Genomic DNA, 70775 nt, shown 5'->3' on the forward strand with positions numbered 1-70775 from the left:
AAAAACTCCAGATTGTTTTAACTTCCGAACTTCTTCTTGCTGAGGACAGACACTGAGGAAATTAAGACCGACACGTTTCTGATTAGTGCCGCCAGCTAATCTGCATATGTGTGTTTCCTGCCTTTTGTCGGAGACTGCCTCCTTCACCCTCACGGAAGCTTCTCGTGTCCCTGGGTCTGGAAGATGGAGATTTGCCAAAGAAAAATGTCTCCCCTATATCCCACAAAGCTGGCTTTGAATAAAATCTTCTCTTGAGTTTAGTGGGGCATGCCGAGCAGTAAAGCCTTTCTTTCTTGGTCTCCACCTAATATATATATTTAAATATATTTAATATATTTAATGAATAATATATATATATATATATATATATATATATATATATATATATATTGGTACTGGGGTTCCTGGAAGCCCTTCTACCTCCGGGCTACACTCCCAGACCTATTTTTACATTTTTATTTGGAAACAGGGTCTCCTAAGCCAGCGCGCGGCTGGCTTCGAGCCTGCGCGATCCTCCTGTCTCCGCCTCCCAAGCGCGGGGATGACAAGCGTGCGCCACCACGCCCGGCCTATGATTTTGTTTTAAAATATTATTTAAAAAGCTTTGAGCTGGGCGTGGTGGCTCACGCTTCCTGCTTGGGAGGCGGAGACAGGAGGATTGTGCAGGTTTGAAGGCAGCCTCGCTGGCTTAAGAGACCCTGTTTCCAAATAAAAATATTAAAAAAAAAAATAGGTGTCTGGAAGTGTAGCCCAGAGGTAGAAGGGTTTCCAGGAACCCCAGTATCACACACACACACACACACACACACACACACACACACACACGCGCGCGCGCGCGCGCTTCGATACTGGAAGTGGTGGTGCACGCCTGGAATCCCAGTACCTGGGAAACTGAGACAGGAGGCTCACAGGTTCAAGACCAGCCTCAGAAACTTAGCGAGCTCTTCAGCAACTTAGAGAGACACTGTCTCAAAATAAAAAATATACTAGGGCTGGGAGTGAAGCTTGGAGGGTTATGATGTGTACGTTTTTTCTCCCGTTCTGGGACTTGCCTTTTTATTCTGTTGACGATGTCACAAAGGTTTTTAATTGTGATGAAGTCCAATTTGCGTATTTTTTCTTTTGTTTCTTGTGCTTTCAGTACCATATCTGAAGAAATAATTGCCAAATCCAACATCGTGAAGCTTCTCCTCTATGTTTTCTTCTAAGAACTGTATAGTTTTAGCTCTTACGTTTAAGCCCTTGTCCATCGGCAGTTTGTTCTTATATGTAATGTTAGTTAAGGGTCCAACTTCTCTCTTTTGTATTTGGCTATCCAGTTTTTCCAGCAGCAATAGTTGAAAAGATTCTTCTTTCTTTCATAGAATGATCTAGTTATCCTTGTCAAAAATCACTTGCCCGTATATGTCTTTATATATTTATTTTGAGACTTTCTATTATATTCCATCAGCCCATGTGTCTGTCTTTAATTCAAGTACCACATTGTTTTTTTGTTTTGTTTTGTTTTGTTTTTTGCAGTACTGGGGATGGAACCCAGGGGCACTCTACCTTCCAAGCTATACCTCCAGCCTGATTTTTTATTCTTTATTTTGAAACAGGGTCTCACTGAGTTGCAGAGGGCCTCACTAAGTAGCCGAGGCTGGCTGCGAACCTGTGATCCTCGGTCTCAACCTCCCAAGTCCTGGAATTACAGGCATGCGCCACCATGCCAGGATTCTCTTTCAGCATTTTAAATGTCATTCCACTAGCTTCTGGCCTCCATGGTTTGTGATGCGAATCTGCCTTTAGTCTTACTAAGGATCTCTTTATGTGATAAATCATTTTTTGTTCTGATTTTTGGATTCTATTCTTTGTGGTAAACAGTTTGATTATGATTATGATGTGGTTAAGGGGCATCTTTTTGAGTTTTTCCTAAGAAACTCAATGTGCAGATTAATATTTTTCATCAAATTCAAAGAGTTTTCATCCACGTGTCTTCAGGTATTCATTTCATCTCTCTCCCTCTTCCATCTCCATCTGCAACCCCCACTGGCTGTGCCGTAGGCTTGACGTTGCCCAACCCCCATTGGCTGTGCCGTAGGATGATGGTGTCCCAGCCCCCATTGGCTGTGCCGTAGGATGATGGTGTCCCAGCCCCCATTGGCTGTGCCGTAGGATGATGGTGTCCCAGCCCCCATTGGCTGTGCCGTAGGATGATGGTGTCCCAGCCCCCATTGGCTGTGCCGTAGGATGATGGTGTCCCAGCCCCCATTGGCTGTGCCGTAGGATGATGGTGTCCCAGCCCCCATTGGCTGTGTCGTAGGCTTGTCGGTGTCCCACAGGCTCATTTTATTTATTATTTTTTCACTCTGTTCCTCAGATGGGATCTTCTCAATTGACTTGACTTCAAGACCACTGATTCTTTTTTCTGCCATTTGAAATCTGCTGTTTGTCCTAGCATCAAAATTTTATTTTTCTTCTATTTATGAAAAGCCATCATATTTTTAAACTTCAGAATTTCTCTTCAGTTCTGATTTATAATTTGTATCTCTTTATTGATATTCTCTATTTGGTTAAGACGTTATCATTGTACTTTTTTATCATTTAGACACGCTTTCCCCTTAATTTTTGGTTATATTTATAATATCTTATTTAAAGTTTTTGGAGCCAGGCATGGTGGCACACGCTTGTAATCCCTGCATTCGGGAGGCTGAGACAGGAGGATCGTGGTTCACAGACAGCCTCAGCTACTTAGTGAGGCCCTTTGCAACTCAGTGAGACCCTGTTTCAAAAATAAAGAATAAAAAATAGAGCTAGGGGTATAGCTCGAAAGTAGAATGCCGCTGGGTTCCATCCCCAGTACCAAAGGAAAAAAAAAAAAAAGCTCTTTGGTAGGTTGAATATATGATCTTCTTTGGAGCCAGTTTTTATTGAATACTTTATTTCCCAGTATGGAACATATTTTCTGATTTCATTATTTTATATTTTTTGTTGAAAAACTGAAATATTTATTTGGGTACTGGCGATCGAACCTAGGAACATTCTACCTCTGAGCTATATTCCCAGTCCTATTTTATTTTTATTTTGAAACAGGGTCTCGCTAGGCTGATAAGAGTCTTACGACTTGCTGAGGCCGTCCTTGAACCTGCCATCCTCCTGTCTCAGCCTCCCAAGTACTGGTATTATAGGCATGCGCCACCAAGCCTGGCTAAAAACTGGAAATTTTAGATAATATGATATATTAATTCTGGAACTAGGATTTAACACCTGTTTTAACAGGTAGAGTTCTACCTTTTTTTTTTTTTGGTGTGTTTTGTTGTTTGTTTCTGCTCAAATTAGCAGCTAATTGGTGAGAGATGTCCTTAAATTTCTGACTTTAGGAACAGTGAGAGATTGGTGAGATTTCCTTCAATACCTCGACAGGAAGTCTTTTTTACCCTCTGCCAAGAGACTCTGTGTGCAGCTCGGGGCGCGCCTGCACCACCTGGGCAGTCTTGGAACCCTTCTTCAGCTAGCATGCCCTGCTTGTACATGGCCTCCACCACCGTGCTCGAGCCCAGCCCTACGTGAACGAGTTGAGCTCTCCGTCTTCCTTGAGCATACACACGCCTCTGCACACGGCACAGCCTTCCTGGTTCCCAAGAAGATGTCCTATCTTTTTACTGTGAGTTTACCTACAAGAGCTTAAATGTTTTTCTTTTTGTTTTGGTACCGGGGATGGAACCCAAGGGCATTCTACCTCCAAGCTACACCCCCAGCCCTATATTTTATTCTTTATTTTGAAACAGGGTCTTTCTGAGTTGCAAAGGGCCTCGCTAAGTAGCTGAGGCTGTCCGTGAACCGCGATCCTCCGGTCTCAGCCTCTCGGATGCTGGGATTCCAAGCGTGCGCCACTGCGCCAGGCTCAAGAGCTTAAGTTTTTTGCCAGGTTCTTATTTGATCAAACTGATATCACCATCTGGCAGCAGCTAATATTAAACAATTTCTGCTGATTATTTTGACAAACCCTGGGGGAAAGAGGTTTTCCTGCAGAGTGAGCTCCAAGTCAGATCAGATAAGGAGGGCATTTTGTGAACTGAACTTTTCCAGAGAGAAGCGAGAGGTCAGTGGGAACAGTGACCTGGGGACGGAGCCTGCTGAGGAGTTTCAAACCTGGTCTTTTCCGCTGGGGGTTACAGGCTGCCGCTTTTATGGGCGCAGTGACAGCGACTATCTGGGTTCCAAAGCTCCCACAGAGAAGAGGAAGGGCAGTGACACAGGTAGACTCGGAAAGCCGCGGGTCCGAGTGCTCTTCCTGAGATTCAGCAAATTTTCTTGAGTGAACGTGCCTCAGATTATTATCAATCAGGTTACTGTCAAGAGCTCTGTAAAAGTCAATTTTAACATTTGTTCCCCTCTGTGTTCTTAATTGCTCTGTGCAGGTCCACTGAGTTGCAGAGGGCCTCACTAAGTAGCTGAGGCTGGCTGTGAACCGGGACCCTCCTGTCTCAGCCTCCCGAATGCTGGAATGACAGGCATGCGCCACCTTGCCTGGCTGATGCCTCCTGTCCATTGCACATCTGGTTAACTCGCGCAGGCTGGCTCCAGTCTAGGTCTCCCTCTGCTGGTCATGACTGAGATTGCAGCAGGCTGTCCCTGGTCCTCAGCATCCTTGGGTCTTTTCAGGCCATAGCTACCCCGTGCCAGTTCCTGTGACTCCCCAGAGAAGGGGGCCTCTGCTCTGCTGCAGGCAAATCCTGAGAGTCCTGAGACGGCTGCAGCCTAAGGTACCTCTCTCCCTGTTATCACGGACTCCACCCTGTTTAGCCCGCTTCTGACCACACAGAAACCCAAATCTCCCCTCCTTCAAAATCTCCCCATCAGCTGGGTGTGGTGGCGCACGCTTGTAATCCCTGCGCTTGGGAGGCTGAGACAGGAGGATCGCGCAGCTTTGAGACCAGCCTCAGCTACTTAGTGAGGCTCTCAGCAACTTAGTGAGACCCTGTTTCCAAATAAAATATAAAAAAGGTCTGGGAGTATAGCCCAGAGGTAGAAAGCCTCTGGGTTCCACCCCCAGTACCACCAAAAAAAGAGTAAAAAATAAAAAAATCTCCCCATCAAAGAAAGACTTGCCCTTCCTGATTCTCTCATATCCCAGGGCTGTGGGGTAGGGGTGAGAGCCACGCTGACTAACATGGGATGGTTGTGAGTTATTAGTAATGGTTACTTAATTACTAATAATAACTAGGGCTCCCAGCCACGCACTGTTCCAAGCGCTCACTCATCACCGCAGCTCCAGGGAGTTCAGGGAGGCTTTGCGATTGGCCCCAAGCCATCCAGCCTGTGAGGAGGCAGAGCCAGGACCCCTGGGCAGTCTGTGCCCGGGCACTGTTAGCTGCCTGGCATCGATGGTCCAGGGGGCTCTGTCGGTAGGATTGTGTAAATCCTACCGACAGTAGGAAGTGCTTGGTGAGCCACCGGCATCAGATAGCTCTGGGTGCCATAGAAAACATATTTTGTTTTGTTTTGTTTTGTTTTTGCAGTATTGGGGATGGAACTCAGGGGTATTCTACCTCTGAGCTACACTCCCAGCCCTATTTTTTATTTTGAAATAGGGTCTCACTGAGTTGCACAGGGCCTCACTAAGTAACTGAGGCTGTCTGCAAACTGTGATCCTCCTGTCTCAGCCTCCCGAATGCTGGGATTATAAGCGTGCGCCACTACACCAGGCTTGAAAGTATATTCTTCAGATTTCTGTGCCAGCAAGTCCAGGAATGGGTTGTGAGAATCTGCTGTTAATACGCAGGCCCTGTCAATACCCATTCACTCTAAAGGGAGGGAAGGCTCCCTGCCCGCCCCACCCACTGGAGAATCCCACCAGCCGCTTCAGATAAAACTGCTGAGCACAAGCGAGTCTCTTTCCCTCTGTAACGGTTAAAAATGCTTTCTCTCCAAGTGACAGACTCTGCTAACAGTGGCTTAAAGTCCTAAGACTCTGAAGACTCTGGATTACCTAATAAAATGTCCAGAATTAGATATTCTCAAGGCCAGTACAGCAGCTCAGCACCGCGGTGAGGCACTTAGTTCTTTTAGCCCCTCTGGTCCCCTAACCGGGGCCGGCTGTCTTCATCCTCCGTGTGCATCACAAGATGGCTGCTGTGGACCGAGCATCACACCCTAATTCTTACTCTCCCTGACTTTGTTGCAGCAGGAGTTGAGTTGCTATTCTCACCTGGAAATTTTAATCAGGTGCTTGTGGTAAGAAGAAGATAACTGGATACTCCATTTTAGGGGACAGTGGTGGTGGTTTTGGTGGTCAACATGGATTCTGGTGCTGTATTGTCCTTAGGTCAAGCGGTGAGGTCCTCCCCGAGGGTTCTGTGATGTAGTTATGGCTGTGTGGCCACTCTGTGTTTCTGCCTCCTTTCTCTCTCCTCCCCTCCCCCCTTTTTCTTGCAGTGCCGGGGATTGAACTCGGGCGCCGTCTATGTCCACGCTAGGCAAGTGCTCTCCCGCTGAGCGACATCCGCGCCTTTGCCCGTTTTCTGATCCGATTCTCTCGCTTTTCCAGCCAGTCTGTGAGCAACCTGCGTCCTCCAGTGCTCTCCCCTCTCCGCCATTCAGCCAGCGTCCCGTTGTTCACAGACAGCTTGCCGTGCTTGACTCCCTCAGGTCTCAGCAGAAACACCAGCCGGGCGTGGTGAGCACACTTGTAATCCCAGCATTCCGGAGGCTGAGACAGGAGGATCACGGTTCGCAGCAGACCCTGTTTCAAAATAAAGAATAAAAAATAGGGCTGGGGGTGTGGCTCAGAGGTAGAATGCCCTTGGGTTCCATCCCTAGTACTGCAAACAAACAAACAAACAAACACACCCACAACAAACGCAAGTCCACAGAGCTCTTGCCTGGCTAGAGGCAACGTTGCCTCTCAGCCCCCAGAACAAAACCTGGCTTTCCTTCACTGCGTTTATCCCGCTCTGTCTGTATTTTGTTCCTTTATTTGCTCCTGGCAGGCTTTCCATGTGGATGTGGATGTAAGCTCCAGGAGGACATGAACCACGGTGCTCTTGCATACAGAGCGCCGCGGCTGGCACACAGTAGGTGTTCAGAATGGTTGCACTGGAGGAAGAGATGCCCGGCTTGTTTGGGGATGGCTGACGTGGGAGTCTCCGGAGTGGCAGACAGCCCTGAGTAAGGCCAGCCCTCCCTGCGGCGTGAGCTGACTCCACTCCTGCTCCTTCCTGACCTGCAGGTCCCTGGCCCAATGCGAGGGAGGATGATGGAGATAAAGCCCTGTGTTTAAACAAGTCACAAGGCTGTCTCCGTGCCGGGCGGGGAAGATGCCTTCGTCCTCCGCAACAGGCTCCAGCCAAGCAGCACGGGGAGCAGGGCTCACATTTAGATAAAGGTCATAATGGGCTGCGATGCTGTGCCTAATGCCTACTTAGACCCCAACAGCCCTGCAAATGACAGGGGGAGGTCACGGCACAGGGTATTATCCACCAGGTGACGTGTGCGGGCGCGTTTCCAGTCATTATCCAGCTCCCCAGAACTCGGTGCCTCCGTCAGGACTTCAATTCTTCCCCCTCTGGAAGCTGCCGCTCTTCCCAGGACTGGTATGGAGCTCTGAGCTCCCACGACCTGGGCCCAGAAGGCACAGCTCTGGGTCCTGGGGCTTGGGCCAGGGTCCCAGCAGAGCAGGGAGCTAGCCACCAATAGGTGGCCGATGGGGGCCTGCAGGGGAGGCCGAGAGGTCTTTACCCCTCAGGGCCCACCCAATGGAGAAGGTGCCTCAGGGCCGGGCTGGAAGCCCAAGTCCCTGAGCTGGGCTGGGAGCAGGCGGCTGTGCCTTTCTCTGCGGCCCGCGCAGGCCCTGTGGGGACTCTGGGGCTCTGCCTTCAGTTTTGAGCTGCCCAGTGCGGCCGCCCTGGCCCAGGCCACCACCGTGCCTGTTACCTGGCCCACTCCGGCAGCCATCTCCGCCGGCTCTCTGCAGCCGCCCAAGGGTTTCTTTTAAACACAAGTCAGCCGGGCGTGGTGGCGCACGCTTGTAATCCCTGCGCTTGGGCGGCAGAGACAGGAGGATTGTGCAGGTTCGAAGCCAGCCGCGCGCGCTGGCTTAGGAGACCCTGTTTCCAAATAAAAATGTAAAAATAGGTCTGGGAGTGTAGCCCAGTGGTAGAAGGGCTTCCAGGAACCCCAGTACCACCAAATGATGATAATAATAATAATAAAAAAAATAAACACAAGTCAGATCCTGTCTCTCCTCTGCTCAAAGCCCTCCGACCTTCCTGTGGCAATAGGGATAAAAGTCCAGGTCTGGCCGGGGCTTAGAGGCCTCACTGGGGGGTGTCTCCCCTCCCCTCGTGGTTAGACTTTCACGGCTTCTTTCCCCTGCAGTTCACCTTAGGTTTACCCCAGGCTCCCCCTTCAGAGGCCTGCTCTGGCCAGCCCCATCCTCCACGCTGACTCATTCGCCGTGTATAACCCTCGCTCAGGCTTTTATTTTGTATTGATTTCATTATTCACTACCATCGGCATCATCTGTCACCCTCCTCCACCCCATTCACAGCCCTCTTAGCCCCCCTGACTAGAAACTTTCAGAAAGCACAGGTCATCTCTGCTGAGTCCCCGCAACCTGGTCACCGTAGGGCTCAATAATCATTTGAGAGTCATTAAAACCTTGGCCATGGGATTGAATGTCCTGGGCACCGTAGGAGGTAACACCTTCCAGAAATGCCACATAATAGCCGGGCACATGGTTATAATCCCAGCATTTGGGAGGCTGAGACAGGAGGACCGTAGTTCACAGACAGCCTCAGCTTCTTAGTGAGGCCCTCTGCAACTCAGTGAGTCCTTATTTTATTTTATTTTTTATTTTTTTAGGTGATTTTTGCCCTTTTAAAATTTTTTTAATTGGTGCATTATATTCATACAACTTATTGGGGTAAAAAACTTGTGTGTACATACTTGTACACATCACTGATTTAACCCCTACCCAATTCCCACCCCATTCCCTCCCTGTCCCTCCCTTCTTTGCTTGGCTTAGTGGTTGACTTCGATATGTTTAAGTACATTGTGTGTTTTAGAGATTTCCCTCTTCCCCCTCCTTTCTCCTCCTTTAGGTTGTCTTGTTTGCTCCTCTACAGGATTTCCTCTTTCAAGAGTTCCTCCTATGACCCATTTCTCCCTAACTCTCACATATTAGGGAAAGCATCTGATTTCTTATTTTTTGTGACTGACTAATCTCAGTGAGTCCTTATTTTAAAAATAAAATAAAATAGGGCTGGGGGTGTAGCTCAGAGGTAGAATGCCCCTGGGTTTCATCCCCAGTACTGCAAAAAAAAAAAAATCACATAATAATAATGTTTCTGACACCAGGCATGGTGGCACATGCCTGTAATCCCAGTACTTGGGAGGCTGAGACAGAAGGATCGTAGGTTTGAGAACAGCCTCAGCAAGTGGTGAGACTCATCAACCTAGTGAGAACTTGTTTCCAAATAAATCAAATTGGGCTGGGAGTATAACGCTGAGGTAGAATACCTCTGGGTTCCATTCCTAGTAACACACACACACACGTACATATACACACATGTACACACACAAATAATGATAATCATAATACTTCTGTACAGTTATGTTTTCAACCCCACAGGTGTTTAATAATTAAAACAGATGCTTTTATAAACGCCTGCAATTTTCCCATGGACCAGAAGGAGGCACTCCACTCTCATTCCCAAGGGTTCAGAAATGTGGGAAGGGCGTCCTTCACATTAACAATAGGTGTGTCCTCTAGAAGAAATGGGGAAAAGGGCGCTGTCTATTTTTTAGTGACCTTATATGCTTATTTAAGGAGTTTTTAAAAATAGTTTTTACTGGTCCATTGTCATTGTTCTTGGTAATTAGAGTCATGGTGATACCCTCATATGCGCACATAACATTATTCGGTCTATTTCCTCCCCCAAGCCTCCCTCCCTCCCGGATCCCCTTCCATACTCTCTTGAGCGCGTTCTTAATTCCATAAGATCCTTTTTATCCCCTCTTCCTCTCTGCTTTCCGTGTATGAAAGAAGACACGCGGCCGGATGCTCTGAGCCCGGCTGCTCTTGTTCAGCGAGACGTTCTCTGGTCGCATCCATTTTATTGCAAATGACATACTTTCTTCTTTATGTGTGAGCAAAACTCTATCATGTGCATTTACTGCATTCCCTGTGTCCACTCACCCGGGGTTGGTTCCATAGCTTGGCTATCGTGCGCTCTGCGGCTATAAACCTGCGCACGCAGGTCCCACTCCAGTGTGCTGACCTTAATTCTTTTGGAAAGATTGTCCAGCCTGGTAAGGAGGTTCCATTCCTAGTCTTTTGAGGACCCTTCATTCTGATCTGTGGTTGTACTAATTGAGAATCCCCAAACAACCTGTAAGTGCTCTCCCCCATTCTTGTATTTTATTTATTTATTTATTATTTATTTATTTAATTTCAGTAATGGGGATGGAACCCAGGGGCATTCTACCTCCGAGCTACAACCCCAGATCTATTTTTATTCTTTATTTTGAAACAGGGTCTCAGTGTGTTGCAGAGGGCCTCACTAAGTAAAGGAGGCTGTTCACAAACTGGGATCCTCCTGTCTCAGCCTCCCAAATGCTGGGATTACAAGCGTGCGCCACCAGGCCCGGACCTTGTTAGTATTTATTATTGCTTATATTCTTTTTTTTTTCTTTTGGTGCTGGGGACTGAACCAAGGGGCATCTTACCTCTGAGCTACACCCCCAGTCCTATTTTATATTTTATTTTGAAACAGGTCAGTTGCTAAGACTGGCCTTGAGCCCGCCACACCTTCGCTATCTGTCTCCCAAGTACCAGGGTTATAGATGTGCACCACCGTATCTGGCTATTGTTTATATTCTGTGCGTGCGTGCGTGCGTGCGTGCGTGTGTAGTATTGAGAATTGAACCCAGAGGCTTTACTACTTCAAGCTGCATCCCCAGCCCATTCTTATTTTTTATTTTGAAGCAGCTTCTTACTAAGCTACTGAAGGCTTTGCTAAACTCTTGAGGCTGCCTCCAACCTGCAATTCTCCTGTCTCAGCCTCCCAAGTATCGGGATCACGGGCCGCACATCGCTACAGGCAGCCTGTCTGTGTTCTTCATGACCCCCATTCTACATGGAGTGGGATGAAATCTCAGTGTAGTGTTGACCTGCATTTCTCTGATTGCTAATGATGTTGAACATATTGTTTGTATATTTGATGGCCATTTTTTATTTCTTCTTTTGAGAAGTGTCTGTTTAGTTCATTTGATCATTATTTGTTTTTTTTTTTTGTTTGTTTGTTTGTTTTGGTGGTACTGGGGATGGAACCCTTCTACCTCCGGGCTACACTCCCAGACCTATTTTATATTTTATTTGGAAACAGGGTCTCTTAAGCCAGCGAGGCTGGCTTCGAACCTGCGCGATCCTCCTGTCTCCGCCTCCCAAGCGCAGGGATTACAAGTGTGTGCCACCACGCCCGGCAGGGTTTGTTTTTTTCTTTTGGTGTTAGGTGTTTTTAGGGTTTTTTTAAAAAATATATATATATTCAGAGTATTAGTCCTCAGTCAGAGGAGTATCTGGCAAAGATTTTTCTTCCACTGTGTAGACTCTTGATTATTTCCTTTGCTGTGCAGAAGCTTTCAAAATTAGATGCTATCCTATTTATTGATTCTTAGTTTTAATTTTTGAGCTTTAGGGGTTTTACTGAGGAAGTTTCTACCAGTGTCTCTATGTTGGAGAATTGGCCCTATGTTTTGTTCTAATGGTAGCAAAGTTTCTTGTCCAATTTCTAAGTCTTTGATCCATTCGTAGTTTACTTTCACGCAGGGTGAGAGATGGGGGTTTAGTTTCACTCTCCAGTTTTGCCAGCACCTATATTTAAGGAATTTATATGCTGTAAATATATCTTGTATAAAAACACTTTAATGTTCTGTATATTTAAATAGTTTTATTTTATTAGAGAGAAACCTAATTGACTATAGAATGGTCATAAAGTCTGAGTATTCAGGTTCTAAGTATTAAAAAGTAATAGAGAAAATAAAATAGAAGTAACATTACTTTAAGTAACAAGTCATATTTAATTTTGCTCCAGATTGACCTGCCTTGATGATGTCTTTTGAGACACCGTGAAGGTGCAGGTTTGCACGGTGAAACCGCTCGTGCAGTGTCACTGAACACAACGTGTTGCTAGAGTTTGGATCCTATCTCTGGTACTGGGGAACCCAGGGGCATTTTACCTCTGAGCCACACCTCACCTCTTTTGGTAATGTTTTGAAACAGGGGCTTGCTAAGTTGCTGAGTGTGTCCTTGAACCCATAATCTTCCTGTCTCTGTCTCCCAGTTACTGAGATTACAGTCATGTACCAGCATGCCTGGCTAGAGTTTGGATTTTTTTGTTTCCTGTACTGGGAATGGAACCCAGGGGCATTCTACCTCCAAGCTACACCCCTAGTCTTCTTTTTTCTTTTCTTTTCCTTTTTTTTTTTTTTTTTTTTTTTTTGTGGGTCTGGGTTTGGAACTCAGGGGCATTCGACCTCTGAGCTACACCCTCTGCCCTATTTTTTATTCTTTACTTTGAAACCGGGTCTCACTGAGTTGCAGAGGGCCTCACTAAGTAGCTGAGGCTGGCCCGTGAACCGCGATCCTCCTGTCTCGGCCTCCCAAATGCTGGGATTACAAGCGTGCGCCGCCACACCCATCTTACTCCTAGCCCTGTTTTTATTCTTTATTTTGAAACAGGGTCTCACTGAGTTGCATAGGGTCTCACTAAGTAGCTGAGGCTGTCCGTGAACTGCAATCCTCCTACCTCAGCCTCCCAAATGCTGGGATTACAAGCGTGCGCCACCACGTTCAACTTAGTTTGGATTTTAAGTGTCCCCAATTAAGCATTAAAGGTTTAGCCCCCAAAATGGCATTACTGGGAAGTGGTCGCACTTCTAGTAGGTGTGGCCTGGTGGGAGGTCTTTAGGTCCTTGGGGGCGTGCCCTTGGAAGGAGTGGGTCTCCAGCCCTTTCCTCACTCGCTTTTGTGTTCTGGCCCTGAAGTTAATGGTTTCCCTCCACCACTCGCTCCTGCCATGATGTGCAGCCTTGCAACTCACCTGCAAACAATGAGGCCAACCGACCATGGACTAAAACCTCCGAAAACTGCGAGCCAAGATAACCTTTTCTCTTTGTAAGTTGGTTATCTCAGGCATTTTGTAAGAGTAACTGAACGCTAACTAACACATGTATTGTCATGTGGTATCACAAAGTCATTTTTCATGCACATTCACTGATGTTTCCACCCTGTAGATTAGAGCCAGTGACAGAATAACAAATGGTCGCAATCAGGTGCTATAAGTGATCATGAAGGCACAGGAAGGCTCGCAGGAGAGTAAGGAACGAAGAGAACTCGCCCTAAGCCTGTTTCCCCCTTGGTACCTGTGACCTCAGAGACTCTCCAATCTCTCCTCCCTCATCTGTAAAATGGGAACAATATTAGCGCGTTCCTTAAAGGATTAAACGAACAGCGATAAAATTCTTAGACCCGTGACTAGCAGTGTACGCTCTTAGTGAATGTTAGATATGATACATTTTCCAGTCTTTCGTCCACAATCTCACTCATTTCTTTGGCTCTTTTATGAACACAAATGGGAGCGCTGTCTACACCAGATACTGTCTAAGTGTGGAGAAAGAAGGGCTGGTGAAAAAAATGGTTCTCGCCCAGGAAAAGTACATCGTCTAGGAGCGGGGAGAAGGGACCAAGCTCAGATGCTAAAGTAGCCTAAAAACGCATGGTTCGGTGGCAGGAGGATTACGGAAAGGAGGAGCGCCTGTGCCTGGGTGCAGCCAGGCGGAGGGCATGGGCAAAGTTTTCCAGAAGAGCGGACATTTGAGCTGGGTCTGGAGAGTAATCAGTGCTTTCATAGAGGTGGGAAATTATAATAGTTAATAACAAACCACCAGAAAACGTCGTGATAATAAGACAACCAGTTCTAAGGCTGGCCATTTGGACTGGGTGCAGGTGGACAGTTTCTACTGGTCCTCACTTCAAATTCAGTTTCTTTAGTAGTTATGGGGATATCCTCGATATCTATTTCTTCTTGAATGAGTTTAGATTCCAGAAATTTGTCCACTTCATTTAAGTTATGCAAATTTATTTGCATAATGTTCTTAATATTTCTTTACTATTCTTTGAACAGCTATAGGGGTTCTTAATTCTGATATTAGTAATTTGCGTCTTATCTTTTTCCTCATCAGTCTGGTTAGAGATTTATCAATGTGATATATATATATACAAAACCCACGTTGAGCGCCACTGATCGGCCATTTTGTCATTCTATTGACTGACTTATGCTCTTTGTTATTTATCTTTCTCTGCTTATTTTGGGCTTACCTTTTCCTTCTTTTCTGAGTTTTCTGAGGAGGAAGCTTAGAAGCGTATATAGATATATGACTTAGGATAGGGTTACATCCTAATAAACCCATTACAAATTGAAAATATCATAAATAAAAAGCACATCTAATACACCTAAGAGAGGGAACCTCAGAGCTTGGAAGGACACTACAGAGCTCCCCCTTCCTCCAGAAGATGTCGACAAGACCCCAGCCCCTTTCTCTCTTCCGCCAGCCGCCTCAGGCCAAACAGCAGTCTGCCCGAGCGGGCGCCCTGTGATTGCACGCCTTTAACGTTTATTTTGTGTGTAAGGGTGGGGACATCATGGCAGATGGCTGGGCCTCTGCCCTTCATGGTGGCCGGAGGGAAGAGCAGGGACGTCCCAACTGCGGGCTGGGGATCAGGAAGCAGTCCAGACTGCCTTTCCCCATGTCCATCTGGAGAGTCCCGGGGCCGGTGCTCCCCTGGGGCGCTAATGGGTGGGGGTGGGGTGGGGGTGGGGGTGGGCAGGGCCCTGGGGCCCACGGAGCAGGAGGCTGCGGAGCGTGCAAAAGTGACCAAGCGGCAGGCCAGGGTGGACCCTGCCCCAGCCTGGGTGGGAGGGGTGGTGCTCGGAGTCCACGTCGGCAGCCTTGGGGGAGGGGTGGGCTTCCCGGGCGGGCCCGCGGCGGCCGTGGTCTCAGTCCTCGGGGAGCCCCTCCCGCTCCGTGTTTCCCGGGTGCGCACGGGGGCCGCCGGGCCCTTCACTCGGCCACTTCGATGGACAGCATGGCTTTGATGGCGGGGAACCTGTCGCAGGAGAAGTCTGCGACCAGCTGCTTGGTGCCGATCCTGGTGGGCAAGATCTCGAAGCGGACGCGGGAGCGCTCCTTGGGGCCCAGGGTCGGCACGCTGATGGAAGAAGCGCAGGTCAGACTGGACGGACCGGGCTGGACGCGCCGGGCGCCGCCTCTTTAGCGCCCCCTAGCGGCCTCTCCAGGCCACCCGCGCGGCCCACGACCCCCCAGATATGCTGAGCCCCGGGGGTGCGCAGAGCTCTCAGCCCCGGGCCCAAGAGCTCAGGCTTGGCAAGCTCCCTAAACAAACACAAAGGCGAATCCTGGTTTCCAGACCCCCAGGAGGGAAGCAGCCTGGGACTCACTCTATCTTGAGGTTGCCTAGCAGCAGGCCGCTCCCCTCCACCATCAGCACGCAGTTCTTCACCGGCTCGTCCAGGGGGTTGGAGAACAGCATCCGCACCATCAGGGGCTTCTGGAGGCGCGCCTGGTCCAGCACCTGCGGAGGAGGGGCCGCCGTCAGTGCCTGGCCAGCCTGCCCGCCCACAGGGGGCCTGGCGCCAGGGCCCCACGCGGGGAGGGAGGGCCGGCCATCTAGCCCTCTAAATGCCAGGGGGCCCTCGGCCTTCATGTGAGGGTTTCCTGGACATTTACCACTGTCCCCATACAGTGGACAGGAAACCTAGGCTCAGGGCAAGAGGGCACCTGGCAGCCCCTGCAGCCCTGCTCGGAGGCCCTGCTCCACACCCGGGAAGGGCGGCCCTGCTTCCGAGGGTAGCCCGGGCTCAATGCCCGGCTTGCAGAGGGTTAGAAAAATTTTCATGGTGAATATGTCTAACATTAGTTTTCTTGGACCTCCTGCTCACTGGACCTGTTTTTCCCTTAAAGCCTGAATTTCCCTTTTTGGCAGGCCCCGTGGTGACCACCGACCCCTGAGGCTGCCCAGGCCCGGCTGACCGCCGCAGCCCCTTCCCTCCGGGTCACAGGTGTCGCCCCCTCCGTCCAGCCCACTCTCCTGTGATGGCATCTCACTGACTGACTTGCTTCTGAACTTCTGAAAGACCAGAAGTCTCCTTGTGTGGTGCACTGTGGTCTGGGTAGGGCTCCAGTCCCAGCCATACCGAGTACAGAGAAGGCGCAGCTGGGACTTGGGGGCTTGGATCAGAAAAGTAACATGAATTATTTATTCGCCGCAAAGATGAAGGCTGTGGCACTTGTGCAAAGAATGAGCCGTGACTCTGGGCAGACGTATCCCACGAAGACAGGCAATTACCTCTTCCCTCTGAGAAGGGCCCGCGTGTGTCCGGGGACAGGAAGGAAGCGTTTTGGGGACAAGGATAGGAATTGCACGGCTGCCGGGTTTCTACTCTTGTACTCTTAGGTTCCCTGGAGGTGGCTGTGTTTTGTTTGTCTGGTTTTTGTTCTCCCAGTCATTAGTTCTCATAGCAACCACTTTACGGTGGTAAAATGTTCACGCTGATTCGATAACTTAGGAGATTCACCCACCAGGAAACAGCAGGGCCCAGCTGGTTCCAAAGCCTTCGCTCTTTTTGACAGGCCCAGCAATACCTACCAATAATTTGTGAATAATTGAAGCAGTTTAGACACCATGATACTTACTATAATTTCTCCTCTGGAACTCAGTTAAGCGTCTGATGTGATTTGAGGAGGGAGGCGCTATTTTATGCTATTGAGGTATAACAAAACTGCATAAACGGGGCTATGTTTTTCTCACTGATAGCTAATTTGAGATTTTCATGTATTTGTGTCTCTTTCTTTATTGCCGCTTACTACCCTCTCCTACTGACTTGAATCTGCAAAAGGGAAGCAGAGGGCCGCGGGCCAGAGATTTGAAGGTCGTCATCATCCTTTAGAACAATGTTTAGATTTTATGCCTGATTCCAGGGCCTAAGGTCCTCAATGCTAATTGCCAATCAGTACCAGATGAGATAACAGGGTTTTACCCAAATTATTATCTTTTCATAGAGATCACCTTCATGAATTTAAAAAACCTATGCCCCGCTCTGAGCGAGGCATTGATTCGTTCAATCACGCCGAGAATGTCTTGATTCCCCGGAGCCTTAAATAGAGAAAACGTGCCCCAAAGAAGGCAGATCAGGTACGTCTCATAAAGATTAAATAAGGAAGTCGATGACGGTACACTTCGAGGCTACGCCTGTTCTGATTTTCTTTCTAAAGATATTATGGTATCTTGAAAGAGAAAGTGGACTTGAAATGGGAATCCAAAAGACGGAGGGCAAAAATGTTGAAGAAAAGAAAAAGCTAGAAGGAGGTCTGGGGATATGCGGCGAGGGAGTATAATGTGGGGGGCTAACTTTGCGTAATCACTGATCCTTGCGGGCAGGAGGTTCTCATTACGGACTGGCTGCTCCCCGGCATATGTCCTAGCCTCCGGCGTTGGAACATGGGGCCTACCACCGCGACCACCGTCCACCGTCAGGGAGAGTCTGGGCATTGCTTTGTGAAGTGGGAGAGGCCTTGCTTCACAGGGGACACACAGGGATGGACGGTGACCTTTGGGGAGGGAAGAAGGCCAGCCCAGAGCCAACAGCTCTGCTCCCATCGCGACCTGTGGGGGGCGCTGTTTGCCTCTTGCCAATCCTGATTGTCCGCTAAGATACTGGCTCTGCGTCACCTGGCTCCCTAGGTCCTGAGACTCAACCACCCCGCCCTGACGCACAGTCTAGACTCACCAGGAGAGTGGGCACCGCAGGCCGGTTGCATGAGTGAGCGGAGCCCACATGAGCATGGGCACAGGAGGGCAGGTATCCTGGGCTCCCCTGCCCTCTGAGGCCAGGAATCCTTGCAGCGAGGGTGCATTGTAGGGAGGGGTGGGGCCAGGGCACCCAAATGACCCAGGTCCTCTAGCAATCTAGGGCTGGGGCAGTCAGCAGGGTAATTACACCAAAATTTACTACCTGGCTGGTTGGAGCCGATATGGGCACAGTGGCTGAGGGAAGGCTGGACCCGTGAGGCCGGTGGGGAGACCCCGTCTTCCCTGCCCACCCACCTGCTGGCCTTCCCAGCTCTTTCCCTCTCGGATCTGTGCTGCCCTGTTCTGGAACCTTCCATCCCGGGCGGGAGTGAGCGCACAGGGGCCTCTGAAGAGGAGGCCTTGGGCCTGGTATGGTGGGGCACTCTTGTAATCCCAGTACTTGGGAGGCTGAGACCAGTTTCAAAGTTAAAGAATAAAAAATCAGGCTGGGGGTATAGCTTGGAGGTGGAATGCCCCTGGGTTCAATCCCCAGCACCACAAACAAACAAACAAAACAAAAACAAAAAAAAAAAAAAAAGAAAAAAAAAAAAGAAAGGAAGAAAGAAAGAAAGAGAGGCCTTGGTCTTAGCTACCTTGAAGATGCTGTTGCTGGTGACGGGACACCTTGGAAAGGGCAGAGGCTCAGTCCAGGGCCCTGGGGTCCAGCCCTGGCTCATCAGTAATGGCCGCTCTCCTCTCTCTGGGCCTTGTTTCACCCAGTGTGAATGACAGGGCAGAGGAGCCCAAGGGCCTTCAGCCCTGGGCTCCAGAGTGGAGATACGAGCTGTCTGATCATCCCCAGAGAGCGACGGGGCCAGGGAAGGACGCTTGCGCTTCCCACAGACCTCTGTCTGTGCCTCTGTGACTCCTGAGCCCAGCCTGGTCCTGAACACCGCACATATTCAGTAGCTGAGCAGAGCCTCCGCTGATATCCCCAGTGGGTCTAGAATGGGAGCCGAAGAAGCTTCCAGCAACCATGCCTACTTAGCTCTCCAGACAGGAAGCCAGAACACCCTGCTGTGTACCAGCGTCTCCAGTTCTCGTCCCACCTGGGCCTGAGCCGGGCCCTGGGCTGATCCACTTGGCAGAGGCTGGGCCCCAGCTGAGCCCAGTTCTCTGCGGGGAGAACTCTCTCTGCGGGAGAGGACCTTCCTTTGTGCAGAGCTGCAGGGGCTGGAGGGGCTGGGGGCTGTGCGGCCGGGGTCCCTTGCCCACCCCTTACCTCCAGGGTCAGGGTGGGGTTTTCCAGGATGATGTCACGCTCCACCACCACCTCGGACTCCTCGGTCACCTTGCACACGGCCGTGGTCCGGATCATGTTGTCTGCCTTCAGGTACTTGTCATACTGGGCGTAGGAGATCTTCACGGGGTGCTGTATTTCTAGGGAGAATCCAGGGCAGGGACGGAGAGTGAGGCTGAACTCTGACTGCTTTAGAGGTCAAGCCAGGCCTGGCAGGGAGGAGAAGCCGTAGCCCCGGGCTTGACTGAGCCCTGCCAGGGGCCGGGCCCTCTTCTGGATGGGCTTGCTCCTCCCTGTCCTAGAAAATGTTGGAGGGCAGATTTTCTTCTAGGGGCGGGAGAGGAGTAGGCACGTTAGCCGATTGCCCAATGGCCGCCAGGACAACACAGTCACAACCGTGGAGGGAGCCGGGGTGGGCTAAATAAGTGAGACCCTCCCAGTCGTCTAATGACCGGGGTTCTCGGGCCGCTGCCTCCCACCTCTGGGCTCTCCTGCTTTGAACCCATCTCCCCTCCGCTAGTCAAAGCTTTGCGAGACCACACACTTTCCTACACCATGGCGTTCTTCTTTCTCGTCACAACAAAACTCTTCCCCAGCGCCTCACTGCCTGAGAGTGAAGACCGGCCCCTCCGCTGGCCCTGGTCACCTGCGCACCTCACCTCTCCTTTAAAGAACCTCCTCGCATCTCACTGTTCATCCCAGTGACCAAGCAGGCACGTTTGGGCCTCTGCACTCTGGCCGCTATGGTTTCCCCGGATGAAGTGCCTCCCCTAGCCGTTCTCTGTGGGCCTGGTTCCTCTCCAGGGCCCAGAGCCTCTCCGTCTCCTCAGACACCACAGGCTGCCACGGGCCGCTCTCTCCTCTGACCGTCCTGGCCACTGCTCTTCCTCGTACAGCTGTGGAGGAAGCCAGGCGTGGTGGCGCACTCCTGTAATCCCAGTACGGCCCACACACATACGAAAGCAGGAAGGAAGGAAGGAAGGAAGGAAGGAAGGAAGGAAGGAAGGAAGGGAGGGGGAGAGAGAGAGCGAGCGAGCTTGCGCCGGGTGTGGTGGTGCTACTTAGCGAAGCACTTTGTAACTCAGTGAGACCCCCTGTTTCAAAATAAAGAATAAAAAACAGGGCAGGGGGTATAGCTCTGGGTTTCATCTCCAGACGAGAGAGAGAGAGAGAGAGAGAGAGAGAGAGAGAGAGAGAGAGAAAGGAAGGAAGGAAAGAAAAGAAAGAGAAAGACGAGCAGAGCAAAGCTCTTCAAAGGTAACTCAAAGCCAGAAGGTGGCTTCTGATATTGAGAAGTGTTTTCCAGGAAATAAGCTGCCAGGGGACTCTGCCTTCTGACAAGAGGAATTTCTCCACGGACAGAATTCTTTCAAGATGGGCTGTTCAATTAATGAGCTTCTATTAGCTCCTTATGTGAAGCAAATAGCTGCCCTGCCCTCATTAATCTGCTTTGTAAATCCGAACTTTTCATAATAACAGCGGGAGGGATCGTGCCAGGCGGGCACGCCTGCATTCTGATCCCACGGAACCAGCCTTCCCCTGCTCCACCTGGTCCTGTCCCATCTGTGCTTCCCTGGGGCAAGAAGTCACTGTGCCTCCCAAATGCTCAGACCTCAGAGACGACCTGCCCCTGTCGCCGGGAATCAAGATGCGACACTCAGGCCCTGCAGCTCTGGGGGACCCGGGTGAGGGTTGGAGCCCCAGTGGCATCTCGCACCCTGTCTGGGTCCAAACCTAAAAAGCCACTGATGGTGGGGGTGAAGAGTGCAGGTGGGCGGTGGCCCGTGGGAGGCACCAGCAGCAACCGGACAAACAGTGGGTGGCTCCGGATTTAGCATCAGAGATCTAAGCACCAACACCTGGGCCCTGCCACTGAACGGCCACCAAGTCACGCATCTCTAAGCCTCCTCCCTGGCTCTCTAACTTGTACACTGCCAGCTGCCCTCTTTTAGAAGGTTGACTGAGGCATCATGTAAGAACACACCCTGCAAACTGTAGGGTGGTAAGTTCCTGTAAGAGACGTGGTGCAGCTATCAAGCTGCCAAAGCCTCCCTCTTTTCTCTGGGGCTGTGAAGGACTTTGGTTGCCCCCTGCCCATGCAGTGATGGTGTTCATAGAGACGGTCTCCATGCAGTGATGGTGTTCATAGAGACGGTCTCCCCTAAACCATCGAAAGCCCTCTAAAGCATCCATCTGCCCCGAGCCAGCTTTCACTCACTCAGCACCCTGCCCCGTGGAGCCCCGCCGGCTCCAGGGCCAGTTACCTTCTTCAGGGTCCAGGGATATCGTGGCTGAGTCTTTCCACACCTCGTGCACCAGCGTGCCGTTGTAGACGATGGTCCAGGCCGTCATGTTCACGGTCACCGTCTTCACGTCGCGGGTGAGGTTTTTGAGCATCAGGGCTAGGCTGACTTCTTTGCCTACGGCCAGCATGCCAACGACCCTGAACCTCCCGGAGATGCTGGGCTCCCCTTCTTCGGTGGAATTCCGCGCAGATGTCGGGTTGAGGGACGCGTTGGGTTTGAGTTTGCTCAGAGCCTTTTGGTGGACTTGTCTTTCCTCGTTGGAACCTGTGTGTGGGGAATTCAGACGAAATTCCTTCATCTGAATTACTCAGCATCTCAGAGACGCAGCAGTAATTCAGACAAAGGATGGAGCCCTACTTGGAAGGGCGATCTGGGCGCGCCCAGCGAGCGCCCGACCTCACCAGGACTCCATTCAGCTTCTTTAATGTACGGCTTCCAGCCTAGCCGGGTTCTGTCCTTTTTCCAAACAGTTCTACCTTATCAAGAAGCCAGAGGGAATGGTGTGTCTGCTCCTGAACAGAATTACCACGTGGCTTGACCATTCACCTGTGTTGAGTTAGATTTCATTTTTTTTTTTAAGTGAAAAGTCAAAAGCCAGGCGTTGTACTTGAGGCTGAGACAGGAGGATCGCAGGTTCGCAGGCAGCCTCAGCTACTTAGTGAGGCCCTCCGCAACTCAGTGAGATCTTGTTTCAAAATAAAGAATAAAAAATAGGGCTAGGGGTGTAGCTTGGAGGTAGAATGTCCTAAGTTCCATCCCCAGTACTGCAAAATAAATAAATAAGTAAATAAATAAATAAATAAATAAATAAATAAATAAATAAAAAGTCTTTGTGAGTCTTAAAGAACAAGCAAGTCTTTTAAAATAAATAAAAAATAGCCAGGCGTGGTGGCGCACGCTTGTAATCCCCGCGCTTGGGAGGCAGAGACAGGAGGATTGCGCAGGTTTGAAGCCAGTCTCGCTGGCTTGCTTAAGAGACCCTGTTTCCAAATAAAAAAATATAAAATAGGTCTGGGAGTGTAGCCCTTAGGTAGAAGGGTTTCCAGGAACCCCAGTACCACAAAAAATAAAAATAAATAAATAAAAATAAAGCTAACAAAGGGTTAGGATGAATTCAGAAGCTAAAAACAAGGCTACGGTTTAGAACTTTGCTAAACAAATTTCAAAACATTTCCCCACAGTCTCCTGCCTTCCATCTAAAGGTGCTCTGGGAGTCAGAGAGGGACACTTTTATTTGTGCCTGTCTATAAGAACCTCCCATGGCCAATGGGGTTCCAGGTTATGACTAGTGCAAAGTGTTGAGAAATTTCAGGTTTCAAAAGCATCAGGTCACTGCCAGGCGTGGTGGCGCACGCTTGTAATCCCCGCGCTTGGAAGGCTGAGGCAGGAGGATCGCACAGGTTCGAAACCAGCCTCAGCTACTTAGTGAGGCTCTCAGCAACTTAGTGAGACCCTGTTTCCAAATAAAATAGAAAATAGGTCTGAGAATGTAGCCTGGAGGTAAAAGCCCCTGGGTTCCATCCCTAGTACCACACACATACATACACAAGATCCAGCCGAATAAATGGCTGGGTTTCCTGACTTAGAGTTATGGGTGCTGCCGTGGTATAAGGAGCCACGGAGGGACTGGTGATGTATCTGCAGGGGCCCATGGCCACGGAGACCTGAGCAGCCAACCGCGAGCCTCTGACCAGGCTGACTAAGCCAGCACTCATGGTTCCCTGTCTTGACCAAAACAGACCGATCACGACCTCCCTGCAACCTGGAGGATCAGCCACGCTGACATCTGTCGGCCTACGGTGTCCCTTGGCGTCCCCACCAGCCTGTGGGATATTTAAGGCTCCGGGTAACTTGTGGTAAGCCCTTTTCTGTAAGTTACATGCAACAACCGTCTCAGGCGTCAGAGGCCAACCCCTCCCGTCCATCAGGTTGGAGAACCAACTGGTTCGGGCCACTCTGGAGATTAGATGCAGCGTGGGGAGGAGCTGGCCCAGGACTTCTAGAGCCCTAGTCTAAAGTTCCTCCCACCCACCCCTGAAGGAGGCAGCCAGATTACCCGAGCTGAGAACTCCTGGCGGGCTGGGTCCCTCCGGGTGCCCTTCCATTCTCTAGTTGAGCTGCGAGTCCACGCCCAGAGCTGGCGGCTGCACAGGCCCTGAGCCTCCCGTGCCTGGGACCTCCAAACAGCCGTGTTTGCACAGTGAGTCCTGGAGCCTGGAAGCCTATATAGGTCACCTGCTGGGCTTACTCAAGACACAGCTTCCCGCTGCTGTTTTCCCCTGCGGTGTAGCTGTTGCATAAACGCTTAGCAACCCATTTTATGAGCTTTTCCTCCCTGGGGCCCTGGGAGACAAGGTGCTGCCATTAGGTAAGCAGAGCTGGGCGGCAGGAGGCAGGTGATCTGTCTTGCTGTCACGCAGGGCCAAGGCCTTCCAAGGAGTTCTGCAGGGACACCCCCCCACACACACACCTGCCTCTCTCCCACTGCTTAGGAGGTTTGGCTGGGACAGCCAGAGCCCGGAGCAGAAGGCTCGAGGTGTCCGGGTACTGGGGAGATGCACAGACCCATGGATCCGGGGAAGCAGTGGCAGTGGAGAGCATCGATTGAGACGCAGGTGTTCAAATCGACCAGCATACTCTCGATGAAGCTCTCCCTCTGTGCCAGGCACCGCACCTGGCAAGCTTGCGCACACCCGTGCGCCTAAATCCAGCTGAAGACAGGCATTGCTGTTCTCATTTACAGGGGAGGAATCAGAGCCGTGAGACACAGGCCTGAGGTTGCGCGGCTCCAAGTGGTAGGGCCAGGGTTCGCTTTCTGCCCTGGGCCACTCGTCCCCTGCCCCCTTCACGTCCTTTGGCATCATGACAGGGTTGAAAAGACTTGTCCTGCCTCTGCCTCCCCATCTGCATCCCCAGCCTGGGACCAGGCACTCAGGACGAGCTTGCGAGAGTTCCCAGAATCAAAATAGCCTTGCTGGTGTTTATGACAGAAGGGTTCCCACGGGGTCACCCGAGGGTCACCAACACAGAGCTCTCTGCCGGAACGCGAGCTTGCATGGGGCTGCCGCAGGGCTACGGCGGCCCAGCAGCCTCGGACTGATGTCGCCCCACGTGCTCCTGAGTGTGTCCCAAGATTACCGCCTCCACTGAGCTGGTGTGAGCTGCCTTGTTTTTGCCTTTCTAAACTTCGCCCCAAATTTATTAAAAACAAACAAAACAAAACAAAAGACTTCGCCCCAGCCAGGCGTGGTGGTGCACATTTGTAATCCCAGCATCTGGGAGGCTGAGAGCAGAGGATCGCGGTTCAAGGACGGCCTCAGTTACCTAGTGAGGCCCTTTGCAACTCAGTGAGACCTGGTTTCAAAATAAAGAATTAAAAATTGGGCTGGGGGTGTAGCTCAGAGGTAGAATGCCCCTGGATTCCATCCCCAGTATCGCTAAATAAATAAACAAATAAATAAATAATGAAAACTTTGCACCAGCTGGGCGTGGTGGCGCACGTTTATAATCCCAGCACTTGGGAGGCTGAGACAGGAGGATCGCGCAGGTTCGAAGCCAGCCTCAGCTACTTAGTGAGGCTCTCAGCAACTTAGTGAGACCCTGTTCCCAAACAAAATATAAAATAGGTCTGGGAGTATAGCCCGGAGGTTAGGAGGCCTCTGGGCTCCATCCCTAGTACCACAATAAATAAATAAATAAATAAATAAAATTTCTCCTTGCCTCCGCCTTTTTGAATACACCTGTGGTTTACTATGACATTGAGATGTTCTGCTATCCCCCCTGACCTAAAACTGGGGACAGCCTCTGGAAATAGTTGGGAGCCAAACTGAGGCCACTGATCTTATTACCCAAGAGCTGTGCCTCAAAACGTCCACAAATCCTAGTGCCGGTGGGGTCATCCCCCTGGCCTTGGAGTCAGACCTCCTCCATCTCCTGTCCTCGGCATCTTTCTTAAATGTTGGCCAACATCAACTGACAGAAAGCGCTGGAAGATTTAGGGTTCTGTGGGCACCTTTACAAGAGCACTTCTCTGGACCCCTTGGAACCAACCGTGCAGAGCAACCCAGTCAACTCTTTTTGGCCGTTTCAGAACAAGCGAACTATTGACTCTTTGAGGCCAACTGCGAGGGGCAGCCCGAAGAACTCTTCCCAAGCACTTTAGCAAGAGCGAACTCTTGACCCCATTAAAAGTGCCCGTGGCCCGCGGCGGCGAGTGCTAAATTACTTGGGGCTGTTTCTAAAAGTGAACTTCGCCCTCAGATGCAGAGCTTCTGCTCCACTGAGAGCCTCCAGGCTGCCAGTTCCCAAGGCAGCTAATGTGATTGGAGTAAAGGCAGCTTCGTGGCACCCGGCCTTCCAAGGTGACCCTGGGGGCCAGCACCGGGTGGGCGCTGGAAGTTTCAGGGACTCAGCATTCATCTGGCTTCTTGGGCCTCTGAGGAAGCCAGCACAAGCCCCTGTCTTTAGGCACCTTGGTCCAAATGCATTTCTGCCTGTTATTTCTTGGAGACTAGGGGAGGGGGCTGACCAAAAGAATCTTTCTCAAGCCCTTGGGAGACCCCCCAGGGGTGCCTTGTCAGTGATGGTGATGTCACCCCGTTGCATGCTGGGGATGAGCTGGGCTGCCCGTGGTCGAAGCGCTTTCCCATGTCCCTTGGCGTTTCCGTCCCCACTAAAAACAGCCGAACATTTGGGCATTTGATGGCAGGAAACCATCCCACCATTTAGGTAGAAGTGACTGGGAACGGGGGAGGAGATGAGGCCTTTCTTCTCTCTGGACTCAGAGCTGGCCACCCGCCACCGGCCCCAGGGGCACCAGCATCAGCTCCTACCTTCCGGGTACTTGTACTTGTCTGTGACGTCCATGCGGGAGTTGCTGCCCACCGCCTTGGTGCTGATGTACCTGCCGATGGAGCCAGTGTCCAAGTAATTCTGCTTCTGGCTGCCATTGGCCTGGTCGTAGATCCAGGTGATGCGGTCAGCGTTCACCTCCGAGAAGACGAAGGGCATGTCGTAATTGAGGTTCACGTCGCCTTGGCGGACCGCGTTAACCGACGCGGGCCCGCACTGGAACACCCCTGTGGCCAGGACGAGAGGTTGAGGCGTGCGTGCTGAGGCTGGGCCCACCCCAGCCGGCCCAAGTGGCCAGCTTCTCCAAGCTCCTGCCTCTACCCGGGCAAACCCTTCAACCGGGTCATCTGCCCCTTCTTTTGGTATTTAGACATGGTCCTATTGTATCCCAAAAAAGATATACATAGGAAAAAAAATGTGAGTGCTTGGGACAGTAATTCAATTTTTTAAAATGCCATGATCCCCTAGAAAGAAATATATTCAACTTCCTGGCCCATGTGTGGTACTGAAACAGAAACTTCATGGGCAGTACTTAGTCTTATTAGGTCCAATGTACCCTGATATTTTATTTTATTTTCCTTTCCATTTCATTTTGTTTTCATTTCCTAAAATGATGGTCACAATCCATTAACTTGATTTCATAACCACTAATGGATTGCAGTGGAAAGTTTAAAGTAAACAGTGGGTTATAGAAGGTTACCCCCCCCCCCCGCAACTCCAAACTCTAGCAACACAGCCTGCTTCTAGCAGGGGGCCCGAGGGCCATGGGGTGGGAGTAGGACAATTTTCATTGCAAGTCCATTTAGAACTGTTTGATTCTTAAAAACTATGCATGCGTGTCATAAATCTTTTTTATGTTTGAAATAAATAAAAAATTAAAGTAACAGCTAAGAGTGGCACACACTTGTATTCAGAGGCTGAAACAGGAGGATCACAGGTTCAAGACCAACCTCAGCCACTTAGGGAGACCCCAGATACTTCAAGACATGCTCTAGAGGTCAGAAAAGGAAGAGGAAGCCGGGCGTGGTGGCGCACGCTTGTAATCCCCGCGCTTGGGAGGCAGAGACAGGAGGATCGCGCAGGTTCGAAGCCAGCTGCGTGCGCTGGCTTAGGAGACCCTGTTTCCAAATAAAAATATAAAAATAGGTCTGGGAGTGTAGCCCGGAAGTAGAAGGGCTTCCAGGAACCCCAGTACCACCAAAAAAAAAAAAAAAAAAAAAAAAAAAAAAAGGAAGAGGAAAGTCTCTGGAGAGCCTAGAACCCCTCCCCGGAGAGGGAGAGAGAGGACAGAGGGACAGATGAGGCAATCCGCCTGAAGGAAAACTCATCTGGGCAGAGGACACAGGGCAGGAGAGGGGCCTCCTCCAGCCCTGCTACAGACCTGGCAGGGGGCACGGCATGTGAGCTAAATCCCAAGGGCCAGGTGGCCACAAGCCTTCTGCACCTGCTCCGGGGGGGACGGGGCTGGGGGAAGCGCGGCTTTGACTTCTTCCCTTTGTCCCCAGTAAGTGTGACAGCAGCAGGGTGGGCCCAGTCAAGACCCAGTCAAGCAGCGGCCCAAACCAAACAAGATAGGAGACACCGTTCTGTTTCCAAACACTTCTTGTTTTAATTCTACTGCGCATTGCAAGGAGGGAGAGGGCTTTGGGGTTAAGCTTGTGCTGCGTCCTGCTGTAAAGAATGGAGAGGCGCAGGGGCTGCTGGCCAGCCCGGAGCAGGGCTGTGGAGGGTTACCTTGGCTTCTCTCCTGGGGGGTGGCGTCCAGCACCTGCCACCCGTTGTACGAGGAGCCCAGGTCAGACCGCACAAACCACCCTTCGTTCCACACGTGGAAATTCCTGCAGACGGAACCAGAGATTGCCGAGCTTGCCCCAGGCCACACAGCCGTTAAGTGGCCCGATGCCACATCCCCGATCCGACAGTGCCGTGCCCCGGCCCTCGCGGGGCGAGTCAACTTGGCGCCAGCTATTGCGCTAAGTGTTGGTGAGCAGGTCTCACTGACCCTGGCAGGACTGTGAAATGGGCGTTACCTTCAGATCCATTTCATCAAAGGGGAAGCTGAGGTTCAGAGACATTGAGCAGGTGATGACAGCCCTGTCGGAGTCTGGGTGCAGCCATGCCTAGTTTCATTGCCAAAGCCCTGCCCACCGCGGCCTACTGCCTTTCTGGGCACAGGATGGATTTAGGGTTGTGCCAGCGACCCAGCAGGCAAACCCACACAGCGATCTCTCTGGGTCCAGCTGGGGGACGCTTCTGCATTTGGTATGGGCTGAAATGGGGTTGAGTGGGGCTGCAGGACTGGAGAAGGGGTGCCAGTCTTTGGGCTGTGGTCTGGTTTGAGATGACAGCTCAGTCTGAATGCCCATCACCCAGGGTATGAGCCAGGATTACTCAACATGCAGAGAACTAGGGGAAATGCAACGGAGCTGAACCCTAAAATAATCCAGAGGTTGGAACTGTCCGACAAGGACTTAAAAGCAGCCACTGAGCGCGGCATGGTGGTGCACACCTGTAATCCCAGTACTTTTGGGAGGCTGAGACGGGAGGATAGCAGGTTCAGCAACCTAGCGAGGCCCTCAGCAACTTAGCAAAACCTTGTTTAAATAAATACATAAACATACAAATACATAAATAAAATAGAGCTGGGGGTGTGTAGCTTGGAGGTAGCTACTAGAACTATGCCCAGTGAGATAAGGAAAATATGCTTGTAATGAATGAAACGACAGGAACTCTGCAGAAAAGTAGAAAATACTTAAAATATAAGATTTTTAACTGAATACAAGTGCCAATATCTGAAAGTAAATGGTTCAGTGGGTGTATTTATTAGCAGAATAGAAGCAACAGAACAAAGGATGAATAAACTTGAAGACAGACCACTAGATAGCCCATTCCGAAGACAAGAGGGAAAAGATCGGAAAAAATCAATAATGTAGAAAAGATAGGAAAAGATAGGTGCACCATACGTGCTCGACAGAGACTGACCATATTAATATTATACAGTATTTACAAACCAATAAAAAAGACATAAGAGAAAAACACGCCAGTAAAGGCAATGAGCAGGCAGTTCTCATTGATCAGTGGGCACGAAGGCAGCTTCCTCCTCACTACTATTAAATGAAAAATAAAATGACAAAGGGAAACATCCCAGTGACACACCGCTTACATCCATCAGGCTTCAAACATGAAAGCAGAGGGTGACAGGCACGCGGGCTCAGTGGGGCGGGCAAGTGCCGTCATGCACCCCGGTGGGAGTCTGAACTGGCGTGACCTTTGTGGAGAGCAATTTGGTGACCTTTGAAAATCCATGCACTCACGGAACCTGTACTTCCACCTCTAGGAATTTCTTCTATGGAAAAGCTCACATGAGTGCGCATAGGCAGGCACGTGTGAAGGTCTTCATGGAAGCGTGTGTAAGAGGGAAACTGTTGGAGGAGACACTTGTCAATAAGGGACTGGCCGGATATATAGCCACTCAGTAGAATAGCACACAGCTCTCAAAAAGAACGGCAAAGTCAACCTGAGACACGCACAGAAGAGATCATCTAAAACACATCAGGAAGCAAGAAAATCAATTTTCAACAAAGTGTGTAGAGCCGGGCGCGGTGGCGCATGCTTGTAATCCCTGCACTTGGGAGGCTGAGACAGGAGGATCGCACAGGTTCAAAGCCAGCCTCTGCTACTTAGTGAGGCTCTCAGCAACTTAGTGAGACCCTGTTTCCAAATAAAAAAAAATATATAAAATAGGTCTGGGAGTATGATCTGGAGGTAGAAAGCCTTGGGTTCCACCCCCAGTACCACACACACACACACAAAAAGCATGTAGATATATGTATATAGATGTATGATGAACCCTTTTAAATTTAAATAAATTATACATAAAAAATTGGAGAAAGTTAGTCCTTAATAATTCTGTTGTTTTAGCCATGATTAACAGTTTGGTGTACAATTATGTATTTGATGCGTATGAAATACGTTTTGCATTATTTCTGTAATGTTTTCATTTTTATAATTAGAATTACTCATTACTTCTGTAATTAGAAAATAAGTGAATATTTAAACAATTATGTGTAGCATACAAATTGTTAGATAGCATGGTAAATATTAACATGGAGAGTTAAATGTTCTAACTGCTTTGCTTATATCAACTTCTTTCTTTCTCTCTTCCTTTCTTTCTCTCTCTCTCTCTTTCTTTATTTCTCTCTTTCTTTCCTTCTTTCTTTCTTCCTATAGCCTTATGCATACTAAGTATGCATGCTTCCACTGAGCTATCCTCTCAGCCCCATATTAACTCATTTAATCCTTATAATACCCTATAAGATAGAAAAAATTATTATCCCCACTGACAGCTCTGTCCAGTATGGCTCATAGAGATGAGTGATACCCAAGGTCTCATACTGAGGAAATTTGAAGAAAGAGAAAAAAGGGAAGTAAATATCATGGTAACGACAGGGGAAGAAATAATAGTGCAAACATATAATGGATCGTGTTGCATTCAAAATAATCTTATCTTTGGGGATTATTTAATAATATGGGGAAATACTTACAATATTTAACTAAAAACAAATAGTTAAAACTGTGAAGTAGCTGGTTTCCAGCTATGAGAAAGGGCAGGATGTATCTATCGTACGTTTGCCTTGCCCTCAAACCTCGCAAAACGTATAATCCCAATTCAAAGAACAACTAATAGGGAGAAGATTGAATAGAAAATGATCAATTGTTAACATATGCGAGTAATAGGGTCATCCTGATTTTTTACATTTTGAAATTTCCTATAATTGTGAAGAAAAAGTCAACATAAAGATGATCTCCAAGAAGACCCACAACGCGTCTCTTTGGATGGGTCTTTTCAACGGTTTGGAGCTCACCAAGGAGGGGGCGAGGCAGATGAGGAGATGCCTTGGGGGCGGGGGAGGCCGTGAGGACCCCTCACTCACTCATTTTGTCCTTGGCAGAGAACCCTAGAAGAGTGGGTTGGTTTAAGAAAAAAGGTAAGCTATGTTTTAATACGCATTTGCAAAGTGGAAATTATTTAAAACAGGGCAGATAACAAATACATCCCGGTCCCTCCTTCCCTCGGGCAGAAGCTGACACAGATCAGGAATGCATCTCACAGGTGTCCATGGGCGCCATCCTGGAAGTTCCAGTTCGAGCTTGCGTTTGTGGTAACACTCTCTCCCTACCAACTTAGACTCCTGCCCCATCTTGAGGCTTTTTGGACAGGAGCTCAGGAAAAGCTCAGGCTGTTGGAGTTAGAGTCCCCCGGGGCATTTACTGAGAGCTGTAGGTTCCTGCTCCTCCCATCTGCCTCCTACCCAAGTTAATTCTGGTGTAACCTTGGACGTTTATAAACCACTGCTCCAGAGATAGCCGCGGAGCCATGTTTACTTTTGAAACCATGGAGTTAGGGGCTTTACCTAAACAGTTGTCCCAAGCCCTAAGCCCTTCTGCAGGTAAGCTCCAGCCTGTAGATACTGCCTCTGCCAAGAATTCTTGCCTGACACACCCAGAGACCGCCAACTAGACCTCTGAGTCTTGAACATAATTCAACGATTTTACTTTTTCTGCTCCATAATGGCCATTAAAAAAAAAAAAAAAAGTGCAGTGTTAAACTGCTCTAGTGCAGCTCCTGCTAGAGGGAAAGCTCCTGTAGGTGCCCAGTGTCTGGGACAGGGATGCCCTCCGTGCACCACGCTTGCCGAGATTAAGGGTTCTGGGGATGAGGCCGCCCCTCACGGTCTTGTATCTCTCTCTCTGCACTCCGAGGGGCTAAGTGTTGGTGTTCAGAGGCAGAGCGAGTGTGGGGTGGTTGCATGAGGAGCCAGGGGCCCTGCTGAGGTGTGGGTGTTCTTCTTTGGAAGCACTGCCCAAATCCACCTGCCAGGCAGGGTGGGGAACCCCTGCCTGCCTCCTACCTCGGAGCGCTACGCAGTCTACAAGTACAGTCAGGTTTGTGACGGCAGAAGTCGGGAGGCAGAGTCAGATAATTTAAGGGAACAAGCCAGAAACATCAAGATACACTTGGCCAAAGTGTTCCAATTCGTTTGGTTGCTGCTTAGTGACGGAGCAGACTCCAGAAGCCTCCTTCACAGTGGCCCGGGATTAAGGCAGCATCCCGAACTTAGCTCCCCATGGAAGGAAGTGGAGACTCCAGAGGCTTATGCTTCTTAAGCCACAACAGCGGCATGAGCAGAATGGCTTAGAACACAGAATGCAACCTGCGAATGTGATTAAGGAAAGACCTGGAAGAGATGGCGGAGGAGTCCCGGTCTCGCCTTTCAGTTCACAGTGGGAACATCGAGAAGTGGCAAGGTTAAGGAACTTACGTACTGACATACACTTCGAGGGGCCGTGTGCGTAACTGCTTACCCTTAGATGAGCGAGTCCTCCCTGGAGGCCCTCAGGATTGGCCCCAGAGCCCCCCGAGGATGCCAGAATCTGTAACCTCAAATTCCTCGTATCAAATGGCTTTTGCGTACAGCCTGCGCACATCCTTCCTAGACTTGAAGTCTTCTCTAGAAGACTTAAAATACCTAATCCCTAATACAATACCTAATACAATAGTGATTATACTAGGTTGTTTACGGAATATTGACAAGGAGCAAAGTCTGTCCAAATCCAGGCATCATTATTACAAGGACATCACCTGTCCTTATAATAATCACTCAGTAATTTCACTCCAGGCAGACAAAGACTCTTGCTTCAGCTCTCTCCCTGGGTGGATTTAATGTAGGGAGGGCAGCATGGTGCAGGTGCAACCACTGTAAGCCTATCTACATTTTTATCTTTTTTCTTTTGGTACAGGGGATTGAATCCTGGGCACTCTACCACAGGGCTACATCCCCAGCCCTGTTTGTTTGTTTGTTTTTATATTTATTTATTTATTTATTTATTTATTTATTTATGTGGTACTAGGGATGGAACCCAGGGGCCTTCTATCTCCAGGCTACACTCCCAGGCCTATTTTATATCTTATTTGGAAACAGGGTCTCTTAAGCCAGCAAGGCTGGCTTCGAACCTGTGCGATCCTCCTGTCTCCACCTTCCAAGCGCGGGGATTACAAGCATGCACCACCACGCCCAGCTGTTTGTTTTTATTTTGAGACGGGGTCTCACTAAGTTGCCCGGGCTCACCTTGCCCTTGTAACCCTCTGCCTCAGCCTCCTGATTGCTGGGATTACAAGTGTGCACCATCACCTGCCTTTCAACTAGGTGCTTTAATTGGAAGTTGGTTGCTTTGTGCTGACTTTATGTCTCCCTGGGCCTTTGTTTTCTCATCTGTACAATGAGCAGGGCCCTCTTAAAGGTTCATTCCAGTCTTAGTAGCCTTTGTCCTGTTTAAGGACACCTGCATTGGAACCCTAGCTTGGTTACTAATTCCCAATGCGATTTGGGGTCCATAATTTTTTTCAAAGAGCCCCTGAGACACATTTAGTCTAAAAAAAAAAGTGGCATTTGCTGCTTGAGCACCCAGCTTCTTACCCCAACAGGCTGGGCAGCATCTGTCCTAACCAGAACTCCAGATTGTCCGGCCAATCTCTTTTGAAAAATCTCAAGATGACGGCTGCTGGATTTCTCAAACATCAGTCAGGAATAGTTACACTACTCTGTATTCTCTGATACTTCCTAGTGTCCAGATCCTCCTGAATTCAGATTTCCTCGGCACCACCTTCTGGATATAGGCCACTGGGTAAATTATTCAGTCCCTCTGTGCCTTGGTTCCCTCAAGGACCAGCTGGCGACAGTGATACTAGTGCTTGCCTCATCATCTGTGAAGAACCAGTGTCAGCACTTGCAACAGTACCTGGCGCACGGCGATGGCTCAGCAAATTATTATTAGTTGCTGCTAATAATTATCACGCAGCATTTTCTGATGCCTGACCTCACTGGCCCTCGCCCTTGGTCACTGGATAAAGTTCTACAGCCGTCAACACTTGGGACACGCGGCGACCTAGACCGAAGCTTTTCTATCCAAATACAGGCTGTCCTTATGATAAGTGTTTAGTAATCTCACTCCAGGCAGACGACGACTCCTGCTTCAGCTCTCTCCCCTGGGTAGATTTAATGCAGGGAGGGTAGCATGGCTCCTTTGGGAAGGGGTAACTCATTGAAAAAGCGGGGTGGGCTGGAGTTGCTCTCATAGAAAAAGAGGAATAATTTAAGCCTGGCCTGGTGGCGCACGCTTGTAATCCAGCACTTGGGAGGCAGAGACAGGAGGATCGTACAGGTTCGAAGCCAGCCTCAGCTACTTAGCGAGGCTCTCAGCAACTTAGTGAGACCCTGTTTCCAAATGAAGTATAAAATAGGTCTGGGGGTGTAACCTGGGGATAGAAAAGGCCCTGGGTTCCACCCCCAGTACCACACACACACACACACACAAAAGAGGGAAATTCAAGTGGGGAAGAAACGTAAATGACTGCTGAGTCCTAGGCCAATTCTTCTGCTTCACTGGTGGAGAAACTTGAGACCAGAAGGATGAGGTTTGCTGGACAAGTCCCACAGAGAGTTGGTAGTAGGCCTGGAAGTAGGGCTCAGGACTCCCTGTCTTCAAACCAAGCAGGGCTGCTTCCCCACCCAAGCCCTTGGGGAATGGGGCGGGGACGGTCGATCAGCTCCATTGCTTTCTAAGGAGGGATCAGAAAAGGGAGTAGGAGAGTGAGGCGTGGCTGGACCCTTGGCGGAGGAGAAGACAAGCTCGCTTGCGGGAAGGCAGGAGACAATTAGAGCTTTTAGACCTGGCACCCTCCCACAAGGCCAGCAGAAATGACAGCGGAGCCACCCAGGTCTGTCCTACCGGCCCCTGCGTGTCCCAAGGGTGATTATATTTGTAATGAACTATTAATCTGATGTGGGGTAACTAAGAGACCTGGGTCCTAAGTCCAAAGTCAATGTAAAAGCCCCACCTTCCTGTTTCATGGAAGCCTGCTTTGAGGATTTCCTTCCCGGGTTCCCACAGTGCTCACGGACTGAGTCACACGCCTGGCACATCACACTCCGTCCCGCGGTGCCAGCTCCTCTAGGACGGACGGCCTCCCACCCCGTTGCTTAACAGCGCCATGCGTGCTCTTAATGGAGGGCCCGAGCCTCAGGCCTCCTGGCCTCCCCACAGTTTCTGGTGTGCTGAGTCAACACAGAAGGGTTACACCACAGGGGACCCTGCCCCGAAGATCAGGCATCTGGTTCAACCAATCATCTCTGTTAGTAGAAGAAACTGAGGCCAAGGGTACGTCACTTCAATGATCAGAACCCGCTGCAATAGGATTTCAGACCCCAAAACAAGGGAGAAAGCCAGGGAGAAGATAAGACACTCGTTTATGCGAGGCTGGGGAACAAAAACCTTGCCACAGCAGCCATGCTGTTAGAAAAAAAGCAGTTATGTGCAGACCTAGAAAGAACATCTCAAAGTAAGCTTTTCCCCCACCGCAGGAAACCTCGGACTCCACCTGAGCACAGAGGAGTTACCGAGCCTCACTGTCCTGCACTGCGAGGGGCCCAACACTAGTGCAGTTGTTGGTCAAGACTGTTGTTTGGGTCGACAGGTTTTTCTGTAAACTTCTATTTATACATTAGTCACACTAAGTCTGTGGGCTTGCTTCCTCTGGGAATCACATGTAAAAGAATAGTCTAGATCGACTGTTTCAAAGTTAAATATCTAGAAATAAGATTGCATCTGCTACAAGGTTATCTAGGCACATAAATACTTGTGAGCAATTGTGTGTGTGTGTGTGTGTGTGTGTGTGTGTGTATTCTTTGAAACAGATTAAAATAATATATTATTAACAAATGTATGCGATTCCTTACAAAAAGAGACACAGAGATATCTGTCTATACCCATACAAAGACATATTCAGTTACTATCTGGTAATAACTTGGCATAGAGTGCAGTTTTAAATAGTTGTAACAGTATATATTTTGGGTTTATATATTGCTCTATGTAGTTATAGATATATGTCTATAAACTTTTTATAACCTACTTCTAGTTGGCATCTATTGTAAAATAACATATATGCGAGCCAGATGTAGTGAAACATGCCTATAATCCTAGCACTTGGAAAGCTGAAACAAGAGGATATAAGTTTCAGGCTAGCCTTGGCGACTTAGAGAAACCCTGCTTTAAAATAAAAAATCAAAAAGGCTTGGGGTGTAGTTCAGTGGTAGAGTGCCCTTGGGTTCAGTCCCCAGTAACACACACACACACACACACACACACACACACACACACATTTGTTGTGTGTATATATATATATATATATATATATATATATATACAAACACACAATAAATTGTATATATGTATAGAGAGATATGTATATACATGGCATATTTATAGTTAGAAGTACATATGCCCAATACATATAAATTTCTTATTTTCATCCGAACTCCAGACAAAACTTAGGGCTTCTCATTCTGTCTACCAAGATTGACAGTGAGTGTATACATTTATGTTGGGAGAAAACATGTCACTTTTCTTCCTCTAGAAAACCCCTGGTCGGGCGTGGTGGCGCACGCTTGTAATCCCCGTGCTTGGGAGGTGGAGACAGGAGGATCGCGCAGGTTTGAAGCCAGACGCGCTGGCGTAAGAGACCCTGTTTCCAAATAAAATATAAAATAGGTCTGGGAGTGTAGCCCCGAGGTAGAAGGGCTTCCAGGAACCCCAGTACCACCACCAAAAAAAAAAAGAAAAAGAAAGAAAAAAAAAAAAAGAAAGCCCTCCATTCATTTGGGTTGCCTGGAATGAGGTCAGCTTGTATCTCTTCCTGGAAAGTCCATAGCTCCACCTTTCATGGTCTACGGTGCCCTCAGCGTAAGGGGTCTGCCCCTCAGGGTGGTTTCTTGGTGCACATGACCCTGTCTTTCACGGGCTTCGTCCGCGGAGCGTGGAGAAGAGGCCTTTGGGGTGTGCCAGGTGTATGAACCCCCTCGGCAGCGATTTCATCCCAAAGCCCTTCCCCCCACCCTAGCATGGAGCTGCGTCCCAGGGCGAGGTGCTTAGACTTGGTGCGCACAGTGCGGGGTACTCACCACACGCTGTCACTGCCCTTCTCCAGGGGGTTCCCCATAGGGTCGTAGTACACGTCCACGCTGAGGTTGCGGTCTGTGTCGTGAGCCGAGTTGAAGTTGGTGATCACTCGGGAGGGGACTCCCAGGGAGCGCAGCACTGCAGTGGAGGTCCGTGTGAGGCTGGTGCCATGGTGGGGGGCACCCTGGCACCGCCCGCCCCGGGCCTGGCGGGGGCACCGGCACCCAGGTACCTGTGTTGAGGGTCCCAGCAAAGACCCAGCACTGGCCGTATCGGACTGGCCTGTAGCCCGACTTCTTCCACTCCTTGAGGATTTCCACACTGCCGTTCCAGTTCCTGGGGTCCCGGCCCCCCGTGTAGCTGCCGCTCCAGTTCCCGGCCAGCACGCCGTTGTCATCGTTACCATTGACCTGGCAGAAAAACCCCAAATGAGCCGGGCCCAGGACATCCTAGTGAGAGGGAGCAGGTGGGCAGGCCAGGGAGGAAGCGGGGACCCCGCCTGGGCTTTGCTGGGTCTCTGGCTGCGTGGGTGAGGACCGCAGCAGTCATCCTGGAGGGGCTGAGAACGCCGGAGCTTGGAGGTGCTTTGCACGACGGGCCGTGTTTGATGGCCCTTGGTGCAGGCGGCTGCTCTAGCTGCGTGGAAAACAGACTCCACAGTCCACTGGTGACAGGGCAGGGTCAGAAATGCCACCTGCAGAGGACTGCCTCCTTGAGAAGACCACTTGTGAGACCACCTGTGGAGGGTCAGAGGTGGCCTGAGGCCATCCTGGGTGGGCAATTGTGGACACTGGGGATGGGAACACGGGAATTTTTTTTTTTTTTTTTTTTACGGTACTGGGGATGGAACTCAATGGGCTTCTATCTCCGAGCGACACCTCCAGCCTTGTTTTTTATCCTTTATTTTGAAACAGGGTCTCACCGAGTTGCAAAGGGTCTCACTAAGTAGCTGAGGCTGTCCTCAAACTGAGATCCTCCCATCTCAGCCTCCTGAATGCTGGGATTACAAGCATGTGCCACCATGCTTGGCTGGAACATGGGAACTTATACTTTCTAACTTTTGTGTAGGTCTGAACGTTTCCATAATAGAAAGTTAAGAGACAGGAGGACTGGGAATGTAGCTCAGTGGTAGAGTGCTTAAGGCCCTGTGGTCCCCAGGAACACACACACACACACACACACACACACACACACACACACACTTAAAAGAGAGGGTAACCCAGGTTCTAAGCTCTGCCTTGCCACTTGTCAGCTTGGTAAGGTGATCATGGGCAAGTGTGCATGCCTTTCTGGGCCCTAAGTCTTCACCGTTTACCCCAGCCATCCAGTGAGCCGCTGGACACCAGGCCATGCGCTCTATCTCCTCTCTTTGGAGTGTCCAGATGGCAAGGCCTGTGAGAATGGGCAGCCTGAAGACAGATCCTGGCCCAGGCCAGGCCCGGCCCAGCTCTCCTGGGCCCTCAGTGAGCTGCGCGTCCCCCTGCAGGAGGGCCGTAAGAGCACGACCGCGCGGGACGGGGCTCCTCCGAGCTGGGAGCTGTGCGTGCAAACCTCTCTGTCTCCTGAGTCACAGGTGCGCCTGCCACCCGTGTAGCAGTTGGCAAGGGCATCTCTGGCTGAAAGCTGAGCATTTTCAAAGCCCTGTGCAGGCCATAATTAGCTCGGGCCCAGCCCATCGGGAGGTCTGCAGAGAGCATGGGGAGGGGCAGCCAGGGAAATTGGCTCCACGGTAAAGTGGTTTGGCCCCAGGCTGAGGCTGAGTCAGCAGCTACTGAGCTGAGCGTGCTGGCGGGCCTCACCCACTCCCTCCCAGCTAGGCGACCCTGAACTCCAGGGATCCCTGCCTCAGTTTAACACCCCCTCTTGTAGGCCTCTGGGTTCTTGGGGCTCACCCAGCCCCTTCTGTCTGTTCCCTTTCCTGGCAGCCCTAGCCTCCTGGCCACAAGTCTCCATGTTTTCCAGGCCTAACTGCTCCTTCCCTGCGGGCGGCGCCTGAGAGCCAGCCCTCCACAAGCCCTGTCTGCCTAACCCACGTCTTCCTCGTGCGGCTGAAAGGGGGTTCCGAGTCCCAGCCAACGAGCTAGCTTGTTAGACTGGAAATAATCCAGCTCTCGAGAGTAAAAGGCCGAGACAGGCCTACCCCAGGGGCCCCAAGGCGAAGAAGGTGAAGATACTCCTGGGTGATTATTTGGTTTGAGGAAGTGAAGATGAAAGAACTTGCCTTAGCGTTTAGGCTTTGAAGTTGTAACTTTTGAGCAGGTAGGTCCTCTGGCCACTTTTACACTGACTCCAGGTTCCTCCAGGGTTTGGCGTGTGTGTGTGTGTGTGTGTGTGTGTGTGTGTGTGTGTGTGTGTCCCCGAGTTCTGCGCAGGACAGATGTCTCATGTGGAAGTCCCAGTGAATAGAAAGCAGTGCTGGGCCTTGGAAGGGAGCCCAGGCCTTGGTCGGCCTGACTCATGGGCCGCGTACCAGGAGCGAGTCATGTTAGCTCTTTGGGCTTCTTTCCCCATCTAGATAATGAATGGGTGGCCCGCTGCCCTGCCGTTCTGACATTCCAGCGCGCCGTGCTGCACGCCTGATGATTGTGAAGGAGGGTAAGGCTCTAGCTCGCTAGCAGGACGAGCCTCCCTTCCAGGAGGCCCCAGGGCAGAGCACGGCCCTAGCTTGCGTCCTCTTCCCTCTTGTCCTAGCCCTGAAAGGCTCACGAAGGGCAAGTTCCCCTCAAAACAGAGACCTCCCAAACAGAGACCTCCCAGACTCCCTCAAGCCAAAGACTGGCGTCAAGAAAGCTAAAACGTTCTCTAGCTAAGTGAGGTCTAACGAAATCTCCACGTGTCTATCTCTTGGCTTTTCATTTTTTTAAATAAATTGCTTCTGTAGGACCAGTAGAGAAACAATTGAGGTGCTTCTCCCCAGTTTAACAAACTGCATAGAATCCATTTTTCCTTTTTACATCTTTTTGGCCTCTTTTGTAGGTGGGCAGGGACCCGGGCAGGCTCCGTGGCTTGGCTGCTGGGAACAGCTTCCCATCTGAGCAAGGCCTCGCCGCACAGCGGGAGGGGCTTTGGAGTAGACCAGACCTGGGCCAAGTTCTGCCTCTGCCTGCCGCTTACCGGGTGGCTCAGGCCAGCCCTTGACCCGGAGGATCCCCGTGTTCAAGGCCAGCCCCTGACCTGGAGGATTCTCAATGCTGCCCATTGGCAAATGGGACAGTCATGGCCGCTGACTGTCTGATCTCGCAGGAGACGCCCTGCAGAGGTGGACGTGGCCACCCCAACGCGACACACGGTAGCGGCCAGTTCTTAGCCGTTTCTGGGACTCACCATTGCACTTAGCACCCGGCAAACGTATTTAGGGTCGTTTCTGCGGGCCACGTCAGTCACAGCGTCACGGCGGAAGTTCAGACTCTTATCCAGGATGGAGAGACCAATGTTCAGAATGTCTTCTTCAAACTGTTCGGAATGGGACCATATATTAGGGCGGACGAAATGACAAGTGGTGTCGGCTAATTACGGGGATGGAGCCACAACGCCGAAGCCACGGGACCTACCCAGTCCCATTGCTCTGTGGCTTTCCAAACCAAAGCCGCTGAGGAGACGGCCGCGGTGCCCAGACCCTGTCCTCAGATTCAGCCAGAGCGCCTGCTGCACACGGGACCCGGGGAGGGCGCAGGAGGGCGCCTGGTGCGGTCCACTCCCCGCTGATTCGGACTGGGGAGCGGTGATTGTGCCTGTCTAGCCTCAGTTTCTGTCTGTGAGACAAGGGATCGGGCCAAGCTCTTCCGTTTCCTTCTAGCTAGGACTGTGATTTGGAGCACATTATTTACAGCCCTGGGAAACCAGTTATAAAGGTAAAATATGTCACTGAAAGACACGTCTGAAGCCACTCCCACGAAAGAAGACTTCGGCTAAGTAACCGCGCCGCCCGCTGCCCTTGGGTTTGGCATTTGCAGGTCCTCTGGCCTGCGATGCTCTTCTCCAAGACATCCATCGAGTCCCTTTGCCCCTTCCAGGATGCTGATGAAAAACTCCTTCCTAAGGCCTTCTTAACCACACCTCCCCAAATGGCCTCCCTTCCACCCCCAGCTGCAACTCTAGGCCCTGACCCTCCCTTTTCTTTCTTTCTTTCTTTCTTTCTTTCTTTCTTTCTTTCTTTCTTTCTTTCTTCTTTCTTTCTTTCTTTCTTTCTTTCTTTCTTTCTTTCTTTCTTTTCTTTCCTCCCTTCTAATGAAATGTGACACAGAAACAGACCCAACAGAGGCAAGACTTGCTCTGGTGGGCTGCGGAACGGGGGGTGGGGTCCGGGGCAGGGCAAAGCATGTGCTGCCCAGCCCTCTGGGCACCCAGGCCCCTGGCTGTTCTGCATTCTAATGCCTAAGAGGTGGGCATAGTGGCATAAGCCTGTTATTTCAGCATTTGAGAGGCCGAGACAGGAGGCCAGGCTGAGTTCGAGGCCAGGCTCAGAAACTTAGAAAAACCCTGTTTCTAAATAAATGAAGGGCTGGGGGTGTAGCTCAGAGGTAGAATGCCATTGGGCTTGTTCTCCAGTACCAGAGAGAGAGAGAGAGAGAGAGAGAGAGAGAGAGAGAGAGAGAGAGAGAGAGATATGGAAGGATATTCCTGGAAGTTTCCTAAACTGAGCAAAAAAGACTTGGGAACTCTCAGGGCTCATATGTGAGTCAAGGTAACACAGGACAAAGGAAATCCAGTTTGAAAGGCCAAGGCATATGACAGGATGTTTCGTCACATTTGTTCATGGAATGGATAGTAAAGTCATGTCACTGTCCTGCCTCTCCTGGGCCTTACACTTATCTGTGGATCGTGATACCAGTAATCAGTCATGCTTCAGGACATTGATTGTGTGTGATTGTCGTGCCCACTAGATTGTGAGCCTGCCAAGAAGACTTTTTGTATTTTTGGGTGCCGGGGATTGAGCCCAAGGCATTCTACCTCCCAGCTACACCTCTAGCCCTTTTTATTTTTTATTTTTTTTTTTTTTTTGAAACAGGGTCTCACTAGGTTTCTGAGAGTCTCACTACTTGCTGAGGCTGTCCTTGAACCTGCGATCCTCCTGTCTCAGCCTCCTAAGTACTGAGATTATAGGTGTGTGCCACCACGCCCGGCTCGCAGGAGATCTTTTTCATCTCCTGTGTCCTTTGTGTGCTGCTCGGGGTCTGGGATATAGTAGGCGCCCAATAAATGTCTTAATGAATGAAAAGGCAGGCGAAGGGACAGATGTGGCCTGCTCTGTGGGACAAGCCACTGACCCCGTGTAAGACGGACACACCCTCAGCCTTCGTCTGAGCCCCTTTACCTGTCCAAAATTCCAGCCAACCATGCCGATTCGATTCGTGCTCCCCACGTAGATGATGCCGGAGTCTTCCTCCACGTACTCTTGCCTCTCGGCTTGGTTACTCATAAAGACATCATCACCTGTTTGACACAAAAACTAGATGCCAGGGACCAGAACAATCCCACAGAGGAGGAACGAGGCCAGCCCTCCTCGCCCGGCCTCCACCAAGGAGTGAGGTCTTGGGCTAGCTTCCAGCTCTCTTTGTTGGCTGGAAAGAGAAGCGGGGCCAGCCTGAGGCTCTGAAGATGAGACCCCGGGGATGAGACACTCCTTCTGTCCGGCAGGAAGCTACCGCCATACTGCAGAGTTGTACCACAGTCAGGGTCCCTTGTGAGCAACCACCCCCCGGCAGTGCGTAAGCGCCCATGTGATGTCCAGAGGAAACTATGGGCTGTCCAGGTCATGGGGAAGAACTTGGGGGTCAGAGAGCTAGAGTGACTGGCCCGTCACAGAGCCTCTCAACTCCAGCTTCTAGGCTCAGTTCTCAGCCCCCTAACCTGAGTCTGCAAAGAGCACCCGTCCCCTCCCTGTTCCCTGCTTACACCCGGGCTGGGGGTGCGGGCGGTCAGAGGCCTACCTTGCAGCCAGGGGTTAAACAGCAGTATGAACGCCCCAAGTTGCAGGGTGGAGGCGCTCCCCCGGGAGGAGATCTGAATGTTGAACGTGTACCATCCTATGGGGGCACTGATGGGACTGGACAGGGCGACGGTCAGAACGTTGTTGTTGTTGGCCACGGGCACTGCCCTCCAGCCGCTCCTTCCTTCCTCATTGGAGAGCGCAAACGTGGCCCTGGTCCTGGCTGACTCCGAGGGGGAAGGTCCTGTGAAATAAGGCGGACAGGGGTGAAGACAAGCAGGAGCCGGCTAGACCGCGGGAGATCAGGTCCCCATACAACTGCAAAGCACTCTGGGGGATTCACGCCCAGCCTGGCACTGGCAGTAACGGGAGAGACCATGCAGGAGCTCCTCGTATCTGAAGCTCGCCCTTGGGCTCAGAGGTGGGTAGTCACACTGCATGGGTTGGCGGAGCCATGCTAGAGCCCAAAGCCCAGCGATCCCGGCGTGGTCACCATCTTTCCCGGGTGCCCAGCCGCGAGGGCTTCTCAGGTGTATGTGTGTGTGTGTGCGGGGGGAGAGTAAGCAGGTACCTGTGGAGACGATGAAGTCCAGACGGTCTTCCGAGCTGAGACTCCGGTTACAGTAGAGTAAAATCTCCCAGGGCTGGCCTCTCCGCAGGATGAGGTCCCGGCTGGAGAACTTGTCTGTGTGGTGCATGCGCCGGTTGGCGGCCACCTGCAGGTTGACATTCTGGATCCCCAAAGCTAAAGACAGACAGGAGGACCTGAAGACCCCGGAGGTGGGCAGGTGAGGAAAGCGGGGGAGGGAGTAAAGGGGGGAGGGTAGCGTGGAGGCTGCAGGACAGAGCCCAACTTAGGAAGGAATCACATTAAAAGACCAGGAGTTTGATCTGTCTGGCGAACGTCTCCTGATCTGTTTCCATCCAGCCTTCCCAGACCCAGACAACCCAACTCAGGTGGCCAAGATCACAGAAACGCCCGGCCCTTTCAGACGGCTGAGCCTCTCCGCACGCGGCCCCCATCGCTGAGAGCATCTTTTGACCCAGGAAGACCCGTGTCCCCACAGCACTGTTGTCTGCTTTTAGCACCTTCTTGGCTTTGTGGACGGGGCTCCAACAGAGCTGGGGAGGGGCACGCTTCTCTCCAATTCACGGCCTGGCTTGCTTTCTCGGCCACCAAGACCAAGGTTCTTTGATCACTACAATATCCAGCAAATGTTGGCCTCTATAATTTGTACCTTTTCCATACTTGCAATGGTGCTGGTGTTGGCCTGGGCCCGGGGGTTGGGGAGGCCGGCCACGACTGAGCAGCAAGCAGCAATTCTAGGCCCAGACATCGGGGAATCACTGGCCCAGAGGGAACCTGGACATGCTCGCTTGTAAGAGCTGTACAGACGAGCAGGTCAAAGGCCAGCGGTATCCCTGGATAAGACCTGGAGGACACATGTCTCCAAATTCCTCCTCTACTTTTCTTTATATAATCGCAGAGGTGACTGAGGTAAGCTGCATAGGGCTTATGAGGGACACCATGATGTAAGAGGAATTTGCCCCATAGAAACCGGTCGAAGCTGGGTGTGGTAGTGCACACCTGTCCTCTCTGGACTTGGAAAGCTGAGACAGGAAGAAGGATTGCTGCTTGGAGGCCACGCGTAGCCCTCAGCAACTTAGTAAAACCCGGTTTCAAATAGAAACTATAACCCCGGCATGGTGGTACATGCTTGTAATCCCAGGATTTAGTAGGCTGAAAGAGAAGGGTCCAGATTCACAGACAGCCTCAGCTACTTAGCGAGGCCCTTTGCAGCTCAGTGAGGCCCTGTTTCAAAATAAAGAATAAAAAAACAGGGATGGGGGTTTAGCTCAGAGGTAGAATGCCCCTGGGTTCCTTCCCCAGTACCCCCCCTCACACACATTAAATTAAAAAGGTGGGCAGCTTGAAGGTAGAATGTCCCTGGGGTCAATTCCCAGTATCAATCAATCAATCAGTCAGTCAATCAATCAATCAATCACTCAATCAATCCGTTGAGAAACCTTTGTTCCTTTTTGAGTTATGATTGGCGTATTACATCACCTGTTCCTCAGCAAACCAAACTGGTCTCTGTTTTCCTGACGAGGCCACAACTCTAACCGGGCCCGTGGCAGCACAGCCCAGAGTCAGAATTCCTTTTTATTTGTCTGTCTCTCATCAGAACATGCCTTCCCAATCTTTAAATTCTGATGCCGAGTGCATTGCTTGACGGTGTTAGGATAACTTGACACACAAATGAAAACATAAGAGAACAAATCAACAGAAAATATTTCCGTCCACCCAAGTACAACTCAGTTTAGTCCATGAAGAAAGGTGAATCTGGGACATTCATTTGATAAACATATATAAAGCACCAATTATTTGTAGGACTCTGTGAGACACAAGGTTGGAAAGAAGAAAGATATGTGGAATGTAGTTTTAGCTTTCAAGGGCTTTTGCAGCAGGTAAGACACAGGTAGGGCAGAGTGGAGGGTAGGGTGGGGTGAATCCAGCCCCTGCCCAAGGAAGGTGCATGAGAGACCAGGTAGGAGAAAATCATTCAGCAGCTGAATCAGAAACAGCTTCATCAAGCCGGGCGAGGTGGCACAAGTGTAAGCCCAGTATTCGGGAGGTTGAGACTGGAGGATCACGGTTCACAGCCAGCCTCAGATACTTAGTGAGGCCCTCCACAACTTAGTGAGACCGTGTTTCAAAATAAAGAGTAAAAAATCGGGCTGGGGGTATAAATAAAACATTGGGCTGGGTGTAAATAAAAAATCAGGCTGGGGTGTAAATAAAAAATCAAGCTGGAGCATATCTTGGAGGTAGAATGCCCCTGGGTTCAATCCCCAGCACCACAAAAAAAAAAAAAAAGAAAAAATTTTTTTTTATAAAAAATGTTGGGCTTTAATAGAAAACATATAAGTGGCCAACAAGTTTTTGAAAAATGACAACATCACTAATCATCTGGGAATGCAAGTCAAAACCGCAATGACAAGTCACCTGGTTCCAGGAAGACATAAGAAGCAGGGGAGGTGGCACACAGGTAAGCTCAGCACTTGGGAGGCTGAGGCAGGGGCTCACAGTTTCCAAGCCAGCCTGGCCAATTTAGTGAGACCCTATTTCAAGGCACAAAATAAAAAGGGCTGGTGATTAGCTCAGTGGTGGGGAGCCCCAGGTTTAATCCCCAGTACAAAAAAAAAAAAAAAGGCCATGGGCGGGGGGCCTCAGGGCGCAGGAGCGTGACGTCAGGGAGACAGGCAGGACCAGCAGGACCGGGGCGTGGGGACACTGGCGCGGGCTGGGTAGGAGCTTTCTCTTTCTCCCTGGGGCGGTGGCCGGACTAACCTGGAGAGAAGGGCTCCAGAGGCGGCCTTGCTGCCGGCTCCAGAACTAAAGACCCATCCGTTCCCTGGGCCATTTATTCATTCATTCAAGAAATATTGGTTGAAAGGACAAACTGATACATTTGTGCATAAATTCAGGGCAATGAAGACATTCACCCAATCGTCAAGCAGCCACGGAATGCAGCGAAGAGGAAAGGAAGGACAGGAGCGGGGAGAAGTGGAGAGCTGAGACCGTGAGGCTCGCCGCGCTCTGTGTGGCACAGGGCCAGCCAGGCCGCTGGGTGTCAGGCCTCTCTAGGACACTGGTGCCCACTTTCTAAACCTAACAACCGCTGGAAATCTCAGAACTTTGTAGAACTTCACTTTCTGTCTTACTGTAGGCAAAAGAAGGGCTGTATGGAGCACGTGGTCTCAGACCACGTGAGCCTCCGTGGAGATTCTTCAACCTGCCCAACCATGGGGTCCATGGCCTTCTGCAGGTGCAGTTCCAGCTCTGACTGCGAGCTCTCTGGGGACAGAAAGGATATCCCGGGTGGCCAAGCACAGGGGAAGGAGGGAGGTGGGGGCTCTGCACCTGCCCCTCCAGCGGCCCGCGCCCTTCTCTGCTCAGCCAAAGGCTGGAACTCTTCCTGGGGCTGTGTTAGTAGCAGAGGTCGCCTATTTATCCCAGAGACCAGTAGCTTGTCCTGGGGAGAATGCCCAAGCCAAGGCTGAGCCCCAGGGCACCTGGACTGCAGAAAACACCATCCCTCCCACCAGGGAGACGAGGTGCACTTTGCGTGACCCCCTCAGTCAGAACCAGGGTGTCTGTGGTGTCGATGATCAGAGCCTGGGCATTTCCATGCCAGTCACCATCCCAAGTCTTAACACGCATTCGCCCATTAACCCTGTGAGTCGGGCATTTATGGTCTCTTGTTTTACAGATGGGGAAGGCTCAGTGAAGAGAAGCCTTGGTCATGGTCCCTGTGCTCCTGACCGCAGGACAGTGGGCCGTGCGCAGGAGAGGCTGGCTCCAAAGCCATGCCCGCCATTGCTGCCTTCCCCACAGCAGGCGTGAGCCCCGGCAGTGAGGAGCCTGCTCTCGTGAGGGTCCTGTGGCTATGCTGGTCTCTGCTGTGCTGCAGGAGGAGGGCTTCCAGTTGTTACCTGCCTACAGTGTATCAGTTGTTACTCACAGTCCACAGAACACTTGTATCGTTAAAGAAATCTTACAACTGGAACCCAAAACTCAAAGAATCAAAATACCTTATCGAAGGTCCAGCACCCAGGAGTTGGCAGAGCCAGGATTCTAAGCCCACATATGACGCCATAAGAAATAAATATTTGGGCCAGGTATGGTGGTGTACACTGGCAATCTTAGCACTTGGGAGACTGAGACAGGAGGATCACAGGCTTGAGACCAGTCTCAGCCACTTAGCAAGACTCTCTTTCAAAATAAAAAATGAAAAGGGCTGGGGGTATAGTTCAGAGGTAGAATGTCTCTGGGTTCAGTTCTCAGCACATTAAAGAAGGAAGGAAGGAAGGAAGGAAGGAAGGAAGGAAGGAAGGAGAGAGGGAGAGAGGGATTTTTGGCCTCTGCTTTTTCCTGGCTCGCAGCTCCTGTCTCTTGGGATCTTGGGAATGAGGAGCATCCTTTCACTCCTAACAGGTGCCTGGTGGCCAGGGCCTTCTGCATGGCCTTGGGCTGGGGGCTGGTTGCCAGGGAACCAATCATGAGATGAGAGAGCTGGACCCTTCAGCCCCATCCCCCGACTTCCAGGGAGGGGAGAGGTCTGGTGACTGACTTAATGACCAATGACCAATGGTTTAGTCAATCGTGCCTGCGTCATGAAGGTTTCATAAAACCCCCAGAAGCTGGGGTTTGAAGGGCTCCCACAGTGGTGAACACACGAAGTGTTGGGCAGGTGGCTTGTGGGAAGAGGCCATACCCATGCTGGGCACTGTGTGTCTCTTCCATCTGGCTGTTCCAAAGTTTCATCCTTTTATAATAAGCTGGTAACCTAGTGAGTAAACCATGTGCCTGAGTTGTGAGCTGTTCTAGCGAATCTTGGAACCTGAGGAGAGGGTGGTGGGAATCCTTTACAGCCGGTCAGCCGGAAGCACTGGCGACCACCTGGGCTTTTGATTGACATGCGATGTAGGTCCGTCTTGCGGGATGAGCCCTGAACTTATGGGGTCTGTGCTAACTCCAGACACGTAGCGTCAGAACTGCGTCAAATCTCGGGACACCCAGTTAGTGTCCACTGAGAAATAGAGAACCGCTTGGTGTGGAAAAACCCCCACATGCTTGGTGGCTAGAGGTGCCGAGAGTAGATTAGCAGGTCTTACAGACCCTGCCATGTCCCCATCGCTCCTGGGATGAGGTCTTACGCAGGACTTTGTGTCCAGCGCTACCCTAGGTGTGGAGGAGCCTCGGGATGCTCCCCCAACCCCTGGCATCGGTACCCTGACAACTAGGGGGCAGTGGACACCTGGAGGGATTGACATGTGTCCCCTAAGGGCAGCTTTCTAGGGCTAGGGGGATGAACACAGGGAGAGGCTTCCGAGGTGTCCCTGATTGCAGGGAGGGTGTGTGCCCATGAAGCCTCTGTGTGCTTTCTGAACCTCCCCTCCCAGCTCCTCCCTCAGTCCTTACCCACCTGAGCCCCAGCAGCGGCTCTACCACCCTCAAAATCAGGACCTGCTGTACTGAAAGTGGATGACCTTGATCCCCCACCCCACGCCCTGGACAGGACACTTGGCTTAATCTGTCCGAAGCGTGTGAAGAGGGAGAAGGCGCCCAGCATCCTTGGCGCTCCCCAGGCTACAGTTCATGAGGGTTTTGATCTGCAGGGCTGACCTAGGAGCTACTGCTTAACTTAGCGCCAGACCTGGGATTGCCTTTTTTTTCCCCCCTTTCTGAGGCTATCAGTGCCACCAGCCGTCCTAATGTGGCAGAGATCGCTAAATTCTATCCCAGTACTCATTTCACTCTTCTTCCCTGGTAAGAAAACCCCCCACATGAACAGACACTGTATTTCCCAGGCTCCTCTGCGGCCCCGTGAATAAGGTCTGGCCAACGACTTGTAGGTAGCAGTTCCACATTAATGTACAGAGTCTAGGGAATTTTTTTTTTTTTTTGAGTACTGAGGATTAAATCCAGGGGCATTCTACCTCTGAGCTACAGCCCCAGCCCTATTTTTTATTCTTTATTTTGAAACAGGGTCTCACTGTGTTGCAGAGGGCCTCACTAAGTAGCTGAGGCTGGCTCCGAACCTGCGATCTTTCTGTTTCAGCCTCCCGAATGCTGGGATTACAAGCGTGCGCCATCCTGCCCGGCTGAATCTTTTCTTTTTGCTCTTTAAAAATTGCGATAAAATGCTCATAAGGTAAACATCACCATCTGAATCATTTTAAAGTATCGTTCAGGGCACTGGCAGCATTATGCAGCCATTGCCACCGTGCGATTCCAGAAGAACCCCATCCATTAGCGGCCACCCTTCCGGCCCTTCTGTATCCCGGCCTGACAGCTGCTAGTCCGCCCTCTTCCTCTGTGGACCAGCCTGTCCCGGACGCTCCGTCTAAACGGACTCACAGCGCATGTGGTCTTTGCATCTGCCGCCCGTTACTTGGCGCGATTTCAAGGCTTGTTCCTGCGGGAGGGGTCTCACTAGCCCATCCTCTTCCTGTGGCGGAATGACATTCCACTATATGCACACCGTGTTCGGCTGTCTGTTCTTCAGCGGAGGGCCTGGGTTGCGCTCCTCTTTGGCTGTGCCATGAGCGTTCCCTTGTAAGCATCGATTTGAATCTCTGGCTTGAATTCTTCTGAGGAAGGCTCTTTTTAAGAGCTGTTGGCAAATGTCTTGTTCCTGCTTTCCCCCTGCTGTCTAGAGAGTGGGTGTGAGGTGGCCATCTCCCGCCACGGGGGGCCTTACCCTAAGAGGTGGCAGAGTGGGGGGCTGACAGAGGGCCCCTGAGGAACGCACGGTCTCCTTAGCTGCCCAGAATGGTCTATATCTAGACGTCATTGTAAGGAAGAAATGCACTGCTGTCTTGAACAAGACCTTGCTAAGAGATTGCTATTTGGGGGTTCACAATCATTCAGAGCCAAACCTAATCCCATGCACGTGTGTGTGTGTGTGTGTGTGTGTGTGTGTGTGTGTGTGTATGTGTGTGTGTGTGTTACTGGGGTTGGAACCCAGGGGCATTCTACCTGTGAGCTATACCCCAAGCCCTATTTTTCATTCTTTATTTTGAAACAGGGTCTCACTGAGTTGCGGAGGGCCTCACTAAGTAGCTGAGGCTGGCCGCAAACCGTGATCCTCCTGTCTCAGCCTCCCAAGTGCTGGGGTTACAAGTGTGCGCCCCCACGCTCGGCTCCATGCACCTATTAAGGGATATCCCCGTGCTGCTATTTGGTGGGTCACCTTTAGCAGGGTGACATGACCCCGGATTGTGGAGGTTGGTATCACCTGGCCAGCAGCACCCAGGGGAGAGGGCTTAGCTGCTGGGCGTGTGGCTGAGGTCTCACCCCTGCTCCTGGGGGAACCATGGTGTCACGGAGGAGCTGGCAGGCAGGGCCAAATATGGGATGATAATACTCCAGTGGTGGGACTCCCCCCCTTGCCCAGACCCTACTCTAGACACAGATATATTTTTATCTTACAGACATATAAAGTTAATCATAGCTGATACGAATGGTACAAGTCATCTAGCCAAGTGGCTTTTGAGATTGTTGTTGTACTGGGGATGGAACCCAGGGGCATTCTACCTCGGAGCTACACCCTAGCCTTATTTTTTTTATTCTTTGTTTTGAAACAGGGTCTCACTGAGTTGCAAAGGGCCTCACACGAACTGTGATCCTCCCGTCTCAGCCTCCCAAAAGCAGAGATTACAAGCTTGTGCCAGCATGCCTGGCTTGAGGTTCTTTTTTTTAAGAGACAACATTAAGAAATATATTTTACACAGTGTTCACTACATTAATCTATAACTGATAAAGTTTCATGGAATGCTTACCATACATGATGGACTCAGATATTTTCTCTTTTACTTCATATTCTAAAAACATTGCTGGTCACAATCCACTAAACGAACTTCACAGCCTGCCACTGGGTTTCCACAGGCAGCTTGAAGCTAGTGATACCATTCAATAGCCCCATATTACAGGTCGGAAAACTGAGGCCCCAAAGCAGAGGCATCTGCTAAGATCACAGAGGAGCTTAGGAACAGTGCTTGGCCCCGCAGAAGACCCTGTTTAGCTCCAAGTCCCAGAAGGGCTGGGCCACACCCAAGGCCACGCCCCCCCCCCCCCCCCCGCCCCCGGGCACATCTGCAGCTCCTAGCCAGCCCCACCTCTGATCTGAGGATGCTCACGTGTGCTGCTCAGCTCCAGCCTCCCTCCCCTTTCTCTCTTTACCCCCCTCCTGGCCCCTGTCGCAGGTTCAAACACTGTCAAACCCTAAGCAGCCCAATGGCACAGGCCTTGCACCCAGGTGGCAGGAACCCCGGGGCTCTGCTGGGGGCAGAGGGAGGGGCTGCCGAGGCTCCGTGAATGAAGAGGAATGAGCCCTGGACTGAGTCCTGGACCGGCAGGAGCCCTGGCACAAGGACCTCACTCTCTGAACTGCAATTGTCTCATATGTTGAAAGTGTTGATGAGACTTGAAGATTTTCCCTCTTTTAGGACCCAAGATACACCTACCCCTAAACTGGGACCCCCAGGAGTCGAAGGGAACAAACGCCTTGGGGCTGCATAAACAGGGACAAAAATAGCCCAAGAAGAGAGGAGGGCTGAACTTTCTCTGGGCAGCCCCTGGGGTCCTCTTCCATGCCAGACACTACGCCGAGCACTTTACCTGCCTTAATAGTCACAAGAAGAGAGATTTTTTTTTTTAGATGAGCCATTTGGAAGCGAGTTCGGTGAAACCATTTGCCCAATATCACAAGCTCAGAAAGAGCCTGGACCCGAGTCCAGACTGGGAGCCATTTTTGCCTAAGTGGGACTCAGAGCTGCCAACCTGCAGCCACAAGGTGATTGCGGTGGCGATGTGTATACAGTTCCTGAAACTGTCAGAGAGAAGCCACCATCCACAGCCAGCCCCCTGCCTAGACGCCATGCTGCCAGGGCGAGAGGGGAGAGCACAACTCCTCACCCCTCCTCTCCTTCCCATGTCTCAACCCTAGCCGCCCAGAAGAATTACCTGGAGTATTGTATAGGTCTGAGCCCCATCCCAACCAATTAAATTAGAACCTCTGGTTTAGGAGCAGCACCGGTACTTTTTATTTTTTATTTTTTGGTGGTATTGGGGCTGGATCCCAGAGGCTTTCTACCTCCAGCTGTACTCCCAGACCTATTTTATATTTTATTTGGAAACAGGGTCTCACTAAGTTGCTGAGAGCCTCACTAAGTTGCTGAGAGCCTCACTAAGTAGCTGAGGCTGGCTTCGAACCCATGCTATCCTCCTGTCTCAGCCTCCCAAGCGCGGGGATTACAAGCATGCGCCACCATGCCTGGCCGCACTGGTACTTTTTAAAAGCTCTTTTGGTGATTCTAAATATGCATCCAGGACTGAGCATCCGTACCTTGGGCCTCTGTGTCATTTCTAGGTTGAAGCTCTGTCATATGATCAGCTCGCCTGAGCTGCAGCTCGGGAGGGAGCGGGGAAGGACTCACTGGCCTCTTCTCATGGGGAAAATAAGGCTAAGTCTCTCAGCCCGCGCCAAAGGCTGTAGGCCTTGTTCCCTCCACTCCCAAGCAATAGGATGAAAATTTCCCAACTTCAGCACACACCCAGCCCTGGGGAGGATGAAGATTGCCCTTTGGGCGCAGCTCGGGTCTGCAGGGTGGAGGCAGCCCAGGAAACCTTCCGAGGGTCACAGGAAGCACACGGGGACCCAGGACTGGGGACCCAGTGGGTATGAAGGGGGCTGATGGGGGGGGGATGGGTGCTAGGGAGGCCCCTGATGGCGAGGTCCCCTTACACATCCCCCTTGATTAGAAAGTGACTTCATCTCATTAGACCCCAAGGCAGACCCTTGAAAGAAGCTCCCAGGTCATAATGAGCTGTGCTGAGCGGGAGTGCCAGGGCGGGTCCCACAGTGACCCCATTTTAGAGGTGAGGGGACCATCTGGCTCTGTCCAGACCACTTCTCTAGTAAAGCCCAGGGCAGAGAGTCCAGCAGAGAGCGCCTCTGGACTCACCCTTGGCCTCTGGTCCTCCCCCACGCACAATCTTACAGCAGTGAAAGCTATGTACAGTATAGGACAGGCAGACGGGCAGGCCTCTTGTGGGTGGAGCCAGACCCCGATGAACAGGGCTGCTGTCCAGGGAGCAGAGGCAGCTGGCCCTCTCTGCCTGCCCTGGGCCCGGAGGGGTGGTCTGCTTTCAGAGAGCACAGGTATTGCCGTGGTCCAGGTATCTGAATTAAGACCGAGGAGGGCCCAGGAAGGCCCTGGAGTTACAGAGGAGGAGGCAGGAACCCGGGAGGAACGTCTGACTGCTTCCACGGGAGGAGAGTCACTGTGGCCCAGCTCCGAGGGAAATGTTTGATGGCAGCCCCACAGCCCCAGCACGTGACGACCTCTGGAGGTGGGGAGACGAGGCCCAGAGAGGGGGCGGCCCCGAGCCACGGCCAGTGCCAAGCCCGCCAAGGTGGCTGGTAAGGCAGTGCCTGGCCCCAAACGGGGCAGAGCCGTTAGTCTCCCAAACAGAGGTCAGGTCTTTGACAGGCAGGGGCCTGGGGATTGGGTTTGTATCCTGAGGGGTCTGCCTCCAGGAGGCTTTGGCCATGGGGACAGTACTGCCCCCCACTGGGCCCACCACCAGCATGCACGACGCACACTCCTGACCACGGCAGGACGCTGGACCTCTCTGTGCGGGACACTGTCCAGCCAGCCTCCACCACCGCCATCTCATCCACAGGTCAAGCCACCTCTCACCCACGGGCAGAGGAACTGGGCCCCTCTGATTCCAACCTAGAGTCTCAAGGCAGGAGCTGGACACAGAGTCCCCTGGCACCGGCACACGAGCCCTCCTGATAGTCCCTGGGTCACACCTGCCCGAGAGCTCTCCAGACCCATCCAGCTCCCCCACCCCACCAAGTGGGTCTGCCCCACCCAAGTCCCAGCCAAGACCAAAGCCCTCTTCCTTTTGGTCCCCACGGCCCTTGGTTCACCCTGTCAGGCCTCATGACAGTCCGCTTCGTGTTTACCAGCAAAGTGGTATCACGGAGAGGGACAGACGGCTCGGCTCGTGCCCCCGCGCCATGCAGAGCCCACCCCTGAGGAACCCCGAAAGCAGACGCACGCCTCGGCTGAGTGACCAGAGCCGCCCTGGGAACCGCGCCCCTCCTACGGACAGATGGAAGGAGGGATGCCTTCAGCTGCTTCCCTCCCTCTTGTTTTGATTTTCTCCCAGCCAGTTATTGTCCTCGTCCAGAGTGGCCTTAGGACATCTCTGGTCCATTTAGATGGGCTCTGAGTGCTCGGTGGCCATGAGTCACGGGGTCACGGCCGTGTCGGGCAGCCGACTCACAGTGACAGCTCCCGCGTGTGGCTCTACTGTGTACCCCACACACACCTGGGGTCTGGGAGCGTGCGGGGCCATTTCTGTTCCCTGTCCCCAGTTTCATTTCAGGGATAGTCGGTTCTGGAAGGGGCTATTTCAAGCCCTTCATCTTCAAAGCAGAAGCTCGGGGGTAGCAGGGAACACAAGCCCAAATCAGAAGCCACCTTGAGGATGGCTGTCCTGTGCCGGCTGTGAGTTCGGCTCTGGCCACAGTACCCGGTGGCTGCGACTGTGTTGGGCTCTGCTACCACCTTACTGTGTGATCTTGGTAAGGTGCTACCCATCCTGGGGCCTCAGTCTCCTCCTGGGGGTGGAGGTGGCTTTCAGGACAGCTACCATCCCCTCCTGATAAAACCTGCAGGAGCGGAGCACCCTGGGTGGCTGTGCTGTGCATTCACAGCGGGAAATGGGAGATAACTTTTTTTTTTTTTTTTTTTTTTTTTTTGCAGCCAAGCCATCCCGGTCTGGGTGGTTTTAAAAAGCATTCATCTTTTGCACCTGGCCAGTGGTTTCCTTGGCAAACCTTTCCTATGGTCCTAACCGCCATTCACAGTATTTTACGGGTTTGACTCAGACCTTGTTTGGGTTTGGCGTCGCTGCTGTCAACGTCCAGGGCTGAACATCATACCAGGCGGTAATTAGCTGGCTGCTTGGCAGGGGTACTGATTAAGAAAGGGCCGCATCCTCAGCAGTAACTGGTGAGCACGGAGCTCAGGAACCTGTGCTTCCTGTTCTCCTTCGCTTCCCTTGCCCGGGCAGGGGCAGCGAGTGCTCGTGGCACACCTGCACCTGGGCTCCAGAGCGCCAGATCCCTCGCGAGGAGCCTCTGTGGCTTCGGGGAGACGGTTTCCTTTCCAGTGCATTCCAGCAACGGCAAGAGGTTCCTACAACTTGATTTGCGCTCTCGTTCTCTCTCACCCCTTACTGCGCTGAGATGGGCTTTTCTTTGACTCTGCTCCTGACAGCTGGTAAAACTACATCGGGAACATGGGAAGCGGGCGCGCTGGGGCTTGGCTTTACCATGGCAACACGTGTAAAAGAAGAACCAGGGAGGCAAAGCGGGTTCTCCATCTAGAGGGGACGTGAGCTCCAGCGGCATTGAACACCCTACCCATCACTCAGAATTACATCCCAATTAGGTTCCGCCCTTCCATGTGCAAGGGCAGCGTCTGAGTGGACCCGAGACCAGCAAGATCCGACCTTCAGAGCCCGAGGCAGGCAGCCAGGGCTGGGCAGCCAGGGCTCCTCGGGGTCGCTGAGGAGGCGGTTGGCGGGTACTCACCACTCATGCTCAGCCTCTCCCGGGGCTCGGCTGGGAATGACGGACGGACTGTGTGGGGAGACCGCCGGGCCTGCCTTACCATTTATAGAAGCCTCTCCTACACACCCCAATTAGGATTCTAATGAGGTGGGCGAGGCACCAGGCCATTCCTGTAGTGCCTGTAAGCATCTCACTTACGACATGCTCCTCACCCAATGGAAGGTCAGCGCGCTTGTGTAAGACCAGCTCAGGAAGAGGGGGTGGACGGGAAGAAAGTCAAATGCGCTACTTTTATGATTTCTTTCTTTCTTTTTTAAGGCAAACAACTTCAGATTGCCGGGTTTAGGGAAGGCTGAAGCTCTTGTTTTGAAACATTTCATCCAGAGCTGATCCTGGGAAGTCCCCTCTCAGCAGAAGCAGGAGCCCCCAATTTTTCTGTCCCTTCTCACTGTCCACATATGTTAGTGTTTTTCAGTTGCACCAGGGGGCGTGAGACGCTTCACAGTTGCTTTGTTCAGGGTTTTCAGTGCAGCAGAAAGAACGACCAATTTGGGGTCAAAAATCTCAGTTTGTGTGTGTGTGTGTGTGTGTGTGTGTGTGTGTGTGTGTGTGTGTGTATGTGTGGTACTGGGGATGGAACCCAGGAGCATTCCACTTCCACACTACACCCCAGCCTGCCTGCTTGCTTGCTTGCTTTCTTTCTTTCTTTCTTTCTTTCTTTCTTTCTTTCCTGCCTGCTTGTTTGTTTTCTTTCTTTCTTTTGGGGTACTGAGGATGGAACCCTTCTACCTCCAGGGTACACTCTCAGACCTATTTTATATTTTTATTTGGAAACAGGGTCTCTTAAGCCAGCGCGGCTGACTTTGAACCTGCGCGATCTTCCTGTCTCTGCCTCCCAAGCGCGGGGATTACAAGCGTGAGCCACCACACCCGGCTTTATTCTTTATTCTTGAAACAGGGTCTCACTGAGTTGCAAAGGCCTCACTAAGTAGTTGAGGCAGTCTGCGGACCACGATCCTCCCGTCTCAGCCTCCCGGATGCTGGGATTACAAGCGTTGCCACCGCCCGGCTCAAGTCTTGGGTTCCAGGGCTGGCTGGGTCCTGGGTCATGGCTCAACCTTAAAGGTTGGGAGCCTTGTTTGTGCTTGGGATCATCTTCCCCACCCTCCTCGACTCACAAGAGTGCGGGGATCCAGGAGATGATGCAAGTAGAGGGAGAATGTGTGCAGACGACCATGGACTAAGCCGGGGATCATCAAAGATCAAATGACAGTTTGATTCTGGATTGAGCGGACTGTTCTTCCTCACGAGGCAGTACTAACTGCCTTTGATGATCTAGTTCTCCCTCCACCGTCTAAGACTGCAAGGGAAGTCATTCTCCCTCTCTGGTCTCAGATTCTACAATAGTTTAAAAAAATACATGGGAAGCACATATCTCCCGTACTTGGGAGGCTGAGACAGGAGCTGGAGCGCAGGTTTGAGGCCAGCCTTAGCAACTTGGTGAAACCCTGTTTCAAAATAAAAAATTAAATTCGGGTGTGGTGGCACACTCTTGTAATTACAGTACTTGGGAGACTGAGACAGGAGGATCGTGGTTGCTGGCCAGCCTCAGCTACTTAGTGAGGCCCTCTGCAACTTAGTGAGACCTTGTTTCAAAATAAAGAAGGGAAAAAATGGGGCTGGAGGTGTAGCTTGGAGGTAGAATGCCCCTGAGTTCAATCTCTAGTACTGTAATAATAATAATAATAATAATAATAATAATAATAATAATAAAATTAAAGAGCTGGAGATGTAGCTCAGAGATAGTTCAATCCCCAGCACCAAAAATATAGTTAGAAAAAATGTGTGCGGAGAAACTCTGACATTCTATTATTTATTTATATACCATTTTTAAGGGGAAATGTTTTCCCAAAGATCCTGTTAATGGCTATTTACAAGTATTGAGGACTGCTGTGCTGGGTGAGGGAGTTAATACATATGTAAAAAGTAATGTTTCACGAATTCCTGACACAGCAGAAATTCCCCAAAGCTTCCAGGCGGGGAGAGGGAGGGGATGCGGCACCGGAATGACAAGGGGATTGGGAGGGGAACCCTAGATCTCCAGGAGGGAGACTGCGTACACAGGAGGCTTAGAAACTTGGAAAAGAGAAACCATTGCCCTCCCTGTCCTCTGGGCTCCCCAGCCTTTTGTACAAGGACCTCTAGTAAGATGTGCTCATGGCGCTGGGGGGGGGGGTAGCTTAGTGGATAAGCGCTTGCCTAGCACGCGTGAGCCACTGTGTTTGATCCCCAGCATCTAAAAGGAAAGAAGGAAGGAGAAAAGGAGGCATTTAAGTGTCTGTTCACTTTGTGTGTGTGTGTGCGTGTATTACAGGGATCAAATCCAGGGCATTCTGCCTTCGAGCTACACTCTCTGTCCTTTTTATTTAATGTTTTTGCTTTAAAATACCGTCTCACTAGGTTGATGAGAGTCTCACTACTTTGCTGAGGCTGTCCTCAAACCTGCAATTCTCCCAAGTCATCCTCCCAAGTTCTGGGATTGCAGGTGTGCGCCGCCACGCCCGCAGTGAGTGTTCGAGCTACACGTCGCACTGGGCTGGCACTGTTGAGTGTAGCCTTATCCCAGCACCGAGTTCCTCGAAGAAACGGGCTACGAATTATTCATCTCTTCCTCAGAACCTAGCAGAGGACTTGACTCAGGGCTGAACACAGCCCTGCTTGAATAAATGAATCAATCACCGTGGTGCCGGGGATGACGAGGACCCCGGGGGTGCTGACTGCGTGCCCGCCCTGGCCGGCCGCCTCGCTTCCGGTACCTTATCTTTACACTGACCCTGACGCAGGTGCTAGCGCTGCGGCCATTCAGCCGAGTGAGACTCATACCCTGCGTCAGCAACTCGAGAGTCTGCGCAGCCTTTGACGTTGGTACCTAGATGGGGCAGAAGCTTAGTCCTCCTGGGCCTCTGGAGGACCTTGGAGGGGTGGCTGGGCACTCGGGCCAGGTGGCTTAGAAGAGAGCAGCGGGTGCGTGGAAGGAGCCTGGGCCCCTTGCGGGCATCAAGGGTCCTCCTGGGCCTGCCCTAGCACCGGCTATCAGCGAGTTGACATTCCCACGGTCAGGCCTGCCAGGCCCCCCAGGACTGCTGTGTGCTTCAAATAGGATGAACGGCCTGGCGCCTGCTCTGTGTGCTCTTAATAACGAGCAGGAGGGGCTTGGCTTCTCATCACTGTTGTCTTTAATTTTTGTTGGTCTGGGAGCCAAGAGGAATTGGATCTGAGCATTCCTTTCTTTCTTTTCTCTTTTTCTTCTTCCTTTTTTTTTTTTTTTTTTTTTTTTTTAGTACCAGGGATGGAACCCAGGGGTTTTGTGCCTTTGAGCTACACCCCCAGCTACACCCCCAGTCCTATTATTTTTAGTCTTTCCATTTTTTGAAACAGGGTCTCACTGAGTTGCAAAGGGCCTAGCTGAGGCTGTCTGCGAACCACGATCCTCCCGTCTCAGCCTCTGGAATGCTGGGATTACAAGCATGCACCATCATGCTCTGAGCATTTCTTTCAATGACCTGTTAGGGTGACAGGTAGGAGGCACTGCCCTTGGAGAGGAAACCCAGGGCAATAGACCTGGGTCCAAATCCTGGCTCTCCTGAGTCACCTCTCCCCTCAGATTCATTCTCATTCATTCTCTCTCTCTCTCTCTCTCTCTCTCTCTCTCTCTCTCTCTCTCCTCTCTGTTTGTTTTTTTAGCACTGGGAATGGAACCCAGGGACATTCTACCTTTGAATCACCCCCAGCAGTACCTTTTATTCTTTATTTTGAAGCAGGGTCTCACTGAGTTGCAAAGGGCCTCACTAAGTAGTTGAGGCTGTTTGCGAACCGCAATCCTCCTTTCTCAGCCTCCCAAATGCTAGGATTACAAGTGCGTGCCACCACGCCCGGCTGAGTCTGTGTTTTTATCTGTAAATTTGAGGGGGAGATTGCTATGTGAATTAAAGGAGTTGATGATTGTAACGTCTTCGATTAATTCAGCCTCTGTACAGCCCAGTGTAAGTATTGATATTATTAGTGGGATTATTACCCTGAAGGAGCCCCACAGTCCCACACATCACAGATTTTGCAAGAGGTGCCTCTGGTCTGGACATTGGCACCTGATGCCTGGCTGTTTGGTCTTCCCTTGGAAGGGTACATAGCTGGTCACCCTTGACCATGTGCGGGGGGATAGAAAACACCCCAAGTTGAATTCAGAAAACCAGAACTTGAAGCCAGGCGCCGTGGCTTCGCTGCTGTGTGACCTTGGACCAAAACCTCTCACATCTTTGACTTTTGAGTATCCTTGTCAGCCTGACCCTCAGATCTCCCAGGGCCACTGGACCCTCCCGTGGTGCAATTGCGGCCTGGAGACCCCGCTGAGGCCGGCCAGGGGCCAGCTTCCCTCTACCCTGCACCACTGCCCCAGCGTAGCCGTCGCCTGCTAACTGAGCAACAGCAGGTCCCCCGCAAGGAGTCTGCCCGACTTGACTTCATGTTAGCCGCGGCAGAATTGCGCCACGGCGCTGCCGGTCGCCGTCCCAGCCCCAGCCTGGGCGGGCAGGCTATAATTTGCTGGTAATGTCACAATTTCAGTTAAATGACTCACCCAGCTACACACAGGATGAGATTCCTGCTTGGCCACAGTCTCTGCAGCTCAGACTCCAGTGGAGATGGAACCTGCACATGTCGGCTCTGAAAAAGAGAAGCTAATTGGTCACCTGCCTCTTTTTCTCCCTCTAATTAAGGGATTTGGGGTTGCTGAAGATTTCACAACACGGAGAAGCACGAACTCTTAGGAGAAGTCCTGTGGCCCAGACCCTCCCAGCACGAGTCCTCTGCGTTCCTCTTGTCAGCTGTTGGATGGACGCTCTGTCCCTAACATTAGCTTCCCGTCTGCTTCTCGAGGCCTGACTTTCCTCCGGAGAGCCGCGAGCTGCTGTCCCTGGTGCCTGGCGCAGCGTGAGCTTGGGGGAGAGTGCACTGAAAAGAAAGACTAGAAAGTTCTTCCTCATTCGCACTGCAATTTGCCTCTCCGGAGCGTCCACCCACTGGCCCTCACTGGTCCCCACCGCCCAACCTCTGCTGGAGCCCCATAAAACGAGGCTGCTCCCTCCTGCATCCAATAAGGATCCCGTCCTCCCCCAAGTCCAAAAAACACCTGTCTCCTTCCCAAACTCTTCTCTTTGTGACTTTTGACATGGGTATCTTCAGCCACTCCTGGCGAGTCATGATAGGCAGGTTCTTACCATCTTACTGCCCCCGTGGGTCTTGTTACGCTCCCTTTAAAACCTTCTGTGGCTCCCATGGCCCAGTATGGTCTGAATTCCAGTATATGTCCCTCTTTTTTTTTTTTTTTTTTCTTCCAATACTGGGAATGGAACCCAGGGGTATTCTACCTCCGAGCGACACCTTCAGCCCAATTTTTTATTCTTTATTTTGAAACAGGGTCTCACTGAGTTGCAGAGGGCCTCACTAAGTAGCTGAGGCTGTCCGCGAACCATGATCCTCCTGTCTCAGCCTCCCGAATGCTGGTATCACAAGCGTGCGCCACAGGCCCAGCTTCTGTTCGTCTTTAGTTCTATTATTTTCTGTTACTCATATGTCGACACTCTTTCCCAGCAAGATGTGTCTAATCCTTTTTCCTCTTGCTTAGGAATGGTGCTTATTGCCTACCTGGAGCACCTGGCTATGGTCTAGCTCTCCTCGCCACCAAGGTCCAAAGCAAGCCTCCCCCTAATCATTCTTGTGTGTTGCAGAAAGAGGGTTTGCAAGGAAACACGCAGAGCTGGGTTTTCTTGGGGACACAGTCCAGTGCAGGAGCCACCGTGGGCAGCTGCCCCGCCTGTAGAGTGTGGTGGTGAGCCATACTGTCCAAGTCCTCTGTAAAGGGCACGGTGCTAACTTGCCCATCTCTGCGCCTCTCGAAGGTGCCCTGTGACATGATTTAACCCGGTAGCACCCTTGTAGGAGCACCCTTGGGTGCATCTGGTGGCTGGCCACCATTTCTGACGACGCCCAGCTCCGTGCCACAGATTCCACCTCAGTTAACTGCGAAGCCTTCCAGTACATGTTACTATTCTAGTCCACGAAACCAGAGGCTTTAGAGAAGCCAAGTGCCTGGAAACGATAACGCAGCTAACCAGTGGCCACCCCAGGTCTGAACCCAGGTCTGCCTGACAGCAGAGGCCCGGTTTCTCCCTGCCGAGCGTCCCCGTCTCTGATGAATCGCAGCCCCACTTGGGCTTTGGTTCAGGAAACGGTCTTTGCCGATGCTGGTGAGGGTGATGTTAATAACCCAGGGCTTCCCAGGAGGGCTGGGCCCCTCCAGGACCAGTGCCCAAGCTCCCACGCGGCACACCAAGAGCTGTTGCCTACATATCACTTTGAACCTCATCCCGCTGTGCAAGCGCGATGCATCAATACAAAATAAAATAAAAAATGTAAGAGGTGGGTTTGCCCAAGTTCTCCTGCCCAGACAAATAAAACAGAACGAGGAGTGCATGTCTGGAAGTCCCCTGCTTACAGAAAATGCCAGGAATCCCAGCAGATGCCCAGCCCTCTCTGAAGGAGACAGACAAGCAGCAACAGAAAATTTCAAAGAAGATAAACTGATAAGAGCCCCAAAGAAGCGCGTAGAGATGGCAGCAGAAAGAGTGATGGGCATAGATTATAGAGATGGGAAGGGATCATTAGGGAGGGGACATTTCACATAAGCCCTGAAGGAAAATAGCACAAAGACAGGCATTCTTGGCAGGACGAGCAGCGAGGGAGCGACCAGGGCGGCCCAGGAGAAGGCTGCAGCTGCATCTCCGAGTCCTCTGAGCCTGAGGACAATGGGGACGGCCCTTAATCCCCATGGCGACACGGAGGTAGCCTTGGCTCCATGGCGTGTCTAAGGTATCTCGTTGGAAGAATGGCTTTACCCTGCCAAGTTGTCCCGTGGCCATTTGTGAGCACACAGCCAAAAAAACAAACAAGAGTAAAGGAAACCTCAGCCTTCCCTCTGTGCCCAGAGGCCCGGCTGGAAGGCAGAGCTGTGGTTTGCTTAAGAACACACCAGAGAGCGGCAGTGGGGAGGGATGGCTCACCGGGACTGTGTCAGTTCTCAGAAAGGAATGGAGCCCGAGAGGCCACCCAACTTCACCCCGCATGTGCCTGATGAAGAATCGACGCCCGCAGAGAAACGATTTGCCTTCGATGGCTGACCAAGTCCCCAGAGAGCGGGAGAAAGTGTAGGGGGCATTTCCCCCAACTTCCTTCTTGTACAGAAGGAACCGAAGCCTCTGCATGCACAAAGCAGGCTTTCTGGAGCCTCCAGCGCTGCCTTTTCTGCCATTTGAGCTTCTTTCTTCCTATTGGTTAGGAAACAGATCCTAGAAAGGCCTGTGGGCTGGCCCTGCAAGTCAGCAAGGTCATTCATACACCGTCAGGAGCGGCATATGTTCTAACCCTAACCCTATCCCTAACCCCATCCTTACACGCTCCTGGGAGGCAGATCTCAGCAACCTGCTGTGTGGCAGGGGAAGAAATCCGAAATCCGTGCCCCTGTAGGCTGTGTGTCTTAGCAGAAGGCAGACGCAGATCTGAAACTGTGTGTGTGTGTGGGGGGGGGGTACTGGCATTGAACTCAGAGACATTGTACCTCTGAGCAACATCCTCAACCCTGTTATTTATTTATTTATTTTTTTTGGTGGTACTGGGGTTCCTGGAAGCCCTTCTACCTCCGGGCTACACTCCCAAACCTATTTTTACATTTTTATTTGGAAACAGGGTCTCCTAAGCCAGCGCGCGCGGCTGGCTTCGAACCTGCGCGATCCTCCTGTCTCTGCCTCCCAAGCGCGGGGATTACAAGCGTGCCCACCGCGCCCGGCTCCTGTTATTTTTTTTTTAAACAGGGTCTTGCTAGGTTGATGAGAGTCTCACTACTTGCTGAGCTGTCCTCCAACCTGTCTCAGCCTCCCAAGTCCTGGGATGACAGGCATGGGCCCCCACACCCGGCTCAAATCTGAAACTTTGGATTTCAAACTTTGTGCTCCTCCTGTTATGTGCTGACGGTACCTGTGTTTCTGGAAAAAAAAAAAAAAAGGTTCGAAATTACATATGTGCTGCGTGGCTTACGTGGACAGAGCTTAGCTCCCGTTTTGCCCTCTGAACAATATAAGCTGCTTGAGTGCAGGTGATTTATTAGGAAACCTCACGGTAGGGAAGGTCCAGGGAAGGCATGGCCGGCCTGGGGCCCGGTGGCCTCAGGGAGCCTTCTCTGACCCTCGCACTCTGGGCTCACTCGAGCAGATTCTAAACAAGCTGCTTCTTCTGTTCCCATTTCCTCAGTTTACCCAAGTGCTAAGAGCACAGAGAAGACCAGCTTACACAAGACCTGCCTCCAATGGCTCCCTTCCTGTGGTGCCTGCAGAATAAACAGAGGTTCCCCCGATGTTTTAAAGGAAAGGAAGGAAGATTAGAGGAAAGGGAAAAATAATTTCTTCTGGATTTCCTCCATCCACCCGCCAGCATTTATCATGTCATTAGCAGGCAAGGCTGTCTTTAGACAGTCTGGGGATTAAAAACAGGATGCATTTTATGGAGGGCAATATCTGTATTAATAACTGTAGCAATATCTATAAAGTATGCATATGTCAACTTATCAAGGAGGATGATCCGTAAGATGTGTTAGAGTTACTTGGGGAAAATGTGACAGCTTTAGTAAATTATGGCAGATCCACATATTATCTATGTGGACATTAAAAAGAGCGTTGGAGATATCTTATTTACTTGACACTGAGAGATGTTCATGGTGTTCAATATTAATAAAAACCATATATATAAATGAACATATTTAAATAAGTACATATTGAATCTTGTATATAGACACGTACTTGTTCTCCTAGAAAAAATAAAAACACACAGAAGCCTGTGTGTTAGAGTGTGAATAGTGGAATCTATGAAAAAATTACAACACAATTTCATTTGATTCTTTTTACAATTATACTTTTATTTTCAATTTTTTGTGATGAGCGCATATTTTATAATAAGAAAACAACATTTTGGGGGCCCTTTTTTGGTCCTGGGGGTTGAACCCAGGGGTATTCTACCTTCAAGCGACACCCCTAGTCCTATTTTTATTCTTTATTTTGAAACACTTAGCTACTTAGTGAGGCAGAGGGCCTCACTAAGTAGCTAAGGCTGGCTTTGAACCTGCGATCCTCCTGTTTCTGTCTCCCAAGTACCGGGATTACAAAAGCGCGTCACCATGCCCAGCTTTAATTTTTTATTTTAAATGTATTTCCTTACTGTGGTGCTATGGATTGAACCCAGGGGCGTTTTACCTCTGAGCTACACCCCCAGCCCTTTTTATTTTGAAACAGGATCTCACCAAGTTACCCCGTGATTGAACCTGCAATCCTCTTACCTTAGCCCCCAACTACTGGGATTACAGTCTTGATCTACCATACCAGCTCACATTTTTACTTAAAAATATGACCACATTTGCACAAAGAGATGATAATGATACACTGTAGTATAAAAATAGACTTAAAAACTATATATATGGCATAGGATGGTATGACCCAATTTTGATATATTCTTAAAGAAAATATAGGCACTTCAAAAGCTTAAGATGGTGTACAGTAAAATGAGTGTGTCCTTTTGGTTGGCTGGGTCTATGTAGGGACAAAGAGAGCCACACACCGACAGGATGTTAAAATATTTATTAAAAGAATTTAGCATAAAAGAAAAATTACCAGCTGGCTGGGGCTGCAGACTCCCGAGCCAATTGATAGAGCTGTGCGCCCTTCCGGTCAGCCAGGCCCTTTTTATGAAGGAAACACATAAAAACTCTTAGCTATTATTATTAGCTATAAACACATATTAACTCTTTTCTTATTGGCTGAGCCCCCTTAACTGAGATAAGTATCAGTTTTTGGTTGGCTAGCCCCCTCGTAGGTCCACATCTGGAAACCAGCTTGTTTTCTTTAGGTTTCCCTAGGGGAAAGGTGGAACTTTGTACTGAGCAGTTTCCCTGCAGTAAGGGGTCGTTACATTCCAGCATGGCATAGGTTAAACCGTTACCATTTTAGGAAAACAGTGCAAAGGTTAAACGGGGTCTGCAAGTACATACATTCCAGAGTATCAGCACTGAGTTGTACCAAAATGGTCTCTGCAGGATGGAGTCACGCTGGCCCTTTACTTCGCTTTTGTGTTGCTGGATTTTCTAGTGTCTATAATGAGTATGTGTAAATTGCATAACAAGAGAGATAAGTAGGTTTTCTTTTCCTTTTGCTAAAAATTATTAATAAAATAGGGCTCCGCCTTTAACGAGTTGACAACCCACAAGAGGAGAGGGGTAGAATGCAGAGAAGTAAACCAGGCAAGAGGCTGAGTCGATTGACCTACTGGATCCAGAAAAGACCCGGAAGGGAAGAGAGGACATTTGAGCCGTGCCCTAAAGGATTGGAGGAAAGGGCGCGCTCAACAGGGAAAGGACGAGAGAGGAAAAGCCTGGCTGCATCCCTGGAGCGCTCAGAGCGCTCACGTAAGGGACCTGACGGCCCTTGATCAACTCTCCCATTAGCCATCTGCCAGACTCCCTGCCGGCAGCTTCCTCACCAAGCTTGTCAATATATTTTCAAATAAAACAAGTGCAAAAGGTGCATTTCCATCCTAATTTGATAGTATTGCATACTGAATGAGGCAAATAAAAGGAAATTTGGTGCTAAAGAACTCTAATTAGTGAGTGAGTGAATGAGTGTGTGTGTGTGTGCGTGCGTGTGTATGTATGTGTGTGTGTGTTACTAGGGATTGAGCCCAAGGATGTTCTACCTCTGAGCTACACCGCCATCCCTTTTTATTTATTTTTTATTATCTGTGGTACTGGGGATGAAACCCAGGGGCATTCTACCTTCAAGCTACACCCTCAGTACTATTTTTTTATTCTTTATTTTGAAACCGGGTCTCACTGAGTTGCAAAGGGCCTCACTAAGTAGCTGAGGCCGTCTGCAGTCCTCCCGTCTCAGCCTCCCAAATGCTGGAATTACAAGCGTGCACCACCACGCCCGGCTTATTTTTTTGTTTTGAAACAGGTTCTCACAAGGTTTCTGAGGGTCTCACTGCGTGGCTAGTGGTGGCCTGGAACCTGTTATCCTCCTGTCTCGGCCTTCCGAGCACTGAGATTACAGGTATGCATTAGCATGCCTGCAAATTATTTATAGTTTGGGAATCCATCGGTACTGCCTGAATTTGACTGGGAATTTTAGTCTCCAGCAAATCGACCCAGTACTAAAGCTTCTTTAATTCTCAAGGACAAAGCAGATATTTCGCAGACGGCAGATTTAGATCTTAGTTTGGTGCATCCATAAAGAGAGCTATCAATTTCAGAGGGCTGAGGCTAGTCCTGGCATAACCTGGGCCTTCGCAGCAAGGACGGTGATACGTTCAGACTGCAAGTGTGGCTTTCACGTGTGATGCTACCGCTCTGTCTCCTGGCAGACAGTCTAGACAGCAGGACGTAGGGAGATGCTCTGTGCACCTCTCTGGAACACAAAAAGTCCGGAAAGTCCAAACGAGGCCTGATCTTCACAATTTTTATAGGGCTTATGCACAGGGAACACGAAAGGGAAGGAGGTATCCAGGTGGGCCCTGTGTGTTTCCAATGGGCCCCAAACACTTGGCCTCTCCTGACCTTCCACTCAGCAGCAGTGGCCATGAGGACTGCTCTGGCCAGAGTCTCCATCCTCCACAATCACATCTAGGTGAAACCGGAGCCCTGTGTTAGACACCTGGGGACGTCGGGTCTAGCCGAGGCTCTGTCTCTAACTCACCTGGAGATCTTGGCAGATGCAGGTCTAACAGGAGCCCCTACTTCCTTTAGCTCTCACGCCTCCTCACGTCTGCCCTCATTAAACACAGCGTCAGTGGTGAGCACGGCCGCCTGCGCCCCTTTCTGATCTTCACTGAGAATCTTGCACGAGATGATATTACTGTGCTTGTTTTAGAATTCTACATTCAAGTTACCAAAGAACTTTAGTCAAGTATGATAGCACATGCCTGTAATCCCAGGACTTGGGAGGCTGAGACAGGAGGATTGCAGGTTTGAGGTCAGCCTTGGCAACTTGATGAGACCTTATTTCAAACTAAAAGAATGAAAGGGGCTGGGGGAGTAGTTTGAAGATAGAATGCCCCTGGGTTCAATCCCTTATGCCAAACAAAACAAAACAAAACCCCCCACAAAATAAAGAGCCTTTAAAAAATTGGCAGAGACTAATTATGTTTGTATATACTTAGACAACATCTGGAAGGCTTTTTACAAAGATGTTAACAGTAGTTTTCTCTGGGAAAAGGGATCTAGGAGCCTGATGGTTAAAGAAATAAAAAGAATGACATTTCACTGCAGAGTGAGTGGTTTAATTTTTATTCTTATTTTTACTGAATACATCTTATGCTAGGAATTTTATTTGAATACATGTCACAGAGACCTGAAGAATGTTCTGTGATTGCACAGGGGTTTTATTTTTCTTACTAAACGAAGGATTAGGGCAGGCTCTCAAGAGTTGATACAACGTTATGAGGTTCCTTCTGCAGTACCATCCTTAGCTGTGGCCCTGTGTGACTCCAAGCTCACAAACGGCTGCTACACCTCCAGGCAAGACCCCAGTATTTCAGGCAAGAAGGCAGAAAGGTGAAGAGCATCGCTATCTTATTAAAGAGCTTTCCTGGGACTCCATCTCAGCAACTTATCCCAGCATCGCCACTCTCAAAAGTGCACAGTGGTGCTCCCTCTAGCTGCAAGGGAAGCGGGAAATGGGGGTTGCTTTTATTGTTATTACTAAATATATCGCCATACTGAGCACAATTTGGATTCTGTTAGTAAAAATGGAGAGAAGGGATAGGAACTTGGTAATCTGCAGAGTCTGCCAGACATGTATTATCTTTTCAAAAAACAACCACCATAGATACTATATATTAATGTATATATACATATATATATATATATATATACATGAATATATGTAAATATTAAGGAGAAGTCACAGCATGATAACTGACTCTGGTGGAGTAGGACGTGCAACAGGTTTCTCCTGGCACCACATCCAGGAAGCTGTTGAAAATTGAGTTGAAAGTCTCTGAAATTTATTCTAAGGCCATACAGCAAATGGAAAAACATGTATCTGAGGCGATCTGCTATATTTGGGTGGAAACCATATGACCCTGTCCCTTTTGTGTGGCGAAGACTGCTCTGGACCGGCGGCTCTTCCTCCAGTGCTCATTCCCCTGGGTCACGTGAGGCTGACAGGGTCTGGATTCGAGCTATTGAGTTCCATGGCTTTTGCTTCTTCTCTTTCTCTCTCTCTTTCTTTCTTTCTTTCTTTCTTTCTTTCTTTCTTTCTTTCTTTCTTTCTTCTTCTTTTAACAACAGAGCCCATTTTCAAGGAGACCTGCTTTGGTTCACCCAGGGCTACAAATCCCAGACCCTCATCATAAGAGAACACGAGGAAGGGGACCAAGGATTGAGACTCTGGGTTTGGGTTCCCACTGTTTTCTCGGGTACATTCCTTCCTCTCTCTGGGTTCCTACTCCCTTGAGAGAGAAGAAAGAAAAGCCAGTTTAGAAAACAGAAAGATATGATTGTCCCTAAGCTTGAGAACCACAACCTGATGGTCTGGCCCTATTGTCCCTATAACCGTCCTTCCTTCCTCAGAATTTCCCACCCATAAGTCCATAAGTGCCCCTTTCTTTCTCTCTCTCTCTCTCTCTCTCTCTCTCTCTCTCTCTCTCTCTCTCTCTCTCTCCCTCTCTCCCTCTCTCCCTCTTAAAATGTCAACCAATGCCAGGTGTGGCAGCACACGCTTATAATCCCAGCGCTTGGGAGGCTGAGACAAGAGGATCACACAGGTTTGGAGCCAGCCCCGGCTACTTAGTGAGGCCCTTTGCAACTCAGTGAGACCCTGTTTCAAAATATAGACTAAAAAATAGAGCCGGGCGTGGTGGCGCAAGCTTGTAATCTCAGCGCTTGGGAGGCTGAGACAGGAGGATCGCACAGGTTCGAAGCCAGCCTCAGCTACTTAGTGAGGCTCTCAGCAACTTAGTGAGACCCTGTTTCCAAATAAAGTATAAAACATAGGTCTGGGAGTATAGCCTGGAAGTAGAAAAGCCCCTGGGTTCTACCCCCCCAGTACCACAATATAAATAAATAAATAAAATGTCAACCACCTGGAAAGCTCTGTATTGGAGTGTGGCGGACGGGGTTCAGTACGGGTGGTTAGAGCTGCTGACGCCTGCCTTGTTTCAGAGGACTAAGGCATGAGCTCCCTAAAGGAGAGCTGGAGCCCGCAGCTGG

General features: G+C 50.7%; 2 protein-coding genes across 2 annotated transcripts in view; both read right to left on the reverse strand.

Annotated features, from left to right (window-relative positions):
• TGM6 (transglutaminase 6) overlaps positions 1 to 2251 on the reverse strand; it is a gene marked incomplete at both ends in the record, with an annotated part of 46408 nt that extends 44157 nt beyond the window's left edge. Inside the window, one exon of the mRNA XM_080716430.1 lies at positions 2030 to 2251. Coding sequence (XP_080572556.1) covers positions 2030 to 2251 — 222 coding nt within the window. The remainder of the gene's footprint in view (positions 1 to 2029) is intronic.
• Positions 2252 to 15105: 12854 nt separating this feature from the next.
• On the reverse strand, positions 15106 to 47481 carry TGM3 (transglutaminase 3; the record flags this gene model as incomplete). The annotated part of the gene is made up of 15 exons (XM_080716431.1): positions 15106 to 15253; positions 15504 to 15637; positions 19137 to 19294; positions 21419 to 21724; positions 26293 to 26538; positions 28046 to 28149; positions 37330 to 37465; positions 37560 to 37737; positions 40652 to 40780; positions 42642 to 42760; positions 43258 to 43500; positions 43828 to 44001; positions 44506 to 44579; positions 46983 to 47115; positions 47382 to 47481. The coding sequence occupies 15 exons, from the start codon at positions 47479 to 47481 to the stop codon at positions 15106 to 15108; spliced, it is 2382 nt and encodes a 793-aa protein (XP_080572557.1).
• Positions 47482 to 70775: the final 23294 nt, after the last annotated feature.

This window comes from Muscardinus avellanarius, assembly GCF_963383645.1.
Source record: "Muscardinus avellanarius genome assembly, chromosome: 19".
Classification (NCBI taxonomy): Eukaryota; Metazoa; Chordata; class Mammalia; order Rodentia; family Gliridae; genus Muscardinus; species Muscardinus avellanarius.